General features: G+C 34.3%; 1 long non-coding RNA gene across 1 annotated transcript; it reads left to right on the top strand.

Moving 5' to 3' along the window:
* Positions 1 to 39,837: 39,837 nt before the first annotated feature.
* On the top strand, positions 39,838 to 55,482 carry LOC118351962 (uncharacterized). The gene is made up of 2 exons (XR_004808285.2): positions 39,838 to 39,933; positions 55,164 to 55,482. It is a non-coding gene; the product is annotated as an uncharacterized LOC118351962 (long non-coding RNA).
* The last annotated feature ends 16,607 nt before the right edge of the window (positions 55,483 to 72,089 follow it).

Genomic DNA, 72,089 nt, shown 5'->3' with positions numbered 1-72,089 from the left:
CAAAGCAAGTCCCTAGGACACTGGCCATTGTGGAAAATGATACCTTTCCTGGAGAAGAGACAAATGGTTATATTTAGTAGGGGTCTCGGAACAACAAATCTATGAGAATTCAATCATGAAAAGCAATTTCAGGTTCAGCATATGGAGAAGGTGAATATATTTTGGGGACATTAAAATATTTTTGTGACAAAAGTTTGTCCTCTGTTTCAAATAATTCCAGAAATGCTATTCAAAAAGCAAATATATTTCTATGAGATTTTACAAAATGTGCTTAGGTGGAGGTATTAGAGACATAGAGGTAGGTTTTCACTACTCAGAATCAATTCTTTTTTGGAAAAATGCCCACTGTTTGTGGCTTAGCCTAGCTTAGGGTAGCCTGTACTCCTCATGATTAGGGGCTGCAGTGTCTGCAGGAGCATGTCCAGTTGTACTACCTTTTGCTCTTTATCAGTTGTGAATCCATAAAGCCACTTTCCACTTCAATCATAACTTGGAAGAGGTCACATTTATGTTTCTCAGTTTGGGTGGAAGAGAGATTCCACCCTCCTAAGTATTTCTCATTTCATTCATGGTCAGATAACCCCTCTGCTAAAAACAGCTGGCAAAAATCCACAGAGCTGAAAACCACTTCATCATGTTGAGAGAGAACGAAGAGAAGATGTTTTCTGTAGCAAACAGAATGTTCCAGTTTTCACTAACATTTCACTGTTAGAAAAATAAATCCTAGTTGCTGTACAGGAGAGGAGACTATAGAAATAATAACAGTGACTGAAGTCTATATAACTTGGTTCACATTATCCCACAGCAGATTTCCTCATAGTGCTATCAGATCTACCTCCTGGACCAGAACTATTTAGTGTCTGCTAATATGCAGATCCCTGAATCAAATGACCATCCTTTGAATTACAACATCTGTGGAGGAGAGTGTGGGCACCTGTATTATTTAATACTATTCATAATTTGGGTTTACACAAATTATTGAAAAAAATTTGTTCAAAAACTTTTCATCTAGAGGTACAAATTCCTTGGCTCAGATTGTAAAATAAATTGAAAACTAATCCCCAATTTTTTTTTACCAGTTTCCTATTCATTTTATTTAACAAAAATATAAATAACATTTATGATATACTAGCCATTACTCCAGATACTTTACAAGTGTCAACTGTCATGGAAGTCTCATTATTTCACCGTAGTTGAAATAGCTCGCTATTTTTACATATATATTTTACAAATATATATATATATTTGTGCAGGGGAGGAGACTATAGAAATAATATATATACATATATATATAATCTATACATACATATATATATATTGCTGTGCAGGAGAGGAGACTATAGAAATAATATATATAAACCACACACACACACACACACACACATATATATATATATCTGTAGTATGGATATAGTTTTTCTGCACGTGGATTGGATATATGTTTTAGTACTAAAACAAAAAACATGAGATAAGATCTTTTTTTCAATATTCTCTTCTCTGAACCACTTACAAAAAAAAGCAGAAGAGGGGATCCCTGGGTAGCTCAGCGTTTAGCGCCGCCTTCAGCCCGGGGTGTGATCCTGGAGTCCCGGGATCGAGTCCCACATCGGGCTCCCTGCATGGAGCCTGCTTCTCCCTCTGCCTGTGTCTCTGCCACCCCCCACCCCCATGTGTATGTGTGTCTCATAAATAAAATCTTTAAAAAAGAAAACAAAACAAAAAAACTATATATATATATATATATATATATATATTCACTACATAGTTTTCACTATGTAAAGTATACACACACACAAACAAGCAACTTGCCCAAAAAGGAGCCAGTATAACCAGTATATACACAAGTGAAGTAGCTTCTCAGCCCCTTCACACTTTCCCCTCCAATATGCTATTTTATTACTTGCAACTCTACATATTTGATGTACAGGTTTCTGTTCAACTTGCTAGATGTGGATTTTCAGGAGATTTTCTTTATTGTATTATTACTTTTTAGAAGAATATATGCTTTCTTTATACAGTGTTGGCAATCTGTTTTTTCATCAATATGAAATGTAAATACCTTTCCTGTGCACCATTCTTCAATCTCTATCTTCATATCCTATGATTCTGATACCTCCTACTCTGTGAAAAAGAAATATACGTCTTTCACAGAGTAATATTTTATCATATCATAGGGAAATTATTTGAAAACCACAAAGTAAAATATCAGTATTAGGTTAATTAAAGAAGGATAAAACCTAAAGTTTACTGAGATTACTATATGTAAGATACTATTTTGAGTATAATTTTCATATATTTGCACATAGTAGCCTATTAATGTCCCTGAATTTGGTATATATATCATTATTTTTTCATATAGCTGAGGAAACTGAGGAAGAGTGAGGTTAAGAATAATAGATCCTAAGAATCAGAATTTGAATGCAACAGTATGACATTAGAGGGCAAAAATTCTTAACAAAATATTAGCATATTGAGTTGAACAGTACATTAAAAGAATCATTCAACACAGTCAAATGGGATTTATTCCTGGGCTGCAAGTGTTGTTCAATATTTGGAAGTCAATCTGATATACTACGTTAATAAAATAACATACGAACCATGTGATCCTCTCAATCAATGCAAAAACCATCTGACAAAGCATAGCATTCATTATTGATGAAAACTGTCAAAAAATTGGGATAGAGGGGTATATACCTCAACATCATAAAGGCCATATACAAACATCCACAGCTGAAACCACCCTCAATGGGGAACTGAGAACTTTTCCTTTACAGTCAGGAACAAGACAAGAATGACCACTCTCACCACTGTTATTTACTATAGTACTGTAAGTACTAGCCTCAACAATCAGACAACAAAAAAATAAAAAGAATACAAATAGGTACTAAAGAAATCAAACTTCCACTATTTGCAGATGACATGATACTCTATGTAGAACACCTGAAAGACTCCATCAAAAAATTGCTAAACCTGATTCATGAATTCAACAAAGCCATAGGATATAAAATCAATGTACAAAAATCTGTGGAATTTTGTACACTAATAATAAAGCATCAGAGAGAAAAAAAAAAAAAAAAAAAAAAACAAGGAATCAGTCCCATTTACAACTGCACCAAAAACCATAAGATACCTAGGAATAAACCTAAACAAAGAGGTAAAAGATCTATACTGTAAAAACTATAGAACACTTATCAAAGAAATTGAAGATGATATGAATAAATGGAGTACATCCCATGCTCATGGATTTGAAGAACAAATATTGTTAAAATGTTTATACTACTCAAAGTAATCTACATATTTAATGCAATCTCTGTCAAATTACCATCAGCATTTTTCACAGAGCTAGAACAAATAATCTAAAAATTTGTATATAACCACAAAAGATACTGACTACTAAAACAATCTTGGAAAAGAAAAGCAGGGACACCTGGGTGGTTCAGTGGTTCAGTGCCTGCCTTCAGCTCAGGGCTTGATCCCAGAGTCCTGGGATTGAGTCCTGCATAGTGCTGCCTGCAGGGAGCCTGCTTCTCCCTCTGCATATATCTCTGCCTTTCTCTCGGTGTCTCCCATGAATAAAAAAATAAAATCTTAAAAAAAAAGAAAAAGAAAAGAAAAGTTAGAGGCATCATAATTCTGGACTTCAAGTTATAATACAAACCTGTAGCAATCACAACAGTATGGTACTGGTACAAAAATACATGCATAGATCAATGGGACAGAATATAGAAAACCCAGAACTGGACCCACAGCTATACAGCCAACTAAGCTTCAACAAAGCAGGAAAGAATATTCAATGAAAAAAAAAAAAAAAAAGACCATCTCTTCAACAAATAATGCTGGGAAAGCAGAACATCAACAGGGAGAAGAATGAAATTGGACTATTCTCTTACACCATATACAAAAATAAATTCAAAATGGATGAAAGACCTAAATGTGAGACAGGAAACTATGAAAACCCTAGAGGAGAACACAGACAACAAACTCTTTGACATCTGCTGTAGCAACTTCTTACTAGACACTTCTCTGGAGGCAAGGGAAACAAAAGCAAAAATGAATGACTAGGACTTCATCAAGATAAACAGCTTCTTTTTTTTTTTTTTTTTTTTTTTTTTTTTTTTTTTTTTTAAATTTTTTTAACTTTTATTTATTTATGATAGTCACAGAGAGAGAGAGAGGCAGAGACACAGGCAGAGGGAGAAGCAGGCTCCATGCACCGGGAGCCCGACATGGGATTCGATCCCGGGTCTCCAGGATCGTGCCCCGGGCCAAAGGCAGGCGCCAAACCGCTGCGCCACCCAGGGATCCCAAGATAAACAGCTTCTAAACAGGAAAGGAAACAACCAATAAAACTAAAAGGCAATCTTCCAAATAGGAGAAGATATTTGCAAATGAAATATCTGATAAAAGGTTAGTATTCAAAATCTATATAGAATTTACCAAACTCAAAACCCAAAAAACAAATAATCCAGTTAAAAAATGAAAAGACATGCACAGACATTTTTCCAAAGATGACATACAGATGGCTAACTGAGACATGAAAAGATGCTCAACATTACTCATCATCCAGGAAATACAAATCAAAACTACAATGAGATATCACCTCATACCTGTCAGAATGGCTTAAATTGACAACATAGAAAACAATAAATGTTGGCAAGGTTGCAGATAAAGGGGAACCCTCTTATCAACTTGGTGGGAATGAAAACTGGTGCAGCCACTCTGGAAAACAGTATAGAGGTTCCTCAAAAAGTTAAAAATAGAACTACACTATAAACCAATAATTGCACTACTATTTACCCAAAGGATACAAAAATACTGATCCAAAGGGATACACACACCCCAATGTTTATAGCAACATTATCAACAATATCCAAATTATGGAAATAAACCAAATGTCCATCGACTGATAGATTGATAAAGAAGAAATGGTAATAGGATATTACTCAGCCATCAAAAGGAATGAAATCTTGCCATTTGCATGATGAGAATGGAGCTAGGGTGTATTACATTAAGCAAAATAAATCAGAGAAAGACAAATACCATATGATTTCACTCATGTGGGATTTAAGAAATGAAATAGATGAACATAAGGGATAAAAGAGGGGCAAAGCATAAAACAGACTCTTCACTATGGAGAATAATCTGAGGGTTGCTGGAGGAGAGGTGGATGGGGGGAAGTAGGTTAAATGGGTGATGGACATTAAGGAGGGCACTTGTGATGAGTACTGGGTATTGTATGTAAGTGATGAATCACTAGATTCTACTTCTGAAACTAATATTATACTCTGTGTTAATTAACTAGACTTCAAATAAAATCTTGAAACTATGAAAAAAATAGAGGGCAAAAGTTAAACTACAACACTGTATTATTCTCTATAGAGGAAAAACAGAAAGTAAAGTTTGTACGTCAGAGTTTATATTTCCTGCTTTTGTTGGGTGTGGTGGGAATTCAGTGAGCCTCACCAGGCAAATAAGAAAATAAGAGGGGTATGTGAGTGTATGTTTTCTGTTAAAAGTGAATAATATCTTGAGTTGGTAGTCTTTGTTTTATACAACTGCATTTATAAACATGAATTGGAAATACATTGCACAAACAGGCAGCATTAATGAAAGTTTTAAGACCTTTAGACAGTAGGTGATGAAAACTTCTTCCTCTGCTGATTATCATTTACATATTCTCTTACTACACCTACATCCTTAAATAAAAATCAATAGAAATAGGCATCAGGGAGGAAATATATATATACATAAAACATATATCTGTATGTATATGCATGCTGTATATGCACATATGAAATATATAGACACACAGATATAATGTATGTATATGTATGGACTCTAATTCAGCAGACCAGAGAGGTGAATGTACATTATACTTTTCAATCACAGCTACTAAAGTGGCAGATAGGTGATAGTACAACAGAGGACAGATAGCAGTTTTGCTTTGTAGCTTTTTAACAGGATATATACTACTCGTCTTTAGCTTTCTATCTATAATAAGGAGAATGGGCATTCAATGGTAGTTGTAATCAGATAATAATATAAAGAACATAGAGGAGGTGGCATACTTCAAGGGAAAATTGCCCAATACCTAGACCTGTATAAAGATGGAACATGTGGCCCTGGGATGCACTAGACCAGGAAATGCAGACTGATTTCTTACGTATGATAGAGACAAGCCAGGCACTTGGTATGTAATTTGATTAAATACCTTTACTTTACAAAGGCATTTACTTTTCAAACCTGGAAATTCTGATATTTAGTTGAAAATAAAACTTTCTGAAGGATATATTTTCTGATATAAAATAGTCTCTATAACACATTTATCTTTACTAGTAAGAACTTTCCAACATTGTTACTAAGATATGCATTTCTTGAATAAATACATACATGATTGTGTGTGATATATCTGTTTATGTTTGTATGAATACTCAGTATATTTAAAACTATTCTATAGTTTATTTTTATCTTGATAGGATTCTATTTTAAAGCATAATGATTTGCAGGTGGCAGCCACAGTTTTTTTTGCATTGTAATTATAATATTTACTGTAGAAAATATGAAAGCTTAGTTTGGATTGAAAGAAAATATCAGGCCATAACTTGTCACTTCTATAGGTTTTATTGAAATGGAAACAAAGCAAATATTTATATATTTTTTTTGTTTAATTGGTAACTCAATATTCTGGGAAATTTAATCCACGTTTTATTTATGGGTAACCATATTCCTAAGTGGATATCTGTTTCTTGTCTATATCCAGAGGAAACTTATTTATTTATTATTTTTATTTATTTATTTATTTATTTATTTATTTATTTATTTATTTATTTATTTTTAAGGATTTTATTTATTTATTCATGAGAAACACAGAGAGAGATCGAGGAGCAGAGACATGGGAAGAGAGAGAAGCAGGCTCCATGCAGGGAGCCCGATGTGGGACTCGATCCTGGGACACGGGGTCACGCCCTGGGCGGAAGGCAGGTGCCCAACCGCTGAGCCACCCAGACCTCCCTAGGAAACCATATTTAATATTGCTTGTAGAAAATTCAAAACTGTGTTCATATTTTCTGCCTAAACATGTATACTTCCATCTCTGCAAACTCTAATGGTTTAATTATCATATTAACTTAATTTAAAAATCCATAAAACAGGCAACCCGGGTGGCTCAGCGGTTTAGCACCGCCTTCAGCCCAGGGCGTGATCCTGGAGTCCGAGGATCGAGTCCCACATCGGGCTCCCTGCATGGAGCCTGCTTCTCCCTCTGCCTGTGTCTCTGCCTCTCTCTCTCTCTCATGAATAGATAAATAAATAAATCTAAAAAAAAAAATCCAGAAAACATCGAACATAAAGATAAAAGAGAAAGACAAGTACTAGAAATATGACAGGTGTTCAGTTTCAATAAGCTCTCCTTTCCCAGAAAACAATCTTGGATTTATTGTACAATGTCATATCCAGAAGAAAGGATTAAATATCTCAGCACCATTAAAGTCTACAGTAACTGTTCTCTTGCACCTTTATTTAAAGGCTAAGTGATTGACACATTTTATTAGCTAGCTCATGCCTGTAGCTTTGTTAGAGCAATTGTTAAATTAATTTACAAATTTCAGTCAACTTGTTGTGTTTTTATAACTGTCTTCCTGAATATCCTTCACAAGCAATACTAGAATTCCCCCCAGACGGAGCACTGCTGTTCAAACTAATTCTTCCTTTGTTAAATAGTTGTGTGCTTTTGATTGCAGCAAAGTTCTAAAGGGTAAGCTTCTTCCACATGTGTTATTTTGTCAATGACTACTTCAGAAAGTCACCTCACACAATATGTATGAGATAAAACATAATAATACCCTGTATTATGACAAAAGCCACTGTAATTTGTTATTTTCTGTAATATTTAGATTATAATATACTGGCAAATTAGACTCGAGTACAAATATATAGTGTAGGAGTAGTTACTTAAAATGAATTGGCTTAAAATATAAATCCAATGACACTGGAATTTAGATTTATCTTTAGCAAAAAGCTTCAGTTTGGGGATATTATACTTATAAGTACATACAGTATAACAGGAGGGAAAAGTCCTGATAATGAGAGGAGATAGCAATAAAAATAAGGTACTATGAGCTTAAATCATGTTGATAATGGCAGGAACAAGTATAAAGAAAGCACTGGTATTAGTTTGTGCCTCTCAAGTTCTTCTACTTATGCAGAATAATGAAAAAGGAGTAACAGCAGAGAAATTGGCCTCCTGGTATCACTGAGGATCCCACCAAGAACATAATTAGAAAATTTGAGAACTTCTTTACAAAGGAACTCATGGTAGGCAAAATACTGCCCCTCCCTCACCCTTCCCTTGAGGCCAAATGTCCATGTTCTAACCTCCAGAACCAGTGAACACGTTACCTTGCATACCAAAGGAGACTTTGTTGATGTGATTAAGTCAAGGATTAGGAGGTGGGAAATTTATTTTAGATAGTTCAGATGGGTCAAATGTAATCACACAAGTATTTCTAAGAGAAAGAGGGAGATGAAAGTCAGAGGAGTTACGATGACAGAAGCAAATGTCAGGGTAATCCAGGGCCATGTGTCAAGGAATGCAAGTAGCCTCTAGAAGCTGGAAAAGGTAAAGAATCTCTACTAGAATTTCCAACAGGACAGCAGCCTCACTGACACCCAGATTTTCAAGCTTCTGACTTCTAGAACTGCAAAATAATAAATTTGTACTATTTAAACAAGTAAGTTTGTGGTAATTTGTTACAGCAGCAATAGGAAAATAATAAAGGATTCTACATAAGATACATATAGGAGACCTTCAAGAGTTAAGGAAGGAAAGGGGACGAGAAAAATCACCAGAGCCCACAGGCTCTGAGTTCATATTGTCAACCACCTTGTAAAACACAGTCAGGGATGAAACCAGGTAAAGGTGACCTTGTAAGTTCCTTGATCCTTGTAGGATCAAGGGTATAAATATGCCCTGAGTGTCACTTTCCCTCTGTATTTAGTGTCCTACTAGGCCTCCCCATGTAATGACTCCAAGTGAAACCAAGAGGGCAGAAGATCCTGACTGAAATGGACCACTGAGACTGAACAGCTGGTAGGGAAGGAAGAGTGGAGAGAGACCTGGTGCTCTCCCTTTGGCATTCTGGCATGCTCCGTACTCACTGCGTGTGCTGACTGAGGAGTTATTAGTAATAGATCTGCAAGTAAGGAATCCACTGCTTCTGCATGCAGCAACAAAACACATTTCCAACCTTTATCCATCTACACATTTGAAACACCATCTCTCTCCTTTTCCAGTTACAAATAAACACATATAACCAGACTGTCCAAAAATGTTTCATAGATATTTTAAATTTAAATATATTTTTAGTAAGTGAAAGAATAGTAATTTTCAAATATCATCGGTGAATGTTAAAGCAGATGCTCATGAATAGTGCCTATAATCTTAGAGCACACCCAGGAATACACATTGACCTACCATGAATCCAAATATATATATATATTATTCTTATCAAGTGACTGAGGTTTTCCTCCAATGCAGGTTTTCTGGTTATTTTAGTACTTGCATGTTGTCTCACTGAAGCTTGCTTTAACTGCACTCTTTGTGTTGAAAAAATCCTTCATGGTGCATATTCTTTTAAACTATTAAATCAATTCGGAATTCTCTTGGAAAATAATTCTGAGATCATTGGAGATGTTAATGGCTGTTTCTAAACCCCTACTCTTGTCCTGTTTTGTTTTGTTTTTTTCTTTCCATGGGAAATATAACTAAACTCATTGTGTATGAGGTTTCTAATCTATATGCAATGCAGGAAAATCAAATGGCTAAGTAGGTTCATCCTAGCTATTACTGGAGGGCATAGGAAATTTCTGGATCTAACCAAGGCCACTGTGTACTCGCTATTCCTGAACTCACAATTAATCATATTTGACAACTGACTACAAAATGCAGATTACTTGGCAGATAGCACCTTATGTTTCACATAATTCTCCTTCTTCTCCTTGAAGTACCTGTTTATTTTCTACTTCATGAACTTGGCATTTTATACATAATCTATTACACAAAGTTGCTTTAAACATTTAGCACTTATGTTTCCATTTAATTATCTGATATGTTAGTATGTCAAGTGAACTGAATTACAGTGAAGGATATATGATTTCAAGGACACTCATTATGTTTGCCAATGAACATAATGCATCTTTCTGAATGTTTATAGAGTCACATTTTGAAGTAGGAAGGATAAGGCATTTGATTAATTCGTCTGCTGTAATAAACACTGTTTTTACATCATTCCAGAAATGGAACTGATTCCTATATATTAATTGTAACCAAAATAATTTTCACTGCCAGAAACTTAAGTTTCAATATACAGTACTATTTGTACCACTTGAGATCAACCACCTATATTTTAATTTTCCAACTGTTATTTTGTGAAAAATATTGGAGTTAGATAGAAAGTTGGATATTATGAAAAAGTTGGTAGGCAATTTGCAGGATGGCATTTATTTGAAATGAATGTGGTATGATATGAGTCTGAATTGCTTAAGTAATGAAACAGTATAAAATTTTAAAAATGAAACATTCATATAGCAAGTGGGATTATGGTAATATTCAAGCAAATGAATAAATACCCTCTTCAACATAGCAGTGGTTTTCTATTAGTATTTGCTTGTTGATTGTGCAAGAGTAGTAAAAGCATGAACATGGATAAGTGTTTAAGATAAATCAATTTAAATATATTAAAGCAAAAAAAAGTTCATTCATAAATGAATTTATCCCATTCAAGTGCAGGAGCATATCATGTTATTATTGTCACATCTTGGAAGAGACAGGTTTAGGTATGCACACATGAATTTAAATATTAAAGGACTTTTGGCTATTATTTTTCTTCCATGTCCTATGAATAATCAATAGGAAACCAGCAATGTGAGTTTGGTAATTATTCTCAACTTTTATTTTGAAGTACACTGGAGTATTCCAGACACTAATGCTACTTATAGCAATGACTAATTTTAATCAGTCATTTTATGAAAGTGGTGATAAAAAAAAGATGATTAAAAAATCTCAGAGTGAAGTATTTCTTTAAATAGAACACTGCATAAACAGTAAAGTCAGGACATATTCTGGGTCTAAGGGCAAAATCAGCAAAACTGAGCACTATAGATAGTGCAGCATTTATAACTATAACCTATATGAAATATATACAAAAGCTATGCACATGCACTTAAATGTTTAAATCTTCTGCAGAGACTCTTTTACCTCAATTCAAAAGTTAGAGATATATACCCATATGTTTTTGGAAGTTGGAAGTGTATGATAAGCACAAAGGGATATTTAAAACCTCAAAATTTCAGAGAAGTCTTTGCCTAAAATAAGAGAATGTTTCCTCTTTGTCTTAGTTCAGTCACAAAAAGAAAACATTAAAAAAATGAAAACATTTATTTTAGTATCCCATCCTGAAACCTAAGCACACTCATGGCATGGTGTGCAAAGTTGTGCCTGCTAAGCTACAGCCACTCTTATTATTTACATCTATGATCAAGACACCAGATAAATTCATTTGCTTAATGAAACCATATTGCTATAGTAGCTACAATTGGGGTCACCACCTGGTGGAGTCTATGATAATCCACCATAATTCTCCCAGAACCATCTACACAGGCCACATAGGTTAACTGAATGGGGATGTGGTGGGAATCACCACCCCCACATTCTTCAAATCCATGATGGTGGTACAAATATTGGCAATCCTCCAAGTACTGTGATATTGCCTCTAATGTACTATTTTCCTAGGTAGAGACAGAGCTGGTGGCTTCCACTTGACCTTTCCTATGATAATAGTCCTCACTGTATTGATCAGGGAACCTATGTGGACATTCTGCCAACAACTGAGGATGTCTATTCCAAATATGCATTCCAGAAATGGGGAAAAACCAAAATGGGTCAGGGATTCAGTAGGCCCACTGTGAGATAGACCTGACCTCTACAGCCTCTACTCTGGCTGGACTATAGAGACATTTTCAGTCTCCTGGAATTACCATCAAAAGTTCTGTTTCCCTTTCTCCAATGCAGTTATCCTGGTGAAACGTCACAGGTCCCTTTGAGGAAGGCTAGGAAAATGTATAAAATCCTCTCAAGTTATTAGGGTCTTTCCTCAAGGAGTCTTGGGTCTGTACACTGGCTCAAGTCTGGGAATTGATTGAGGAATCATGATTCTGTTTTTATGATCCAGGGTTAGACTTTTGTTCACTTAACCTAGAACTTTTCTGCTTATACAGATCATATAAGAACTTAGTAGTCTTCTATTTCTCTTCCAGGGACACGGTGATCAGCTGGTTAATAGGTCTGTGTAGGTTATTCTACTCTTTGACTCTCATCCATTACAGTAATTATGCCTACCATCCATTAGAGTAACTATGTTTTTGATGGATGAATGCTGCTATCTGGCCTCTACTACCCTGAGAAGCAATTATTCCCATTGCATTTCATTTTCCTGATTCAGTCACTCTACTTCCCACAGTAAGACCTGGACTACAGAGAAGAGAGATTTGATGAGTTCTTCAAAGATAATAAGGTGTCCTTCACAGATTTACTTCTCATAGTTTTGTGAAAGCTAAGTCTTTGGGATTCTAAGTATGGATGAGCATATCTTAATGATGAATCCACTCTAAAATTTTAATTTCCCTAAGTTTATGAAACTTCTCCTGTACATTAAACCAAGCCAGATATGTCATTTCCAACTCACTATTTATAGACAATCTTTTACTATGTGTTTCAGTCAAGCAACTAAACAGTTTGAGACCTCTCTACCTCCTTCAGCTGCAATGCTAACACAGAATCTCTACTCAGTGAGCCCTCCATTTTGTGTTCTTTCCATCATTATCCCACATCCTTAAAAACCATTTCCACACATGTTCAGAATTCTTTCTGGATAAATTAGAAAACTTGTACAATGTTTTTGGAGTGAGCACTTCCTCATTAATCATGCTTACTACCTCACTTTTAGAAGTCAGCTAGAACATGAGTCTAGTTATAGGTCTAGAAGCAAAGAGAGGTGGTGGGGTGGGTCCTAAGAAGAATCAACATTGTCTTGCAAGGCAACTACCTTAAAGGGTGTCATTGTGGCATCCTAAGTAAATGCAGAGTTAGAAGGGGATAGAAAGCCCACTTCCACTATAGCTAGGGAAGCTGCTTCTACTGCCACTTGACCTCCATAGACTGGTCAAAACATAGCTATTGATTTCCTTCTTCAACCACAGATAAAGTGTTTTTCTCCATACTTCTAAGAAAGATCCTAATATAATGAATCATGATCTTGAGAGTTCCATCCTATTGCCTTTGTCATGCAATGTAACCTAATAAAGGTTGCAGCATTCCATCATCATTCTTGTCATATTTTATTGGTTAGAAGCAAATCACAGATCCCAATCAAGGGAGGATATTATACAAAGGTATGGTTCATTTAAGGTTACTTTAGAGTGTGTCCATAACAAGAAAAATTGTGCTTTTCTCCATTTGAAAACTTATGAATAATAAGTTCTGTTATATGCTTTGTACATTAATTTATTCATACTGTAGTTTATTGGGGATCTACTATGGGTCAGATATTTCAACATACAGGATAAAGTGATTGAAAACAAAGTTATGCAGGTAACTAAAATTGCTATATACATTTTAAAACATACAGTAACCTGAAACAAAAGCAATCCTATGACAGTGAATAAATTGAGTGCTAATTTCGATCAGAACTCTGTCAAAATGAGATTTTGAGATGAGGTCTGCATTTTTTCCCAAAGTCAATCACAAGCCATCTACAAAGATTTTGTCAAAAAGAAACATGACCAAATTTACATATTTAAAATAATGCTATTCTTATAAAGAATGTCTATGAAGGATGGCAGCTATGTGGAGCATTATAAAAGTAGAACATTAGTTAAGATGACTCTACACAGTTTATGTCAGAGACAGATTTCAGCAGGATGGAGGTAAAAGAGGAAAGAAAATCCACAATCATTCTTTACACCAGATCTATGGACTTGATAGGCTTGCTATAGGGAAGTACATAGTTAAGGTTAATAAGAGAAAATTAGAGGTACTTCCAAATTGTGAATGTTCCCCCATACCCTCAAGCAAAAGTGTGACTTTTGGAGACTAAATCTCCAAATTAGAAAAGATGTGGAAATATTGCCTGATGTAGTTAACGTGGTTGTGAAATAACCAAATTAAACAGGAACCTACTGTATTGAGTAGAATACATGTGTGCACATATATATACAGTAAGATATCTTCACAGTGTTTCATAATTGGCATCCATAAGCACTAAGATCATGGCAAAAAATGATGTTAAATTAAGGTGTGAAGAATATTTTGAAGGCTAAAATAATCCCAAGAAAAATTATCTGCAATATTAAGTATCTTCCAAGCAAAAGTTTCAAACAAGAGAAGAAAAAGATAGGGTATCTCTATCACTACATAAACAGGAAACACATAGTATTTGGGGAGGTCTCTGGAAAAGGAGTAAATATCCAATCATTTGGATGTTGATTTATATGTTGGGTTTACATATAACCGAACTGTTAATATTCCCAAAAGAAATAACTTCAGAATGTGTCTTCATTTCAAATTTGCTTCATATGTATTCTTGCCATCTACTGTATTTTTTTAAAGATTGATTTTAGAAAGAGAGAGAGAGAGAGAGAGCAAGGGGGAGGGGCAGAGGGAGAGGCAGAGAGAAACTTAAGAAGACTCTGAGCTGAGACCGAAGCCTAATGTGGGTCTCAATACCACGCCCCCCCCCCCCGATCATTATCTAAGCCAAAACCAAGAGTTGGATGCTCAACTGACCACCCAGGCATCTCCATATACTATATATATATATTTTAAAGACTTTATTTATCCATTTAATACACAGAGAGGGAGAGAAAGAGAGAGAGAGCACACAAGCAGGGGGAGCAGCAGGCAGAAGGAGAGGGAGAAACAGACTCTCCATTGAGCAGGAAGCCTGATGTGGAGCTCAATCCCAAGGACCCTGGGATCATGACCTGAGCCCAAAGGCAAATACTTAACGATTTGAGTCACCCAGATGCCCCACCATCTACTATATTTTTAAGAAATTTATGAAATTATTCTAATATTTTGATTCCAGAGAGAAGACACAGATGATCATAGGTCATTTTTCTTACTTGACACCTTTTAAAATTCAAACTCAAAAGGAGGTATTAAGATTCATGCACCAATTTCTGCTTTGGGCAATTGATTGAATGGAGCTTTCACCTACTAATAATATGAAAGACTGGAGTAAGATTGGGTCATATTGTTTTTTATTTTTTAGAATTATTAGTGAGAAAATAAAAGATCAAATAGAGTGCAAAATATGTTGGCTGAAAATGAAGTCCAGGTAAGTATTATAAACTTGGCAATTATTAGCCTACAATTGGTATATGAAGTAGTAACCTATGCAAGAAATAGGTTACTATGAAAGGAACACCTAGATTTTAGCTATTAAGTATCTTATATCTTAACAATTTAAAAACTATTAGAGAACAGCTTGGGAAATTAGATTACATGTGTCCAATGAAATGAGAAAACTCAGGATATAACGCCACCAAAGGCTGGTTTCATAGGGTTGTGGTCTGTGGTCACATAGGGTCTCATATTTAGGTTTAATTAATGCTTTATTGTCACCATGTTGAAATTTTTAATAATTTATGAACAAAGCACTACACATTTTCACTTTTTGGTGAGCTCCATAAATTACATGGCTAGTATTGGTGCTATGGAAGCCAGGAGAGAATAGGGATTTCTCACATGACTTAGAATATGATATATCTCTAATATGATGTAGATTAAAACAATGTCTTTTGGTTCTGACAACATAGAAGTCTTATAAACTTGGCAAAATATCTTTGAGTAAAGATTTTTAGGGTAAAACCACATTGCAATGAATTGTAATATAGATTTTAAGAAACTGTACTATAGATTTAAAAGACAAAGAACATGTGAATACATAATGAAAGAGAAATATGGGTAAGAGAAAGATTTTTGTTTGTTTATATATAGTTTTTTGTTTTGTTTTGTTTTGTTTTAAGATTCTATGTGTTTGAGAGAGAGAGAGAGAACAGCAGAGTTAGAGGGACAAGCAGACTCCAAAGCTGAGTGTGGTGTCTGATGAGGGGCTCAATCCCAGGACCCTGAGATCATGACCTGAGCTGAAACAGAACTGGACACTTAACTGACTGAGCTCCCCAGGCACCCCTAAAACTGTTTCTTAGGCATGTTTGAACATGACAAGAAACAATCCAGTAGATAGGCAGAAGCTGAAGATACAGCTAAAGAGAACCTAACCAAAAGAATGGGGTCCATGAAAAAAGACAATAGGATTAGTTTTAAAATACTGGAAATGCTGGCTTTTCAGTGCAGAGAACCCTTTCCTTTAAGAGAAAAGATAGTTACCCATTCTGGTGGAATCTTAGATGGGAAGATGATATATTTCCAATATGAAAGCCTGCATTCTACCAGTGATCGGTTCAGAGTGAGAAGACTGGTAATGTGCTGAGAAAAAGAAGACATAAAATATCATTGCAGAAAGAGAGTGGTGGACATAGTTTACCACAAAAATGATGAAACTACTTCTGAGCTTTAAGTAATTCTCTGCCTTATCAAAGGGACAGATGAGCAAAACTGAGCAGTAGACTACCTTCAACTTAGCAGAAGGTAGCCCTCTGAGGGATATAGTGTGGAACTGGGTTTCAGACCCCACGTCTACCATTTCTGTGCAGTGGCAGTGAAAAGGAGGAAGAACTTCCTTCACGAAACATGGCATGCCCTTGAAACCCATGCACAAGCAGAAAGTATATGAACACTTGTATTCCCACCTTTGTATTAAATTTGAGAACCAATCCCAATTAAATTCCACCATTGTTAATAGTATCAAAAAAGGGGGATGCCTTTAATAAATAAGAAAATGGATCTTTCGATGAGATTATGTTATGGTAAAAGAGTAAAAATAGGAAAGCACAAGTATTTATAAATCTTAAGATACAAGTTTTACTTAACATCTTAATTTTTTTTCTCATAGGAAATTACCAAAATATTTTTAAATTATTTTCTTTTTAATCTCCTCATACTTGATATTGATAATAAAATATATAAATAATTTAAGTATAACACAGAGTATTCCACATAAAAACTGATAAAGTACATAAAATAGGCACTTTTAAAAATAAAATTTTTCTCAAATTTTTTTCTCAAAGGATTTGACCTTTTCTTCTGACCAGTTGACCATTAGATATTTAATATTGATTCTTGATTTTACCCGTGTGGCATTTATTTATTTGCTTATTTGTTTCATTTTTAGGTTTTCTTTGAAGTATAATCCACCTCCTAAAATACTTGTATCATATTGTATTGCTCAGAGAATTATCACAAAGTAAACATACCTCTGAAAATAAAGTCTTATAAAACCCCACAAAGCCAATTTATCCCATGACATCACCCAATTATCTTTCCCTTCGTCTCCCAAAGTAACAACTATCCTGATTATACTCTAAATATGTTTTGCCTTTTTGAACATTATGAAAATGGAGTCATGGAACATATATTCTATTTTTGGCTTCTCCCACTCAACATTTGTTTTGTGATTATACCATACTGTAATTGTAATTAATTATCCATGCTTAATAGCTGCATTTATGAATCATTTATTTATATATTCCACTCACATGAACATTTTAAACTGTTTTCCACTTGGGTGTAGTAAAAACAATTCAACTACAATCATACTTATACATATTTTTATTGCACATAGAAACACATTTTTGAGGGGTAACAATATTTCCAAGATCAGAGTATCAGCTTTTACCATTCTTATTTTCTAGGATTACACAGTCACATACTGAGCTTTAAAGATTCATACATATAAGAATAAGGTGGGTGTTTAGGGCTGTGTAGGTCTGAGCAGCAAGGTATAGGCAATGAGACGATCCATTTTACCCAAGATCACAAAAGGCATCATTTATTAATGTTTGTTTCTTTTTCTTTTTCTTTCAAACCTTCAGAATAGACTTGAATCATAAAACATGATAATAAGTTGAATCAGGTATATGGAACTAGAGAAGTCAGACATAGGAAGTGGGAAATAGAAAGTAGTTATACTGTTTGTGAATTTAATAAAACGTATGTATGAGAAGCATTTGTCCTTTAATATTTTCTATAGATACACCATGAAGATATTAAAAATATTTGGATTAGGGTACATTAAGGAAAATATTCCATTTTAATTACAAAAATGAAGTTTGATTAATTTTTGAACACATCACAACCCACCCCACACCACCCCCAGCCTCCTAAACTTTCACTTCCTATTGCTTGACTCAATAAACATTGTGCATGGAAAATAACCTTAAAAATGTTAAGATATATTTTCCTTTTCCTATGAAAGAAAACAGTATTTGATATAGTTACATTGATGTGTATCTCAGAAATGAGTGTTATTTTAATTAGGTAATTATACATAATTGTAATTATACACATGTAATTGTAATTATACATAATTTGAATTATACTGTACATTATGTAATTATACATAATTTTAATTATACATTTGTCATAAAATCTAAGAAGTTACAGATGAAATATCTACTGGGTCACCACCTAGTCAGTCCTTTTCTTAGAATTCTGCCCCAGAGATTTTCTTAAGGATTATTCTTACCCTTCAAATGAGTCAAATAATGAAGCCAATTTGTGCTAGATGCTTTTTCTTTATAGTCAATCAGCTCAAATTCTTTTTATTCATCTGTTAAAGCCTTCTATAATGCCTCTCTGAGTATGTTCTAAGTTGTGATGTGTTTATTAATGAACACATAGGATAAATTCAATGTAATGATTCTCATTTACAGATATGTAAGTGAAGCTAAAAAGGAGACTCCTTTCCCTAACCTGATTGATATCTTGGTGTTGACAGGATGGAAACCATAGAAAAAGTATTGCTGAGGAACTGTGACTTACAGCACCCTTGCCTTGTGTTATAGCTGACCCTGACTAGGTTGGAAGCCTGCTTTTCTTCAATCCTGTACTGATGACACAGCTCTTAGAGTACTATAGTGCAGATAAGGAGGTCAAATTGATGCTATTCTCACAAAAAATTAAATGGTATTTATTTTCTATTCTGGGGTTGATATCTAGATCATTGGGGCAGGTACTTTTTAACTTGAAAATAAGTTTAATCCATAAATTGAAAGCTTTGCACAAGCAGTATTAACTTACACAATCAGCACTTTCTTAGAAAATCACGTCAGGGAGGCATCTGGGTGGCTAAGTCAGTTAAGCGTCCTACTCTTGGTTCCAGCTCAGGTCATGATATTGGGTCATGAGATCGAGCCCCGTGTCAGGCTCTGCACTGTGTGGAATCTGCTTCTGATTCTCTCTCCTTCCTCCTGCTCAATCTCATTCTCAAATAAATAAAAATCTTAAAAAAGAGAGAAAGAAGGAAAGAAAGAAAGAAAGAAAGAAAGAAAGAAAGAAAGAAAGAAAGAAAGAAAGAAAAGAAAGAAAAGAAAGAAAGAAGAAAAAAGAAAGAAAAGAAGAAAGAAAGAAAGAGAAAGAAAGAAAGAAAGAAGAAAGAAAGAAAGAAAGAAAGAAAGAAAAAAGAAAGAAAGAAAGAAAGAAAGAAGAAAGAAAGAAAGAAAGAAAGAAAGAAAGAAAGAAAGAAAGAAAGAAAGAAAAAGAAAGAGAAAGAAAGAAAGAAAGAAAAAGAAAGAGAAAGAAAGAAAGAAGAAAGAAAGAAAGAAGAAAAGAAAGGAAGGAAGGAAGGAAGGAAGGAATGAAGTAAGGAAGGACGGAAGGAATAAAGAAAGAAAGAACGAAAGAAAGAAAAGACAGAAAGAAAGAAAGAAAGAAAGAAAGAAAGAAAGAAAATTAATCACCTCAGGGCTAACTGATTTTAGCAAGATGTTTCCAGTATTCACATGATGAACTGTTCTGCACTATTGCTAAATTAAAAATAGGCACACATTTCCTTTCAGTGGAAGGCAAGGTTAAGTTTCTGCCCCCACCTCCCTTTCTATCCATCTTGATAGATATGCATGGGTATATGTGCATATACGTGCACACTTTTAAATTTGTATGTATATAATAAGTGTGTGTGTACATCTTTATTATGGATAAGAAGCTATTTTTCTTTTCTATGGATCTGTTTAAGATATTTAGCCATTCATCTAAAATCATAACCATCATCTAGTGGTGAAGGTTTAAGTGAACTGTGGACATAGGTCTTAACCTCTCAAGTAGAAAAAACAGAGGTGTCCTACTGATAGCATGGACAATGGTAATTAGTAAGACAACTCTTAATTAGGAAAGTGAACTTACATATCTTCTACTTTGTCATTGATAGACTTTAACTCTTAATGGGCACGTGATACGAAAACAATGTGTTCTATTTGGCATTATGGCAAAGTGCAGTGGAAAGAAAATAAGCTTTGGATCCATGAAAACATCTCTAACATTGAATAAGTTACATAATCAATTTGAAACAGTGTCTCTTTATCCATTAATTAGAGTTGGTTATATGTTCCCTTCTAAAGCTTAGGTAAGAGTTTTCTCTATACCCCAAGAGAATGTTTAGCACAAGGTAACTCTTAAATAAATGTTGATTTTTCTTCCATTATCTATTCACCATATTCTGTTCAAACCTGACTTATATGTTCTGGACCTGACTGAGCCAGGCTTCTGGTTACCTTCTGTATACTTGTATGTATCCTTGATAACCTTTAGCATAGGTTGCAACCACTGTGCATCAGGTAACTATGTGTTTAGGATTTAAACATTAAAAAAAATCATGGCTTGGATATACTTGTATTTTAGTGGAGAACTTGGCCCTCCGCTTAAGATGAGCAATGATTATGTCCTATGCAGAAAACAAAGGTAAAATAAAAATAATACCTACACCATCATGGGTATCATCTTTTTTGGTGATAATAAGATAAAAAGATATCATCTTTTTTGATTTTACTTTCTGTAAATGAGTAATAATGATGAGACCTGTTCCATAGCATCTTTGTGAAGCTGGGATGAGCTAATATTGCATAGAGTGCACAAAGCAATATCTCACATACAGTAAACATTAAATGGTTTGAAGAAGTATATAATTTTTGCAGCTTTAACTCCTAGATTAAGAGTTTCTTAAAGAATTAAGTGATTTTTTTTCTAAAGAATTTATTTATTATTTATTTATTTATTTATTTATTTATTCATTTATTTATTTTTTTTTTTCATGAGAGACACAGAGAGAGGCAGAGACACAGGCAGAGGGAGATACAGGCTCCCTGTGGGGAGCCTATGCAAGACTCTATCCCAGGACCCTGGTATCACGACCTGAGCCAAAGGCAGATGCTCAACTACTAAGCCACCCAGGTGCCCCCAAGAATTAAGTGAAATTAATAGAATAAGGTCTTTGAATCAGGTATCAAGCCAGGTAATCTGATCTAACTTGCCTATTTACTAAGCCTCTGAAGCCCTCTCGACTCTTCCCAACCAGTAGTTTTATGCGACTAATTTACAAAATAAGCTACTATGGAGCTCTAGAGTTGCCTCCTCCTACGTGATTTTACATATTGGGTAGCAGTGTGCTTTTAATTCTACAACTCAGTATTATATGTTATGAAGTATACAGTGTCTGTGGTATATTAAGTACCTAGTGAATGAACATCTGTCAATTACCTGGATAACCCATAGGAATAAGATGAGTTATTTGGAAATTCATTCTGGTTGAAGTGTATTGTTCTACATGGAGTACAATCTGATTGCAAGTGGTGCTTTATCCTTTTATTATCCAAGTTTCTTAAGATTCTGTCCACAATCTCTTTCTTTATACACCTGGGGTCATTGTCTCAATTGCAGTCATGGCTTCAAGGATTCAAGTTCCAAAAGTTGATCTCACCTGCACTATATTTCTACGTGTCTATACAAGAATGACTAATATATTAATAACCTTAGAATCTGCATATTTCAGACCTAGTTCCCTATTTCCTGAGTTCAACTACCAGATTCCCAATGCCTACTGGATATTACCCCTTAGATAACCCATAGGCATTTTGAACTCGTTTTGTCCAAAACATAAATCATCACTTTTTTCACTTGAACCTAATATGTTTCTTACCTTGTTTAATAACACTGTCACTCACTCAGTTGCCCAAGGCAACTTCTTGGGAATCATACTATGCATTTTTTCCTCTCTCCTTCTCAAACAGAAGTCTCCTGTCTCCAATTTTCTCCAGTTCAACTGAGATTGTCCTATGGCCATAGTGTCTCTAGTGCAAATTATGATACTAACATACTGCTGGTCTTCAGAGTTCTAGTTTGTTCACTACTCTCTCGATCATCCACAATGCTGTCAAGCCTCTTCATTAAAAACAAATAGGAGTGCCAATGCCCTGCTTAAATTGCTTCGCTTCCCATTTCCTACAGGCTAAAAATTAATTTCTTAGAAAAGTCTGTAAGTACTCTATGATTTACTGCTAGTGTATGTTTTTGTCTCACACCAGTAACAACAAAAAAAGATCTTCAGGCATTCTAAATTGCACGAATTATACCGAATAAGACCTATCCCATCACACTTCTCTCTCTCTCTCTCTTTTTTTTTTAAGATTTTATTTGTTTATTTGAAAAAGAGAGAGAGAGAAAACAAACATAAGCAGGGGAAGTGGCAGAAGGTGAGTAAGAAGCAGGCTCTTCTGAGCAGAGAGCCCAACATGGGGCTTGATCCCAGGACCCTGGAATTATGACCTAAGCCAAAGGCAGACTCTTAACTGACTGAGTCACCCAGGCACCCCAGACCTTCCACTTTTTATTCAGGTTTTTCTTTCAGCCTGTCATGCTTTCTTCCAATTTTGGTACCTTCTGTTCCTCCTGTAAAAATCTGATGAGGGTCTCTTATCCTGGGAATCCTTCTCAAGCTGCTTCTCAAGGCAATATTTGTAGTTCCCTCATATGTTCTCTCATAACTGCTAGAACATGACTTTAAAATGGAAAATAACACATATTGTAATTTTTATGTTAATGGAGATTTCACCATATCTTTTCTGTGAATGCTTGGTAAGCAGAGCCCTTTGCCTAACATACTATTTGATGCCTCACACAGAAGTTCAATAATGTTTCAACATATTAATAGTTCTCTAACTTGAAAATCAAGACTGTAGATTAGCTTTTCAGTGTCATACTTGAGCATTATTTAACAAGCCCACCCATAGATGAATTAATTCTTTTGAGTATTTACCTATGTCTGACTTTGCTATTTACTGTTTGAATAGAGCTCTGTAATTGTGAAGTTATGTGTTAACTTGGAGATCTCTAATCAGTAAAGATTGTTAGATTGCATTGTCCTGTAGGACATTAACCAGTTTTGTACTGAATACATAAACTGAGAAATGAATCTCAGTCAATAGCAGAGTGATAAAGGTCACAGGCTGAATGGATACACTGGAATGAAGTAACTATTCAGATTCAGGTGCTATTTCTTTGAATTTCTTATTGCTAATCAGTCAAATTATGTTTATTTCTTGTTTTCAAGACAAATGATGGATATATGAAGTATCAAATACATCACTTTAAAATTATAACACAGGACCATATACACAAGTATCTCAGTTCTGAAAGTTAAGTCTATTCAATGCTATCATTTGATAACATCACATATTAATGGGTTTCCTGCCCAAATGACAATAAATAAGAATGTATGCATCACAAAACTTCTATCAATTTCTATCAATACTATCAATACTTCTGTCTTCCTTCCAAGAATGTTTTAGTCCTTAAATAAAAAAATTGCTTCTATTAATTACAATTGAAATTCTTCAATATTATTTTTTTTCTGGAAAGCAATTCATCATATAATAAAGCATTGAAAAATTCATAATGGTTAAAATTCATTACATTATTTTTTGTTTCATAATTTCGTGTATGTAATATCCAAATTCAAACTTTTTTTTCAAATTTATGTAGTAAACACAGAATTCATCGATTGCAAATTTTGGACTACAAGAAGCAATTAACAAATAACTATGCATTATATTCAGGCTTAACAACAGAGGCTTTTGTTTAGAGACACAACAGTATATTTCTAGCTACCTCTATCAACCCACCCATGCATATTATTACACCCATTCTGGCCAATATTTATTAAAAACTTAATAATTCTTTCAAGTACACATCCTAAGAATAATACTCATGTTGCTATTCCCATTTTGCAAACATACAATTGAGACATGGTATCATTTCAAAAATTCCACATCACTTATAAAGAGCAATACCCTGTATTTCAAGGCTAGTATTAATTTTCTCCAAAATATAAATAACTTCTATTAACTTTGTTTACAAAATACATAAATAAATTAAGAAGAGCTGTTTATTTAATTTTTTTAAGTTGATAGATTTCCAATGTAGTTTATAATATTCTCGAAATCACCACTCAGATTTTAATCAGACCCAAAACTTTCTCAGAAAATCCATAGACTGATTATTAGAAAGCATGGGAAGGAAACCAATTCATAGCTGTTACAGATCAACCAAGGATAGACTGTAAATGGATCAATGAGGTGTCACAGCCACCCAGCTCATATCCTGTCAAAAGGTTCTCACAAACTAGTAATGAAAGACAACCTCTGTCAGCAGTAGTCATGGAGCTGTTATACACTTTTAATAGAGCAATTCTAAGATCATGATGCGCACAGAATCCTACTTGAAATGGCTCAAATGAATCCAGCTATCTCAGGCAAGGCTATAACTGAGTTAAGAAAAGTTTTCTATGTACATTGAGTTTTAGGCTTCAGGTATCTTTAAATATTACTGTACCCTTTTTTATTCCCATGAAACTTGTCTCTACCAAAAATTATGTTTAAGAATGACAGTGGACATTTTGGAGAGAAAATAAATATATTCAGCTATTGTTATCACCCCATTCTTCTATTCCTTATACCAAGTCTCCAACTTTAAGATTTTAATTTATTTGTCCAAAATATAAATTTCCATGTAAAAATATCCATTGCTTCCTGGGTGGCTGAAAACTTTTACATTTAAAGATTATAACCTATTAGCACATTTAAAAAATAAATCTCACAACATCTCAAAGCTAAGGTATTTGATACAGATTTTTCATTAGTAAAATAAAAATAAAGGACATCCAGGAAGAGGAACATAATTACTTTTATTTGGAAAATATATTCAACTTAATACTGGAGAAAATAAAGTAAAATATGAATTACTAATTAATAATAAAATGTAGAGAAATCAGGGCTAAATAGAATGCAGTATTTGGGAAAAGAAGCAGCTAAAAATGCTCTTAAAGATAAAGTACAAACTTGAATTTTCCAAAGCGTATGCATTCATACATTATACCTTCATGTGCTACCCAAGATACAGTTCTGTCTACAAGCACTCCTCTGAGGTATGAATAACTAATATACCCTCAAAATTCATACCATTCTTTTTTTGAAAGTACTGAGAATTTAAGTTATTTATAATTATGTTATTTCCTTATTTCTAGGTTTAAAGATTTTTTTTTTATTTCACTTAAAAACTTAGCAGGGATGCCTGATATTGATTCTTCATAATTGACAGAAATAAAGGTATGTATTTAAATGGAGAAAGAAGGAAGGGGAGAGAGCCCGTGGAAGACCAGGGAGGGAGGGAATAGGCAGGGACAGGGAGGAATAAAGACAGAGGAAGGAGGGGAGGTAGGGAAGGGGAAGTGGGGAGAGAGAGAGGAAGAGAAGGAGGGAGAGAGGAAGTGGGACCTAAAGGGGAAGATGGAAGGAAGGAGAAGGAGGGAGAGAGAAGGAGTGAAGGAGGGAAGGAGGGGGGAGTAAAGAAGTGAGGGAGGGAGGGGAGAGAAGGAAGGAGGGATGAGGAGGGAAGGGGAAAGAAGGGGAGAGAGGGGGATGCTGAGAAAAGGAGAGAGAGGGTGAGGGAGAGAAAGAGGAGAGTTTGTGTATTTTTCTCTCAACTGACTTTCAAATGTTTAAGTCCTTCTTTTTCTATGGGTTCACCCTCCAGATCCTAGTTTCTGTCTATATATTTTTTATCCAAAAATATCACATATCTCTTCAATTCACACATGATTGTATATTTGAAGATGAGAAAAAGATATCTTCCCTGAGGATAGCCATACAACTTCCAATTAGCTAAAGTGATTTCCTACATCTAGATTTGCTTAAAATCTGTGATAGTCCATGTGCAGTAGCAACCTCAGCTGGAACAGTATTTATTTTACTCCTTATTACACTGACAATATCCTGCCTCCCCCACCTCATCCCACCCATTAAATATAGCTATATTTGTGATCATGTGTGTAAGCGCCTTCAAAAAGAAGTAGAGAGAAAAACTTCCTTAGCTTCCCTTATATCTACAATACCTATATAAATATTTTCCTTAGATAACTATAAAACAAGTTAAAGCAATTATTTTTCCTCTACTATCAATATATTGGGTAAAGGCACAGGGCATTGACGGCTGGAGAAGATAATGCTATTTATAGTTATAGATAGACACAGTAATTCTGGTTTTTATATTGCAATTGTAAATGACTAGCACAATATGCACACGTATTTCCTGAGTTGACTTTCTACATCAGCAGGTACAGAGTATAATTGACATCTTTACAGGAGAAGTGAACTACTATTTAAAAAATTTCCCCTCTGGCACTGGAAAACTATTAGTCAAAATTTTCCCCACGAATGTATATTAAAACACCTAGTAAACTGCTTGGCACATGTTAACTGCTCAATAATGGCCAGGAAAACCTCCATCTGAATCAGCTAATTTTGTAGGAATTTCCAGCATGATATCACAAAAAAGGTATCCACCTGTTCCTACACCCATTTGTAAATTGAGTGATATTAAAAATATTTAGTGATATCTAGTGGCAGAAACAGACAAATGATACTACCCATTGTTATCTGCACGTTGAAAGAGACTCCTGGAAGTATTTTGTGATAGCAAATGTTAACAAGGATCTCCTGGGGGGTCTACAGGGAGGGAATAGATCAATGAGATAAGAGTAATGTGGGAGCTGAAGCAGTATATATTTTATAAATTGTCTGGGGATGAATTTAAGTAATTTAACAATTGGTATGACTGTTTTGGCTCACAGAGACTTAACAAACCCTAGTATGAGACCATCTTCATCTCTAAATCTATATATTGTCAACTTTTTTTTTTAAAGACTGAATTTTATTATTTATTTATTTATTTATTTATTTATTTATTTATTATCTATTTATTTATTTTAGAAAGAAGAAAGTGGGTATGAGCAAAGGGGTGAGGGGAAGGAGAAAGATTCCCAAGCAGACTCTACTGAGTGCAAAGCCCCATGTGGGGCTCCATCTCACAAGCCCTGAGATCATGACCTGAACTGAAACCAAGAGTTAGACACCTAAGTGACTAAACCACCAGGTGCCCCTATATTTTGTTAATTCTGAAAACACATAAATATATTAATTTTATCTTTCTTAACTAAGGAGTATATTTATACCTAGAAAGGTGTCAACTAAAATATACTTTGCAGTAGGAAACTTGAGTTCTATTAATCATTTCTTATCTTAGTAACTACCTAACCTTAGGCAAGTCATTTAATCTTATTGTACTTAAATTTTATCACTTGAATTATAAGGATAAAATAAAGATTCTATATGAGATTTAAAAGACATTATTATTGTGTAGAATATGATTAAATAATATAACTTTATATTATATTGTAAAAAAAAATGGTCCAAAATTAACTAAAATGTATTCAGTGTACCCTATATGTGAGATACTTGTCTCTTTCTATTCTTCTAAACTCTTTGGAAAAATACTTTTTAAACTGCCAATTAATAAATAAAAGGTAAACAAACTTCTCAAGCCTGAATAGCTAGAAGTGGCACAGCTAATTTCTGGCTTAATATTCTAAGTCAATTATTCTATCTCCTTTTCATGCAAATATTTAATATGTATATATATGACAACCTTTTATATAAACAAAGAACAAAGTGACAGAATTTAGCTAACCTGTTATTCTGATTAGAAACTAAATTTCTTCCATTATTTTCAATGTCAGTAACTGATACAATTAGACAGAAAATCAGAAATATATAGAAGATCTGAACAACTCTAAAAAACAATTTAAACTAATAGGCATTACAGAAAACTTTACCCAAGGAAATGAATATAAATAGGTTTTAAAAGCACAGAAAATCTTCTGATGGTTACACTGTAGTCTGAGTTATACTACAGATTGCAATTTCATTAAAAGATTTATGTCATACAAAGTATGTTCTATAATCACAACAATATTAAAATAAAATTCAGTAACAGAAAGATAAATTCATTTGAAACCAAAAATAGGAGGAAGAAAGAAAATAAAGATCAGGGTAGAAATCAAAGAACATTTCATCGGTGAAAACCAATGAAACCAAAATGTAGCTAAGAATATCAAATAAATTGTTAGATGATACATGTCAGAAAAAAAAAAGAAAAAAAATAGTGTGGTCAGAATTTACAGAAACTGCAAGAGTAAATAAGAAAATCTAGGGGTGCCTGCGTGGTTCAGTAGATTGTCTGCCTTTGGCTCAAGTCATGATCTTGGGATCCTGGGATTGAATAGTGAATATCTTCACTATTTAATCCTATGAAATATTTAATGATGAAATAATATGAATTGTTTGCCACCTCTGTAATGAAATTGAAATTAAATGAAGAATTCTCACCTCATTCTACAAAGGCCACTATTTCATGATACCAAAATAAGATAGTAACAAAATTTCATATGAATATCTCTCATGAAGAAAGATGCAGAATTTTTTTAAAAAAATAGTAAACCAAAGCTAATATATAAAAGTGATAAAATATCATAGTCAAACATATTTTGTCCCAGAAAAGTTAGGTTAACAGTAAAAAAAATCATCTATGTAATTCACCAAATTAATATTCACAGAAGGTCTGCATCTTAGTAGATGCATAAAAAGCTCATTTGACAAAGTTTAACAGTTATACCTAACAAAATTCTGAGCAAGGGGCATCTGGCTGGCTCAGTCAGTAGAGTATGTGACTCTTGATCTTGGGTTTGTAAGTTAAGCTCCACATTGTGTGTAGAGATTATTAAAAAAAAAAAAAAACCTCAGGAAACTTGAACTAAAAGGAAACATCCTCAATACAGAGCATCTACAAAAATCCTAGTATAAAGATCATACCTAATTTTGAAAAGCTCTAATTTTTGCCTCTAATATTAAAAGCAGAGTAAGGATACCTATTGTCACCATTTTATTTATCATTGAAGTTTTCAGTGTAATAAGCAAATAAAAATTATAAAAATTATAAAGAAATAAGTCAAGCTCTTTATTGATAAATAGCATGACTATTTATGTTAATAATCTGATGAATGTCATAAATAAACTACAAGAACCATTAAGTGAGTTCAGCTTGTATGCAGAGTACAGGATCACTATTCAAAAATTCAATTTCCAAACAATTGGAAATTGCTAATTTTTAATATGTCATTTATAATAGTATCAAAATATAAATTACTTAGGGATAAATCTGATAAATGTTGTGCAGGATTTGTAATCTGAAAATATTACTTAGAGAAATTACAACAGACCTAATAAATGTATCAATATACCATGTGTGAGGAAGACTAAATATCATGCAAAAATAACTGAAATAACTTAAGTGAATTCTAAACTGCTCTTCAGTTCAGGCATGAGAGTCTGTAATTTGAATTAAAACAAGTTAATTTCCACCAATAATGATTTTTTTTAATCAATACTATTTGGAGCAATTAAGACAATTCCAAATCTCCACAATATATCATTTATTATATCAGTGACACAATAATGCAAGACTCAAAATATAAAGCCCCAGGAACCATAATCCATTCTTCAGTTTCAAGACAATCAACAGATACCAATCCTAAAATGATACAGATAAGAAAAACATTTAAAGTAGCTATTATAATCATACTCCGTGTGATAAAGTAATATGTGATTTTAGTGAATTTAAATTTAAAAATGTCAGCAAAGAAATATAAGGAAATTTTAGAATTGAAAACATGTCTGAAATAAAATAGAAGGAAGATGAAAGAAAAAAGTCACAGAAAGTAAAGAAAGATAAAGTATCCAACTTGAGTAAGAAAAATAAGATTGATGAAATATATAAATATAGCTTCATAGGCTTTGGGACAATATCACTTTGAACATAAGAGAGAAAATGAGACAAAAAATATAAATGATAAAACAATCAACAGAGACTTCCCCAAAGTTTAGAAAGACATTGCTTTATATATCCAAGAGCTCAGCAAACCTCAATAGGATAAATTTGAAGAAGATATCATCTAGATAAATCAAAGGTAACATCTAGAAACCAAAGATAAAGAAAAATCTTGACAGAAGCCAGAGAAAAATGATAAAATGATGAATATCACTTATACTTCTGTTCAGAAACAATGAAGGCCAAAAGTCTTTGGTGCAATATTTTTGAGACACTTAAAGAAGAAAAAAGAGCTCTGATTTTTTCTAGATCTGGCAAAAATATACTTCAAGATAACATCAATGACAGGTATATTCAGATAAAAGAAAAGTAAAGTAACATCTTGTACCATACTAGTAACATAAGAAATGCTAAAAGTTTTTCAACCTGAAGTTAAATGAAACTAAAAGGAAACTAAATCTTCAAGACTGAGAAAAAATTTTGGAAATGGTAAATATGTGAATAAAATGTTATATATTTCTTATTAAAATATATATGACTGTTCAAAACAAAAATTATGAAATGTTATTATGGGGTATATAATAGATGTCGATATAATACATATATCAAATACAGCATAGAGGATAGCAGGGTGAAGGACTCATATAATATCAGGGTTTCTATATTTTATGTTTAGTTTCTGCATAAACTGAACACGTAAGTAGAATATTGCACTCCCTAGAGTAATTATTAAATTATTAAATCTGTATAGTTAAATATGCTAATATATAAGCTAAATTAAAATAGTTACATAATTTAAAATATCATAATATGAAAAAATAATAGTAAACAAATACTAAATGATTAATATAAATTAAATCACATCAATAATTAAATTACATGATAATTAACTAAATCCTGCAGTTAAAAGACAGACATGTTGAATCACTATGCTGTTCACCTGAAACTAATAAAAGTTGTGTGTAAACTATACCTCAATAAAAAAAGATATTGTCAAAAGGGTTGTAAGATATTTTTATGATCAGATTTCCTTTAGTAAGTTAATAAAAATAAATAACATTTAAATAGATAAAAACATAATACCCAATTATGTATTATAGAAGAATTCATTTTAAATATTAAGATAGAAATAAACTAAAAATGATAGAATGGAAAACATGTACATAAAATGTAAACCATAAGCATAGAAATGCTTAAATGGCTATAGTAACATCAAATGAAATAAACTTGGTGACAAAGAGTACTAAAAAGAAAGAACAATTTCATAATAAAAGAATCACTTTTCGAGATGACTAGGTGGCTCAGTTGGTTAAACACCTGACTCTTGGTTTTAGCTCAGGTCATGATCTTGGAGTCCTGGGACTGAGCCCCACATTAGGCTCTGTGCTTGGCAGAGAGTCTGCTTCAAAATTCTCTCTCCCCCTCTGCCCACTCCCACCCTGCTCTGTCTCTAAAATAAATAATACCTTAAAAAAATCATTTCTTTCACCAAGATTTAAGTATCATAAATAGGTATATACCTAATTAGAGAACATGATCACTCAAAAAAAAATTGAAAGAACCAATGGGAGAAATAAATAAGTGCACACAGTGGACATTTTAACACTCCTCCCTTATCAGGTAAAAGCATGAATAGTCAAAACAATTAGAAAAATAAAATAGAGTATTTAAACAACACTATCAACTGTCTTGGTTTGATTGACAGATATAAAACACAATAAACAACAGAGACAGAATAGTTTTATAAGGTGCACACGGTACATTAACCAACATAAACATGCCAGACCAAAAAGAACAACAAAAAACAACAACAAAAGACTTAGAAAATGTAAAAGATTTGATGTTATACAGAGGTAGTTAATTAATAATAAGGAAACTGGCAAAATTTCGAATGTTTGGAAATTATCCTTCATACTTTGGAATAATGTATGGGTCAAAACAACAACAACAACAACCATCTCCAAGGAGTAATTTACTTAGAATATTTAGAAAATATTTCAAACTGCATAAAATTAATACATTTTAGATCATTTTATAAAATCACCATTACGCTGTTACCAGAAACAAGCCATGTTAAGAAAAGCAAAACAAGACCAAATTTCAAACGAATATCCCTCAAGACTATAGATGGATAACCTTTAACAAAATTTAACTATTAGAATAAAGCAATATATGAACATTGAATAAGTGAGGTTTATCTCAGGAATGCAAGGTTGATTTAATAGGCAAATATCGCATTATGTAACAGTCTATTAACAGAAAAAGAGAAAAATCACATTATCATTTTTAAAGGCTCAGAAAAGGATTTGATAAAATTCCACACATTCATGACAAAAGACTCTCATAAAACTAATGGAATGGAATTTCCTTTATCTAATAAAGGCCATACACAAAAAATTATAACAAAATAAGTGCAATGATCTCCTATCAAGACAATGTATAAACAAGAATGTCTGTTCATTTCTACACACCATTATATCACCATTATTAGCCTTTCAGATAAGGTGGAAGGAAAAAAGGAAGAAAGGAAGGAAGGGGCTACAAAAATTGAAAAGTTAAAACTCTCAGTTGTAGCTGATATGACTTCTTTTGCATGAAATTTACAGGATTCTATAAAACAACAGAACTAATAAAGTTTACAACGTCAGGTTACAAGGTTCACATACAAAGCTCAGTTGTAATCTTATGTAAAATAAAAAAATTAGGTAAATGAAATAAAAGAACAATTTGATCCACAGTGGTGTCAAAAAATGAAATATTTGGGATCCCTGGGTGGCGCAGCGGTTTGGCGCCTGCCTTTGGCCCAGGGCACGATCCTGGAGACCCGGGATCGAATCCCACGTCGGGCTCCCGGTGCATGGAGCCTGCTTCTCCCTCTGCCTATGTCTCTGCCTCTCTCTCTCTCTCTCTCTCTGTGACTATCATAAATAAATAAAAAATAAACTGTTAAAAAAAAAAAAAACACTGTAAACCTCTAAGCATCTGTAGGGAATATGCCCTTAATTTAAAAAAAAAAAAAAAAAAAAAGAAAAAAAAATGAAATATTTCTATTTTTTTAATGCACACATTGCAAACTATAGAAGGCTGAAATACAATAAAGACTTAAATAATTGAAGAGACACAATATCCATAGTTTGGAATTTTGTAAGATTTCAATTTTACAAAATGACCAATATATTCAGGCAAATTCCATACAAATCCAAGAAGCATTCTGATTTAAACTGACATGCTGATGTTACAGCTTTTATGAAAATATAACACCAAAGCAAATTTGAGAAACTAAAATTACTCTACCTAACTTCAAGATTACACAAAGCATAAAAAATTAAAAATGAAATTGATGGAAGTCTAGCAACAGAGCCACACATACATGTTCATTTTTTTTTTTACAAAGTTACCACATAATTCAACATGTGAAGAAGAAAGACTTTCAAAACAGAGTACTATGGTATAAAAGGAACTACTGACACTTAGCTTACACCATATTTTTTTCTAATTTACTCATTATCCTAATCATGAAATTTGAAACTAAAATATCCTAGAAGAAAACATCAGAAATGTCTCTCTGATACATATGTTTCTCATATAAGACACAGTAAAATCAAAATGTGAAGAAAAATACACAACTTGAGATTTTTGAAAATGAAAAAAAAATGCTTTTAATGTTACCAGTAACAAAGAGAAAAAGTAAACCATATAAAGGGAGAAAGTATTGCAATTCAAAATGACTCAGTAATGAGATCAACAAACCACTAATGGTTAAAAAGTAAAGCCATACTTTCACTTTGGAAAAGTTTAGTAGTTTTGTATAAAGTTACCAAGAGATCCCACTGGAAGATATTTAACAAAGAAAAATGAAAATATATTCGACTCAAATACCTATACATGGATATTGAAAAAGTTTAGTAGTTTCATATAAAGTTAGCAAGAGATCCCACTAAAGATATCTAACAAAGAAAAATGAAAATATATTCAACTCAAATACCTATACATGGATATTCATAATACCTTTAATCAAGATGGCTAAATTTGTAAATAATATAAATGTTCATCAAGAGGTCAACAAAGGACATAGTATGCATAGGACAGGGCACTGGTCAATAGTAAAAAGGAATGAACTGTTGATAGATTAAAGCACCAGGGTGGATCTCAAAGCATCAGCTTCCGTGAAAAAGAGTCAATCTTAAAAGATTATATACTCCAGGATTCCATTTATGTAACATTACTGAAATAACAAAATTATAGAGAAAGAGAACTAAACAGTGGTTGCCAAGAAAAATGGATGGTGGGGGTTGGGGATGGGGTGAGAATATGAAGGATTTTTGTATGGTGATAGAATAATTCTACATCTCAACTTTGTTGCTGGTTACACAAATCCATACAGTGGGTGAAACTGCACAGAACTATGCACATGCACTAACATGAATGCCTGTAAAGAAATGATGAAAACTGAATAAGGTATATAGTCTACTTAAATACATTATGGTGTATTTTTATATCCTACTGTAGTTGTGCCAGGTGTGAAAAACTGACATGACTGGAGCAGCCACTACAGAGAAACTGCCTTACTTGCCTTTGTCTGAATTGGTCCAAAACCTTTGGCCTGGGCAAAACGGCAATTGTTTTATGCCACTGCTTGAGAAGTCAGCAGAAAAGACATCTCAATCATGAGACTGATGGCTGTAGACATTCTGAAGATGGAGTCAGTGGTCAATCAGTATGATTCAGAGCAGCTTAGCCTGTTCACCCTCATAAAAAAACTTTCTTTCAACTCATGTAATTGTCCCCCTTCATTTTCCTCGTAAAAACACTTTGCTTTTATCCCACAAGCAGTACACTATTTGGGTTTCTGCTAGAATTCATGTTTCCTAAATTGCAATTCTTTGCTCCCAAATAAATGCCTCTTTACCTCTCATGGCCCCTCTAATTTTCAGGTTGGGAAAGGCATCCCCCTGTGGGAAAAGCTGGATGATGCATTCACATGGACTCTAGGTGATACATAAGCATGACTAGTGTTACACCAAACAACACAGATGAATCTCAAAGTCATGTCAAAGAAGCCAGTCACAAAATAATTGTGCATATTATGATTCCATTTACATAAAAATGTTAATTATAGTAACAGAAAGCAGATCAACGGTTGCACAAGCTTGGGCCAGAGAGAGATGAGACTGAAACCAACATGAGAAAACTCTTGGGGTGATTGAAATGTTCTGCATCTTGACTTTGTTACCGATTTCACAGGTTTCTGCAACTCTCAAGACTCACCAAATCACACATTTTGAATAGTAGTTTATTATATGTGAAGTATTCCTCAATAAAGTTGACATGGTAAAATATAAAAGGAAGAAAGGTACCTTAGAGGTGTTTCAATTATCCTCATATCAGTAAGGTTTAATTTCTTGAGGGTCATAGTTTGAAATTTTCCACTTACCTCTGTGTACATATTAAAGATTTATAGTAAAATTTTTAATAGAAGAAAGCTAGACATTTAGTCTTTGCATGAACATATTTCAAAGATTTGTGGAAAATATGTCAAAGAGGACTTACCTCAATTTTACATTCAACTAGCTTCATTTACAGTTTTATAAAGTGGGTATTTTCTATCTATGAATGTTATAGTCAGGTCAAAGGAAACTGTCAAGAGAAATTTTCTTTTTCCCATTCACTAATATGGTCAGAAATTTTTAGAAATCATCACAATTTATACAAGCATTGTTGGAGGGAGGCATGGGGAAAGATAAACAGGTGAATAATCATTAATGAAAGCCTATTTTGTGGGCAACCAGGAACTAGCTGGAGTAACTGAACCATACCAGGCCCGGACTTGCGTCCCTCATTCACTCAAAAGGCTTGGGAGCCTAAAAGGTGAATAGTTGGTTGACACTTGAGAAAGGGCTTGAGCAATGGTTCTCAGGGCTCGCTTGTACGTGATCGCCCACATAACACAATAGATACAACTTATTCTGGCCTGGTCATAAATGTAAATAAGGGTCTGTGCCGTCCTTGCTGGTCTGTTTACCATACCTGATATTCCTTTGAAGTATGCACATCTGGAGCAACAAGCTTTTCTATTTACCAAGGTCTTCTGGCACCCGTGAGTCTGTCTTGCATGCTGAGAAAGGGGAACTTTGGAGGGTTTCACAAACCTGCTAAAAATAAACACCTTCTTGGCTTTGTTTTGCTCATGCTATAAAATGTTGTAAACCCTTGAATAAAGCTGGCACTGCTTGGACATCATCCACTGTGTCCCTCCTGTCCCCATCTCTTTATTTTTCTTTTATTTTCCTCATCCCCTTATCCTCAGGACCTTGATCGTGTTGCCACAGCGCGCGCAACACTATTTATGTATTGTGGGATGCTATTAATTTATCCTTTTTATTGTCTTCAAGTTCATTTTACTCTAACTTGTGGTTGATCTCATAATAAATATGGGAGACATTATATTCAAAAGGTGACTTTAATAGATCATTCTTGGTGTTTTTCATAGACTGAATTCCCCAGAAAGAAACTGTACGATTAGAAATTTTAGGGAAATGGTTTATTAGAGAGGAAATAGAATTTCCAGGAAAGACCAGTATATGGTGGGAGAGTGGGCCTGGAAAGGGAAGAAGTGCAAGTAAGTTTGTGATATTAAGTTCTGCTCAGCTCATAACACAGTACATCACATAGTTGAGTAAAGTCCAGATCAGCACTCCTATGCTAATCAGACATTAGTGCAGGAATAACCCTGAGGCAACGTAAATTCCCAGGCACTTCTGTTAAGATTGCAGGGAAAGAGATCTGAGAGAAGAAGAGAGCCCCTCCCACAAAGGCAAAGGTGCTGGTTGCTGGTAAGAATTGCAGGCTGAGAGCAGTGTGCATCAGATTGATGAAGGGGGATGGCAAGGCATAGAAAAGCAACACCAGCCTCTGCTGCAGCCTTATATACACTCATCCTTCACGCTGGATTCTCTATACTGATTCTTTCAAGTTGTTACTAATCATGATTCCAGAAAGGAACAGTACAAAAGGACAATCACTGTAATGATAGTCTATGGTGCTTTTCTGAGTAACCTGCATTGTTGACGGCCCCTACCCCAGATTACCATTCACTTGTCTGTTGGTTGTTTATTCGCACTTAAATTATACTTGGGAGCCTGAAAAGGTGTTCCATGGATTCCCTGGGATTTCAGATTCACATACACAGGACAAGATTTCAAACGGAACCTGCTCTTATTGTTCATAAACAGTGTCACCCACAATGCCACTCTCTATCCACATTAAGTATCTAATATCCTACCTTCTCCTGTGATTAAGTATTTATTCCATTTCTTGCCTACTTGCTCACTGTAATGAGTATCTAAAAATGACCATGTGGGCTGCAATACATCTATTTTCAATGGAAGTCTTAATTTGTCCCCTGCTGTTTTCCTGGATCTCTAGATATACTGAATTTTAAGTTGTAAGGACAGGAAATACACATTTTTCTATTAACTCCCATGGCTTGAAGATGAGGGGAGACACTCTTACATCCAACCCTGGACTTCTAGACAATTTTATTCCTTTTTTTTCAGAGACATAGAATCACATTATGGCAACTAAATCCTGGCATGTGTTGTACCTTGAAGGACAGTATCCTAATCTCATGGATAGTTCAGTATTGCCCTTAAAAGATCTTTCCAATGTTCTATAAAGGTTTCTATAAAGGCTTTAGTGATTCATCACAAGGTATAACCAACAGGTCCTATGATCGTGCTATTACACTTCTCATTGAAAAGCATATTCCTTGGGCAGCCCAGGTGGCTCAGCGGTTTAGTACCATCTTTAGCCCAGAGCCTGATCCTGGAGACCCGGGATCCAGCCCATCAAGCTCCCTGCATGGAGCCTGCTTCTCCCTCTGCCTGTGTCTCTGCCTCTCTCTCTCTCTCTCTCTCTCTCTCTCTCTCTCTGTGTGTGTGTGTGTGTCTCTCATGAATAAATAAATAAAATCTGAAAAGAAAGAAAGAAAAAAGAAAAGAAAAGAAAAGAAAAGAAAAGAAAAGAAAAAAAGAAAAGAAAAGAAAGAAAATAAAAGAAAAGAAAAGAAAAGAAAGAAAAGAAAAGAAAAGAAAAGAAAAAAGAAAAGAAAAGAAAAGAAAAAAGAAAAAGCATATTCCTTGCACAAGACAGGGATAATGTTATGTAGGATCCCATCTTAGTAAAGCAGATATTCTTAGCCCTTGGATAGTGGTGCTATCAGAAGGCACTGTGGTGGGAAATGCAAACCCCTACACAAATGTAAGTTGGTCATATTCACAATGAATTACTATCCCTTAAAAGTTTGAATAGCTCTAATGTAATGAACTTTACAATTTCTGGTGGATTTCTTTAAAGCTTATATTGAGATACTGGGTTGGATACTGCAGCTCACAATTTGGACTTTCAGTAATGGCAGTGGTGTTGGTAAGGAGGAGATATGTTGTTGGGCCCATCCATAGCCCTATGCCTACTCAATTTGGAGCCCAGTGCTCAATGACTGGGGATAGAGACTGACTGAACTCTCTGTGGTATTTCTGTCCCCTGGGTATTCAGTAGATGATCCAGGTTATGCATTAACTTGAAAATCAACATTGCTCACACTTTTGTCGTACTACTACTAGTACATCCACATGTCTTTTTGTCTAGGCCTCCTTATGCCATTCTTCCAGTTCTTCTTTCAGATCCAAACCAACAAGTTATCAGCTACTGTCTATGAGTTCAGATAGTTTTACCTTAAGTATTTTATCTTTGCATACACACAGTGGCTAGTCATGCCTCCAAAGCTCTGCCACTGGGACGACTTCTTCTTACCCCTGTCCTCCAGGCACCTCCATACTTGGTATTGCTGTTTTTTGGTAGTAGTTATTTTCAGCTCACAAAAATATATTGAAGTAAGCTCTCCACAAACCAGGATCTTATTTTCCTTCCACCAGTGGATCCTAAGGAACCTTCATTAGGACCTAAGTGTAAGCTGATAGAATACCATTAACTAAGTCCAACAAATGTACTTAACTTGGAGTTATGGCTACCTATTCACATGCTTTTTTTTTTGGCCTTTGGATCTGTATGCAGAGGGCATAATCTCTATCCCAGATCTACATTATTTTTACATAGTAGATAGCTGCTGTGCCTATTCAACTTTGCAAATGATACATAGTTGTTGTTACAGACAGCATGACATTCCTCTTGAATTCTACATGTCTATAGTTAATCATCATTAAAGCTTTTGAAGTTCCAAATGGCATGTTTTCTACCACCAATCTTTCTCGTAGAGCCACTACATGTGTTAGGTTGCACAACTAAAAAGAAACTGACTGTACTCTCTCACAATAAACAGCCTTTGAAATTACCCTATAAGTATTCAGAGCAATATTCCCAAATAAGCCAAAATCCCATCTGACCTACCAAGCAAAGAGTGGTATTGATAAAAACTGCAGTGCACAAGAACTATTCTTTCAACTTGGAAGATACCTCTTGTCAACTTCCTTACCACTGTAATCCCAAAAGTTTCTATAATTTAGAAGGCCACTAAATCTTCACAGAGCTGATTTTCCATCCTTTAAGCTTTTTATGTCTTACAAAGGTATCTTCAATAATTACCACTTTCTGTTCTTCAGGTCCAATTAACATAACATCATCAATACACGTCTATGGATTGTCCAGATATTAAGGTCCCTCTGAAGTATACTGTAGCAAAGGGCAGATGAGTAAGTATAACCATGGAGAAAAGACCTTCCATGTGAAGTACTGTCTATTATTTTTGTCCTAATGCATTTTGAAATGAATGCATATGCCAGATACTTGTAACGTATGACGTGCCAAAATAGAGGCTATGCTGATTTCTTCTAGTAAAGATATCTCATCAAGCACAGAAAATGGGTAAACACTTAAGTTTGTAGTGGTGTACCATCACCTACTATGAATTGCCTTCTCCTCTCTTCACCCCCAGCCCCCACCATCATCCTCAGGAAGCTAAACTATGAAATAAATGGGGACATGACAGGGACAACCAACTCTTTATTCTTTACAGCTTTGAAAGGGGCAATAATCTCTGACTTTTTACTCAGTGTATGGCACTGATTTTAATTTATAGTCTTGGATAGGAGAGAAACTTCCAGAGGCCCTATTCTAGTGCTCAGGGAATTAACTAAAGTTTCTCCAAGTGCTAAGTGTGTCTCTTTTAAACAAGCTCAGGGACTAGGAAATGGCTACCTAGGCTGCACTGTAACCAGTGGAAAACACATCTTGGCCATCCCTCCATTTACTCTCTGGCTTTCACAGATCTCCATGTACATGGAGTCCTGGTATCAATGTCAACTTTGGATACAATATTAAAAATCTCTTGCCAAATCTGGATATTTCTCTCTCTCCTCAGTATTCAATTACTCAGATGGTCATACATGCCTTTGGGTAAGCACCAGGGAGATTACATACAGAGGTAACATACTGTTACATGTATTTGTTTCATATCATGATCCTTCAAGGAATATTAGTCTCTTCAATTGATTGTCTCTGGTCTGAGAAATTTCTCAGACATGATAATATGTGAAAGATTGTGATTTTCCATTGGAGTAGCTGCTATCAGCCTTCTAATCATCCACTTTTTAAAATCAAATCTATCAATTGATATTTTTGGCTGTCAATTCATATTTTCCCAAAGAACACTATGATCAATTGGCCAAGGTTACAACTTCCTATGGATTATATCCCCTGGTTCCATCTTATTTCAGAGTCTGTTATGGTAATTACAACTACTTTGCCTCTAGCAGTTAAGTGGGGAGCCCAGGTTCATAACATCTCTTAAAATCTCCCTTGGTATACAGGGTCCTAACCTAGGCACAGGTGATTTGCTAAAGCTTCAGAGTTAGCCTACTCTCTAGTTTGCTAGCCTTATGATAAAGATTTTTTTAAATGCTTTCATCAAGGTATTTTGATATGCTCATTATGCCCTGAGTCAGTAATAAGCTGACTTGATTGTTTAGTTTTCCTTATTCGGGGTAACAAACTTAGCAAAAACCAATCTACTCCATCATCTTTATAATCACTATTTTTTTTCATATTTACCCAATGGTAGAAATTATTCACAAGCTAGTAGATCCGCTTGAAACTGAATCACATTCACATTATCTTAGCAATGCATGTTACCTTAGCAATGCAGTATAATACTACAACTTAGCAGGGATAAAAACTTTACTGTGAACAATATGGCCCCTGGTTTAATCTGGCCAGAGAGGGATCCAAACTCAGAATCCCATCCTGAGAGTCTGGTACTAAGCAGCACTTCCAGAACCAGTTGTCTCAGTTTGGGTTCCCAAGAAACGAATGTTGAAATACAAACTTATGTGGCAGTACACAGAAAATGTTCCAGGAGAAGGCTGGGGTACTATAAAGGTGGGGAAATAAAACTTAGAAGCTAAGGAGCTCAAGCAAATGTTCAATAGCAAGCAAAATTCCCTACAAGGTTACTGTAATTCAATTCTGCATTGAATTTTGGTGACAATCCAGACCCTACATAAATTTGTACTGATCAGGAGCAAGGAAGTTAGAATATCCGTATCCCATCTATTAATTGTTGCTTAAGGCTTTGGGCTTTTTTTTCTTTTTTCTGGGAGACATGAATTCTGGGAGACATGAATTCTGGGAGACATGAATAACCAGGGAATTCATGTCTCCCAGAAAAGCCTCTTAGTACACAGGGGCAAAAATGTGATCTGAGAGACTAGGACAGGTCCCTGATAAAGAGATGCAGATGCTGGTGGTTGAGAATGAAAACACACCCAAAGATCAAGTATATGAAAAAGGTAAAGGCATCAGAATTAATCTTGAGTGGAACACTGATACTTGCTATCATGATATTTAAGGTTTTTTGGAAATTTCTGATTTTTTCCCCAAAATCTCAGCAGTTTCAACAGGATATAACAACAATTATATCACAGTGAGTGTCTCCAACTCATTCATGATTATTTTTAGCACTGTGAGGTAAAATTTATTTGTATAAGGCTGGCATAGGAAACAACTTATGTATTTGCAATGGCATATAACCTGAAATAATCTGACATTTTCAACTTGCCTTTCAAGTCATTCTTATACCAATGTGCAACTGTTCAGTTTAAGCAACTGGATAAATCATTCAAAATATCTTCCCCTCAAACTTGGTATTAATTGGTACATAAAAGTTTCCCTTTCAATAAGTCCTATGTTTGTATACATAATTAAAAATAACATAATAGTAATGTTCCAGGTGAACTAAACAAGATTTTATTGCATAGGGATAATTCTTACAATTAAAAAATAACTACTAAAAGAAATATTTTATATTAAGTATATATGATATACTATACTATATAGTTATATAAAGTATATAGTATATATTGTAATGATTTTTTTAAAGATTTTATTTACTTTAGAGAAGGGAGAGAGGCTAGGGAGAGGGAGAAAAAGCATCTCAAGCAGACTCCACACTAAGCCCAGAGCCAGATACAGGGTTTGATCTCATGACCCTGAGATCATGACCTGAGCTGCAATTAAGAGTGGGATGCTTAACCGACTGAGCCACCCAGGTGGCCCCTACTGCAATAATTATCTTATTACTTATCAATAAAACTGGAAAAAATTATAATTTACCCTGTATTGAAACACAGCTTCATTACAAGTACAATAATGGCTATATCGGCTTCATTGTTGAATGTTTGTCACTGGAGTAGGGGACAGGGATGACTTTCATCTGAAGGGAGCTGAAATGTAGAACTTTCTTCTTGGGAATACTTCAAGTGGCTACTAAAAATAAAATGTGAAGTAATTAGAAATATCAATATTAAATTTCAGGTGTATACATATTTACTATAATATAGTCTACATTTTCATTAAGAAAAAGTTTTATGGTATAAAGGTTGATACTACATAATGATTTCTCCAGCCATTCAGCATCCAGGAGAGAAAGCTCATCAGTTTTCAATGAAAATATCTAATAGAACTGAACCAAAAAACGTTTTTTGGTATAAACAAATAAAATACTTGTTAACAACAAGGCAATGAAGAAAAGAAGAGGTATATACAATGAAGCCCAAGACTGGTAGGACTGTATTGGATTTATGTCATGAATAGATAATTGCACTTGAAGAGGCAATTTATAATATAATGACCCCGTTCCCTTTCCTCTGTCAAGTTCAATTCCCCTCACCCAGATGATATGACCTATTCATACATTCTGTCTATATAAGCAAAGTAAAATGGACAGTTAAACATTTATCCAGTGACTTTAATCAATGTAGATAGATTCTTTATAAATTCTTTTTTTTTAAGAAGAAACAATTTAGTTTTCATTAATTATCTGGATAACTGTTTCCATTTTTCTCTAAAGGATGACACTGCAAATGTTTTTTTAGGCACTAATTTGTTCATCGGTAATCCAAAAGTTCTTCTCTATTCAATGAAAAAGAACTGGATAATTTTGTATGTTATATATTTTTTCAAAACCCAGTCCTTTGCCTGTATATTTAAATGTTCTCAGTTCCCTAAATTTCACCAATGTGCTAAAATAAGAATTTCACCATCCAAAATATCTAGTTCCCTTTTCTTATCACATGATTTGGGTACTGAGGATAGTGTTAATTTCCAGAAGCAAAAGTTCCAGAGTAGCTAGCCATTCATTGTCTTGGCATATGTTTGTGTCTCCGTGGCTTAATAAATGGCTTTGAGATTCCTATTTTAGTATAATTTCATAGTATGCCTGTTCACAATACAATTTGACTTTGGCATTTAATATGCCATTTAATGAAATCTTTAACAATTGTCATCTGCCAATAGAAAAGAGAAACATCTATGGAACACTGATATGCTTCTAAAATTCCAAACAAGAGACGCCTGAGTGGCTCAGCAGTTGAGCATCTGCCTTCGGCCCAGAGCATGATCCTGGAGTCCAGGGATAGAGTCCCACATCAGACTCCCTGCATGGAGCCTGCTTCTTTTTCTGCCTATGTCTCTGCCTTTCTCTCTCTCTCTCTCTCTCTCTCTCTGTGTCTTTCAAGAATAAATAAAAAAATAAAATAAAATTTCCAAACAAAATTTCAAAGATGAAAATACAAGCTCTCATACCAATTTAAAAAAAAAAAAGTTTTTCCAAATGCATGTCACAAAGCCTGACAGGCCACTGATATTATAATTTATGCTAACAATGTTATCATCCATTGAAGGATTAGTAGTGCCACATATAAGATCTCGCTTACATAGGGTATAAGCCTAAAGCAGGAAATAGGAAGTTGGTCAAAGAAAAGGAAGGAGTAAGGGATATGTAGAAATCTTGATCAAAAGTCAACTTAATACTTGCTCATCCTAGCTACAGCTGGAGTCAGATCATTGATAAAAGCCCCACTATGACCTTAACATATTCAAAATTCAGTTTTTCTGACAACTTGTTAAAAAATATAACAGTGTTTGGAATAATCCATATGAATAGTTCACAAACAAAGAAGATTCAGAAAAGTAATTGGACATTTTCAACTTTACTAAAATTTCTAATTATGCTCCACAATGAACCAAATTACTTTAATTTTAAAAGTGCATAGGGATCCCTGGGTGGCGCAGCGGTTTAGCGCCTGCTTTTGGCCCAGGGCGTGATCCTGGAGACCCGGGATCGAATCCCACGTCGGGCTCCCGGTGCATGGAGCCTGCTTCTCCCTCTGTCTATGTCTGCCTCTCTCTCTCTCTCTCTCTCTCTCTCTCTGTGACTATCATAAATAATAAAAAAATAAAAATTAAAAAAAAATAAAAGTGCATAATTGTTTACATTCTCCAAATTCCTATCAGCTCAGTAGCTGATAACAAACCATCATATTTCTTCCCATTAAATGGTATGATATATTATTTTATTATGAAATAAATCAAATACAGAATACATGTAATATTTATGTGCAGTTTATAAGATGAAAATATGCCTACTCTTAAATTAGATTGAGAAATAGAACCATACCAAACTCTTGTAATCCCTGTGTATATATCTTTAGTTTCAAATTCTCCATTTCCCCTAAGTACCTTTCATCCTGAATTTTTGCTTATCGGTATACCTTTTCCTTTCTAATCAGAGATACAAATATTTCTTTATATTAATGGAATCATATTATGTGAATTTTTGGGCAACATGCCTTTATATTCAACATTATATTTAGGATTTTAGGTTTATGATATTTACCAATTCACATTTCAGCTGTGGCTTAATCCTTTTCATGATTGAACAATAGTCTGAGTTAAAATTGAATAATGAATGCATCTACGCATTCTCCTGCAGGCAAAATTTACTATTAAGATTTTGTTATTTATAAATAGTATTTTTTTCATGGATTCAGAGACAAATTAAGTGAAAATTAATAATTAGGAACCAAATATTTGAGAAACAAATCATTTTACTGGTCATATAGAGATGAATCAAAATATACTCAAAGAAAAGATAAAAAAAGGTAAGCTTGCAACATGGAGCCATGGGAAATACTATAGATTTTTCTCACCAAACAAAGGAGAGTTGTCTACCATTACAAAACTATACCATTAAGAATTAAGGAATGTTGTACAAGTAATATTTTATGCACAGGAAAAAAGAAAAAAAAAACTTGAGAGGAATGTTCAGGGAATGGATAAGTCTTATAGGAACTTTCTGTATAATCCTGATCCATCAATCACATGTCATGATTTCTCTTCAAAATCTGTGCTTAAAAAAAAAAAAAAATCTGTGCTTATAGGACAAGGAAAACAAATATAAGAAATTTCAGGCTTCTGAATGGTAATCCAAATATATAAAAAACGTAGACTGCTCTTGTCATCAATGGCTAGAGTTTGCTCAAAATATTCTTTGACTTGATATCATTGCTACATACTAGAAAAAGAAATAGGAGGAAGAAACCAGATATGAGTTCATATAAATGACAGTGGACCATTATGAATCAGCCAGAGATGATTTTTTAGTTTCAGGAAGCATTATTCACATAGTGAGAGAAGTTTACCTCTGTATATTGTAATAAACATAAAACCACATGAAAATATATAACAATAATCTCTGTAGGTAAAATGTGCCCAAGAGTGAGGGATTTGTAATTTATATTGAATTTACATTGAGTAATTTGCAAATGTTCATTTATCTGGTCAAAACACTAGGGGTAATCTGAAAATTTTATGTTAATTACAAATGCTACATTCTGAGAAGGTAAATAAATAAAACTTAAGGAGAGGTCAAGTTTTCCCATAATGAAACTACTCACTCTGATTTTGTACTTCAAATTTATGCATGTTTATCAGTAAAAGTTGATCAGAGAAATAAAAGAGACCGAGTTGAAATATTTTTCCATATTTCTTCATTTAAAGCATTACTATATAATACTATATCACATACATTATACTATTTACTATATGTGTATGAAAGGACTTGACTTTATATTATTAACTTGAGATTATTACACAGTCTGTGTTCTACATGTAAGGCAATTATTATCTTTGCACCTGGGGAATTAGAGCCTAAGGTCTACAGACAGGGAGGCAGAAAGGGAAAGATGAATGTAAATTTGGGAAAGCAAATACAAACTAGCTTCAAGACCAAGCTATAACCCATACCAGTATTTCATCACCCTTAAACCTCCAACTCCAATGATGTTGGTGTCCTGAACAGGAAGCTTGTACCTCTCACCACAGATGGAGAATGTACATGGTCCAGCAACCAGAAGCTAAATGCAGCTCTGGAGAAACTTGTATGAGCCACAGCTCTGCTGTTACTGCTCACCAAAAGACCCAGCCAACAGATTAAGAGAATCCATGTATGAACTTAAAACAATGTATGCTGCATCTATCATGATCGTCTGACTGTAAAAATAATGTGGCTGCTGCTGGTTTACTTCTGCCTTCTAAATCTTAGTTTCCTTTGATCCAGAGTGACTGGGAACTCCATAGGAAAGGAATTATAGAGACCATGACTCTAGCTTAGCTAGACTGACACAATAAAAATCCCCCAGAATGTTAAAGAAAGTGAATAGCGGGTAGTATCTTAAGACACTGTATGAAAAAGACATGTTGACATGAAGAGTGGTCCAGTTTAATTTATTTGGATTCCAGTGAGTTTAACCATAATTACATGGCCAGGAATGTCTTCCATTTGCAATTAAATTAACTCTTAAAAGGAAAAAGAGTCCCACCTAAATTATTATCAGAGAAAATATAGAAAACTCCGTTAGATTTCTACTTTCAGATTGGCAATGTGAAGAGCTATGCAGATTGGTCCTCAAAAAACCCACAAAAACTAGTGAGTATTAAGAACAATAAAATCCACTTAAAACCTCAAGAATTGTCCTAAGGGCATACAGCATATGAAGAAACTTTTATTCAACAAAATTTATCAAATCCCTGTACGAAAATATGAGAGTCTCTGATAGTTGAGCCATTTCCAATTCCTTCTCCTCCCCACCCCAGCCCCATCCCAACCCAAGTACAATGACATAAAATCCAACCTGGGTAAGTGGCCACATTAACATGCTCCTTCTCCCCTCTGCTCCTGGTCAAGGAATTGGTACCTCCCCAAAGGAGCAGGATGCCAGCATTTCTCAAATCCACAGCTCCAAATTGCAGAGAGTAAATTCCTGGCAACTGCTATTGAGAAATTAGAGGCTTCCTTCCCCCACCTAACCCATACTGAAAGTGTGGAAGCCTGATCCCAAGCATGGCAGACTAAAAATACCAGGACTCAAAAGTTTGTGAAGTAGAGGTTCCATGTTGAGAAAGGCTAGCTGAGAAAACGATTTTCTCCAATTTAGTGCCCCGCTCATAGAAAACTTTTCCCACTCCTGACTCCAAAGCAAAGGCTCTGAGATTATGCCCAGAAAGAGAGACACTGCATTAAAACAAAGAACTCTAAAGTTCTCCCCCAAGCAACTGACTATTTGAAACATTGTTGGAATGTTCAAACTTTGGAGCACTATCAAAATGGTGGTATTTTGGTGATAAATAATTAAGAGTAACACCTAAACTATAGTCTAGTTTACCAGAGGAGACCCAGGAAAAGAGAGATATGATGATTTTGGGGTCAGGAAAAAGCTTCAAACACTGGCCTAAAAAAAACTACCCCTGCAAAGAAGCTCAAGCTAAATTGGATCAGATGGTGAACTAATTTGTGACACAAGGAGTCTTTGAGAATAGAGTAATCAGCTGACAAAGAGTGGAGCCTAAAATCTGAGTGTGGTACCAACAGAGGCAAGGAAAGAGATAAACAGACTTGCTAAAACCTGTCATCCGAGGATGATTGGGAATAAGCACAAGGCTGCATCCTCTGTGAATGACATCAGAAATTTAACATTAAAGGGAAAATAGACTTCATGAAAATGGTCCAGCCAAGGCACTTAACAGATAAACAACAGCCATACAAGAACTGGAGTGGAGGGCAGGAATCAATATTTTAAGTGGCTACATACATTTTCATACACAAAAAACAAGAGAGGATTATGAAACTATATGTGAGCAGGACCAGATATTGAATTTTAGAGCAACGACATCAAACCAAAGGAAAGTAGTTTTAAAAGGAAAGCATTATGACAGTGTCTCATCAAATAAAGAAAAACAATAAAGAGATAGAAATTATAAAAAAGAACCAAATGGAAATTTTGGAGTTAAAAAGTATAACTGAAATAGAAGGAATTCACTAGAAAGACTCAGCAAATTCAATCTAGCAGGAAAATGGGATATATATGTAAGCGATTACATAAATTGAACATTCCTAAAATTTCCACGTAAATAAATTAATCTTCCAATACTGTCAATGTACCAAAATATATAAGTTCTTACAGAAACTAACCTAAAGGGATTAAGAATTTAATTCCAGAATTTAGACAAATCTTTGGCAAACAAGACTAAAGTCTTGATCAGAGAAAAACAGCTAAGTTTTCTGAGTTACCAGTATTAAGTGTAATATAAGCATATGTTTTTTATTCTACCTATCTATATTCTTCCTAAATTTCTGTAGGTTTGCTGGTTGAAATGCTACATTATTTATATTAAATGTAAAGGATTATAAAAGATGTAAACTTGTGTTTAAATTTTTAAAAAGTGTGTTTAAATTGAATCATTTTTGTGACAAACTTTACTCCAATAGTAATTATATTTTGTAGTATGTCAGCTCGTTTCAAAGATATTTAGATAACTTAAAATCTTAGACTTTTACTAAATGCATATTAAATATATAATTTCTAAAACAGAATGCCAAATATTAATGAGCATAATATTAAATTTATGCACTTGAGCTTATTTTTATGGAGTACAAAGAAGCCATGTACATGTTTGGGTATGTTAATGTGTTAATTTTTACTACATTTGATCAATTATACTCTAAGGAAGCATATGGTTATAAAAAATTGTGACACATTCATAAGTTTTGCAAGTCTGTGCAAAACACTGATTTGTCATCGATAATTGAAATGATCCACATGCTAGTTTTCTTTATGAAAATGAAGTTGCTGTGGTTAGTCACAATTAATATATTTGAATAAAACTCTGCCAGGACCAATACTGGCCAAAAAACACAACTGTTTATGTAAGTATGCAGGTTGCATTTTATTAAGAAAAAAAAAAAAAGTAGTTTTGTCCTAAAGTAAAATGTTGTTTTCAGAATGAGAAACATAAAGGACAAAGCCCGAATGGATATAAAAAGTTGTAGACGGGATCCCTGGGTGGCGCAGCGGTTTGGCGCCTGCCTTTGGCCCAGGGCGCGATCCTGGAGACCCGGGATCGGATCCCACGTCGGGCTCCCGGTGCATGGAGCCTGCTTCTCCCTCTGCCTGTGTCTCTGCCTCTCTCTCTCTCTCTCTCTCTGTGACTATCATGAATAAATAAATAAAATCTTTAAAAAAAAAAAAAAAAAAAAAAAGTTGTAGAAAGCTTACAAAAAGATAATTTTTTCATGTTCAAAGCTAGCCAGAATTTGAAAGTTTTAATACCTGTAGTTTTACGCGCCAAAATTATGCAAAACTAAAGTTTGATTTTCTGTTCAACAACAACAACAACAGCAACAGGGAGATGACTGAATGGAAAGATCCTCAGCTCACTTCATCTCATGGATACAACTAGATAACATCTGTTTCTGTGTAAATAATCCAGAAAACAACCAAAAGATTGTCAGAGTAAACTCTCCAAAACTAAATGTAGAAAAAAGGATACAGTGAAGAGGGCAAAAAGGGTGGTGACAGAGTCAGAAGTTAAAGAGACTCAGAAAGGAGGGAGAGATACTATGGGCTCAAAGGGGACAGAAACAGACCTTCACACCAGGCATCTCAGGTACAGGAAAGCCCTCAAGGAAAGATGAATTCCTGTTACATTTGGCTTTGAAAACCTCAGGTATCTAATTTTACTAGGTCTTACAATATTTATTAATTTTTTTATGTTTTTTTTTTTAATTCAATTTAGTTAACAATATATGTATTAGTTTCAGAGGTAGAATTTAGTGATTCGTCAATTGCATGTAAAACCCAAAACTCATTACGTCAAGTGCTCTTCTTAACACCCATCACCCAATTATCCCAGCCACCTATTGACTTCAGTTTGTTCCCTATGCTTAATAGTCTTTTATGGTTTTCCTCCATTTTTAATTTTACTTTCCTACCCTTTCCCAATGTTCCATCTGTTTTGTTTCTTAAATTCCACTTATGATGATATCATGTATTTGTCTTTCTCTTGTTTCACTTAGCATAATACTCTCTAGTTCATCCACATCATTGCAAATAGCAAAATCGCATTCCTTTTGATGGCTGAGTAATATTCCATTGTATATGTATAGTACATCTTTTTTAACTATTCATCAATGGTCATCTGCATTCTTTCCATATTTCGGCTACTGTGGACGTGGCTGCTATAAACATTGGAGTGCATGTGCTCCTTTTGATCATTATGTTTGTATCCTTTTGTGTCCTTTGTATAAATACCTGGTAGTATAATTGCTGGGCACAGGGTAGTTCTATTTTTAACCTTCTTTTTAAAAATATATTATTTATTTATTCATGAGACAGACAGAGAGATAGGCAGAGACATAGGCAGAGGGAGAAGCAGGATTCCTGTGGGGAGCCTGATGCAAAAATTGATCCCAGGACCCCGGGATCACAACCTGAGCCAAAGGCAGATGCTCAACCACTGAGCCACCCAGGCATCCCTGTTTGTATGGCTTCTTTGGAGAAATGTCTGTTCGTGCCTTCTCTCCATTTCTTGACTGGATTTTTTGGCTTATAATACCAGGAAGAATCAAGATTCTTGTGCAAGAATCAATGGCACAGTACTGGAAGAGAAACAACAAGTAGTTTCTAGAAGTCTGAAATTTTGGAACCCTGAAGGAACTATCCTAACCTCTGATGGGGGCTACTATAAAGGACAATTTTGTTCAGAGTAGCAGTGTTTCTCTTATAGGGAAATTTGACTCAGATGCAGCCAGGGATACGAGACCATTGGACCTAACAGGCTTCACGTTTTATCATTTCAGCTTAAGTACTTTTGCTGCTGATCGATGGAACAGAGAGAACTTACTATTCACCTCAAATCTCTATTAGGCTGGATCTGTACTCTACTCTCCCGTCTTGCCCTTGACCCTGTAACATGAATTCCCCTCCTTTTAGCAGAAAGGGCGAGAGGAATCATGAGCTTCTCCAGGGTGGCAGCAGACTGCTTGGCAACCAATCAATGTTGGGTACAAAAGGTGCCTCACATGGGGTACCTCATTGTAGAATAACAGGTTCGTTGAAGAAGGTGAGCAAAACATAAGATTAATGAATAAGAATCCTGCTTTGGATGGTGACTTGGATAAAGAGTTTTAAATTAAACAACAACAATAACAACAATAGAGTTTTAAATTAAACAACAACAATAACAACAATAAAAAACAAAAACAGGAACTTTAAAAATCAGCAGACAGGGCTCTGGGAGAGCCAAGAGTATGGTATAGGAAAATGAGTCCCCACCCTTAAAGAGAAAACACAATAAACACCCTTGCTGAAATACAACACAGAAGCAGCTGTTTGAAAAACACCTGGGATATACAAAAAAGAGATTGATTTAATCTCAAAGTGTGTGCTGAAGGAACAGGGATCTTTAGGAGACTTCTCCAGGAAAAAAGTTGCTGGTGAGCACTATTTCTCCTCCAAACCCTAGCCTAGACACAGACACCTGTGGGAACTTGCACAGCACTAAAACATTCCACCTAACCTGCTCACAACACACCCCATCCCCGCCTTCTCCTACAGACACACCACTTCAAACTTAATATAGATTGCTATATGCAGAAGATTTTATTTATAAAATTAATGGTAAAGAGAAAGGAATCCAAGTATATGGCTAAAGAAAGCCAGCAAACTGTGAGAATAGAGAAAAAAAGAGGAATAGTAGAATTACAAAACAACAATAAAATGAGTAACAAAATGGCAATATTTACATATATCAATAATTATTTTGAATCTAAATGGAATAAATGCTCCAATCAAAATACAGTAACAGATGGATTAAAAAAAAAAAAAAAAGACCCATCTATTTGCTGTCTATAAGAAACTCCTCTTCCAGACCTAAAGACTCATGACAGGATCCCTCAGTGGCACAGTGGTTTGGCGCCTGCCTTTGGCCCAGGGCGCGATCCTGGAGACCTGGGATTGAATCCCACGTCGGGCTCCCGGTGCATGGAGCCTGCTTCTCCCTCTGCCTATGTCTTTGCCTCTCTCTCTCTCTCTCTCTGTGTGTGTGACATCATAAAAAAAAAAAAAAAAAAAGACTCATGACAATTGAAAGTAAAGGGAGAGAAAAGCATTTATCATGCAAATGGGCTCCTGGGAATATCACAAAGGATATATTCTTTTTTTTTTTTTAAGAATATATTCTTTCACCTTATATATAGAGAGATAGTAGAAATAATTAGATATATTTGATAGGAGTGACAGGGAAAGTATGGTCAAATCAGAAGAGCAGATAACCCTTTCGTGGGTTAGGTATGAGTAAAATGTTCTTAATATAAATATTGCAGAAATCCTATGAGATTTCTATAGATTTGCCACTGCACTGGCTATATTTCTATTTGATTATCAGTCTCCTGGTGTTAATTTGCCTGATATTAAACCACAAGAGTTTAGTGTTATTCATCATAATTCCAGTTGCTGTTAAAATCCTGATTTAATAACAATTTTACTTATTGAATCCAGTATATCCTAGTGATTTTCCTTTGGAGATTCACACTTATGAAATTAACATACAGGTATTTGGTAACTTTCTCAAGCTTACTAAATCTTTTTAACTTGATGATCTTGATATATTCTTGGTATACTATGATACATTAGGCCTCTGAGTTATTACACATCAGATTTTTTTCTCTCTAATGAGATTATGTTCAACTATTTTCATAAATTAGGTGTAAATACCGTTCTTTGGAAACAGACATTCATTATGTTTAGATATTATCAAAATTTTTTTGATTGACTTAGTTTGCTCTACATGTCACAAAAACGAGGAAATTGTCTTTGTCAGTTACGTCATTCCTACAATAAAATCTCATCAGATCTGTCAATTTTGAAATTTATTGTAAGTCAACCACAGTGATTTCAGATTTTTTTCATCTACAGATAGTTGTTTTACTGTCATGCTTCTCTGAAAGTACTTGCAAATCAGCTACTGTGAAATTCTTTAACAAAAAGTGACTCAGAGACCCTTAGAAAATGACTGTGCCAGTCAAGTACTCTTTGGCATAAATTCTTGAAGATATTTCATAAATAAATTAAAGACCACATAGAATAAATCAGGATTTCCATAACTCTAGTGGAGCAGCAGATGTGGTCATGAGATTGCTAAACCAAGATCAAATAGGATAAGAATTAAATACATAGAACTGAATGACTAAGTTTTATTTGGAATATTGCTGATGTCTTTTTTAAATTTTTATTTATTTATTTATTTATTTATTTATTTATTTATTTATTTATTATTTATTTATTTAGATTTATGTATTTATTTATTCCTGAGAGACACACAGAGAGAAAGGCAGAGACATAGGCAGAGGGAGAAACAGGCTTCTCGCAGGGAGCCCAATGCGGGACTTGATCCCAGGACCCTGGGATCATGATCTGAGCCAAAGGCAGATGCTCAACCCCTGAGTTACCCAGGTGCCTCTTGCTGATATCTTAATATCCTATTTTCTGGATATATGGAACCACTTTCTCTTTTAAGCTATATTATATAACTCAAAATAATTTAGCAGACTATGGTTTTTAAAAGAGAAATAAAACATTTATCTTTGCTGTGCCCTCTAGAATTCAGAAACTTTTATTGAATATCCTTATCTTCATGGCAATATTTGTATAGACTCATTAAGTGTTTGTCTGACATGTTAACAGGGTATAACTCAAAACTTTTGTTATGAACATTTCTCGTTTTCTTCAATATTAGCTCCAACCCTCCAAACTTATATTTCCAATTTAGTCCCAAGAACTAAAACCTGAACACCCATATCCTGATCAAGACTTTAGATTGATGCATATCTAGGCTTCCCCCAAGAATCTGAAGAAATACCATAAGCAAAAGCCTAACAAATTTAGATTTTCACCAAAGGACTCCTCAGTGCATCAGATTATAAGGACATACTGGATTTCTCCATGAACAGGCAAGCCAATGACTGAACCATAAAGTATGTCTAAAGAAATGCTTGGGTCATGCATGTCTCTATACTTGGTATAGGTAGTCAATACTTTGGACGATATCACCAAGAGCACTGATACCTTATTTTCATCAAGGTGTCCTTTAAAAAAATAAATTTAAAAAAGATGTCATATATAATGAGGAATGAAGCATAATAGATAGGCTTTCATCCACCAATCTCTTGGAATATGCTGGACTGAAGAGTCTCAGTATTCATCTCTTGGCTCTTTAACACAATTAATACGAATTATTTCTTTCATTTCAGGTGTCCCACTTTTAAGAGGCCTGATCTCCGGAGCTGTAAGTCAACTGATGTTGTCCTTCATGCCTCAACAGGGTTCATGGAATTTGGAGTTTTGAAGAGATCATTTCTTAGGCCCAGATTAACCCTACTCAGCAAGTTTATGACTGCTTCTGAGTTTTTTAGTGATGAATGATGATCATCATGAACAAAAGAAATGGATATTTTGAACCTTGAGATGACATACCAAAACTTATGATACAATTAAAGAAGTGCTTATAGGAGAGAGTATAACTGTAAATAAATATTTATATTTAAAAATAAATATTAAAAAGAATTTAAATCAATAAGCTAATCTTTCCCTTTAGCTGAAAAATAAGAGTAAACTGAAGACAAAGCAGGTAGAAGGAAGGAAATAATAAAGATTAGTGTGGTGACAAAATTTGTGTCTTACTGATAGAAGGTCCTGGAAAACTGCAAATTTCTCCATCTGTGTTCTAGGAAATGGATGACAACAAAAAGCAACCTGCCCCATGTGGTTTCAGTAAGACTAGCTGTCCATTCCTCCTCATGACCTCTATAAGATGCAAGAATGACTCATTTGTGACATGGCCACACAAATACATTTCATTTTTACCTGAACATACTGACAAGCCCAACACAGAGAATCAACTCCATTTTTTAGCTCATGATGTGAAATATTAGGTGAACTATTTATCCCTTTGAAACTAGCTAGGTGCACAGATAAATGCTTTCTATCTAGCTGATTGACTGAGACAAAAAAAAAAATCACAAAGAAGTCCAAAATATAAGTTATCTGGTTATAATCTAATCCTCTCTATGAAAGTATAAAGCAAAACTACCCTGCTCAGACTCTTAGTTATTTGGATCTTATATTTTTCTCTTGTTGCAAAAGCCTAAATAAAACAAATTTCCTTATTTGATCAGTGTTGGGTTTGGCAGAAGAAAGTAGTGAAAATCAACAAAACTGCATTGTTATTGTGGTGATGGTATCACAGGTGTTTGCATATGTCCAAACTCATCAAATTATACATTTTAAATACATACAGTTATTTATATGTAAGTGATAGCTCAATAAAACTGTTAACATTTATATAAAAATTATTTTCAAGAGGAAATAGAATGCACTAGTATATTCGGTAAATTGCTTAATTGCAGATTAAGATGATTTAAATACAATCCACTCTTCATATTTATTTTGTTGGGAACATATATATGTAAAATTGGGTAAAAGTTTAATGAAATAGAAGGCGAAATTGAAAACATCTGTGGATTTAGACATGATAATTATTACTGGTAATGTCTAACAGTTGCCTCAAATAGACTTTAAAAACCAAGATTACATTTCAGATAATTCCACAATTGTGGAATGTTACTCGACAAATGACAATTCATTCAATTACTTCATGCTAAATTTTGGATGCTATTACTGGTATACAATTATTTGCATCTCAGAACAATAAATAGATAAAAAACAAATAGCTGTTTATTTTTAATATTTGAGATTAGATACCAGTTACACCAGCTTGTCAGCATGTCTCCAGACACATTAAAGTGGCACACTAAAAACTCTTTACTTATTTAGGGGAAAAATTGTTATACATGCTCTTTGCCCTCATCATGGAGAACTAGAACTCATCTCATAGATTGAGGTTGACATAAATACAACAAATCTACATGTGGTAATTAGCCATCTTGGTCAGAAAGCTGCCCCAATTTATAAAGCCAAGATTTATGTGTAGAATTCTAGTCAGATTTAAAAAGAGCTCTGGCTAAGCCACCTAAAATGTTTTGTTTATTATATAATTAAACTCATCTGATGGAATATTAACGATACCAATGATTAATGATATACTGAGCAATTACATATACTAAACAATATGTAAATTTAGTTACCTTCTGACACTTAGTCATTTACAGTTAGACAATTGAAACAAGGAACAATTAATGTCACTTTGGTTAACTGCATTTATATGAAAACCTTTAAACTGCATTTATGTGAAAATCTTTAACTGCACTTATGTGAAAACTTTAGTGGGACTGATGGAATTCAATAGACCTATCTTTTCAGAAGTCATGAATCCTGTGAATTTGGAAATATTCTTGGAAAAGAAATCCCACTTACAGACTTAACCATTAAACTAATTTCTATGGCAAGTATAATTAAAATAGTCATCATTGAAGCAAACCCAATTAAGTTTTGACTCAAGTATATTTCCTATCAGCTGTAGTGTGATTCCTATGCTCATTTCCCAATTTTTCAGAATCTAGTTTTTATGATCCTTAAAAAAACATACATTCCATTACTATTTCCTCTTATGCTTAAAGTAAAGTCTCCGCATGACACCACTAGAGTTCCTTTCTACTAAAATACATTTTAAAATGACATTCCTGGGGTAAATGCAGATGTCCACCATGTAGACATGTAGATGTGATTGTTCTGCATACCATTGAGGGCCACTTATAATCCAGCTGCCTTAAGTGACCATGAAGAATTTGTTTAAAAGTAGATTTGGACAGAGGAGGAGGACAATGTGGTGGAATACATCTTTGGATTGCAAGTAATTTGTTCCTGCTGTTTTCTTTTTCTTAAGTTTTTATGTCCTGTCATATTCTGTGTAACATTGTTTGAACAAGTGTTTAATATATGGTGCTTTTCTAACAAAATCATAATATATTGGTCTAGAAACCAACAAGTTGTACTGGAGTTGAAATATATTCAACTCCTACTGCCTCTGTTGATAATCAGTATTCACACCATACATATGATAAATGCTTTAACTTCTGTAACTAATGAGAATTTTTTTATTCATGTGTAAAAATTTTCAGACTAATAAGCAGGGACATTTTAGCCAGCACACAATAATATTTGCACTTAATTAGAAGCTGATACTGCACCTAACATAAATGAGGCAAACAGGCAAAATTTGAGATGGTGACTGACTTAATTGACCTTAGACAACTCTGAGGAATGAAGATTTGGCTCACTCAATGTAGCAAAGTTTCCAATCCAGCTGAAGGTGCACTTGAAGGCAGGAATAAAGATAATAAGGAATGCAACACGGGAGTGACAAATATCAGTTTCAGAAAGAGGCCACTTCCTGTTTTCCCTTGATTGCTGGACACACATGCATGATACACACACAACAAACATTTATTATATGATTTATATTTTACTTTTCTATCCCTTTTCCCCACTATTGTGATGAAATCAGAGGAGGAGAGGGGTCAATTGGAGACCATATCATTAGAGGTCAGTGAACCCATAAAAGTATTTCTGGTTGTGACTTTGTGCTCTGCCACAATAATACAACATTACATGGTCTCTGTGAGCATTTTTAATCTATTTTTTGAAAGATTTGAGAGAGAGTGCACATGCTTGCACACATATGCATGTGTAAGAGTTGGGGAGAGGGGTAAGGGGAGAGGAGTAGAGAGCCAGATTCTTTCTAGCAGAATCCATGCCATGCACAGAGCCCAATTTGGGGCTTGAGATCATGACCTGAGCCTAAACCAATAAATAAGCTGATGCTTAACCAAGTCACCCAGGCGCCCTTGTGAGCATTTTTAAAGAATCATTTAAAAGTATGTATGTGCAGGTATGTACATGTATATTGATTGGACAGCCAAGGGGTAGAACAAAGAGAAAACTTTTTAAAATTATGGTTTTATCCCTTCAGGCATTTATCCATATAAGGAATCACTCCTATCTGCAAAAGAGTAAATACATGAAATAATACAAAAAAAGGCTCAACCCTTCCAGCAACTTGAATATTGAGCAGAACATCCGAAGGAAACTTAAGTTGAATTATCCAGATAAATACTTCAAAGCACTTTCCACAAGCTCCAACTACACTAACAGCCCAAAGTTCTATTATTTTGTAGTTTTCATGTTGTCTGGTCTTCAAAATTCTCAATTATGTGAACTGTTTATTTCCAATAAATTTTTGCTTATGTTAGATTTGGTTTCTAATTAATAAAGTCAGCAGAGGGAAAAGATTTCTAAGTTTTCATGCATTGTATTTTCATACTTCTGAGTTTGAGTAGCTCTATCTGCCACAAATCCTTTATAAGATATTCCACATCTGTTCCCTTCTTCTATTCCTCAAATGCTAGGAGATTCTGTGTTTGGCTGTTTTCTAATTTAAAGAGACTCTTTTCTTTGGCATAATGCTGATGGCAGCATATTTCACAGAGAACAAATAATTGTTAATGAAAGAGTTATTGGCAGACCAGGAACACAGAAGAGATGGTTGAAACAGATGTGTGATTGTTTCAGAATCTGGCCCCAAAAGTCATGGTTCAATTAGACTTATATAAAATGAATAACGTTCTGTGCATCCTCATACTCAGGTCAACAAACTCACATTCCCAACCTTCCTCTTCCCTCCACCATCATCTGCCAATCTACATTCGACAGTGCAGACAAAACTTTCTAGATTATATTTCTATTGCTTCCTGACTAATATACTTTTAAAAGGATCCATCTACCCTATTATAATGTCCAAACCTCTTTTCACTGCTTATATATGCCTTCTTGTCATATATCATGAATAATATTCATGAAAATTAAGTCTGCAACATTTGGAAAAAAGGAATTGATCAAATCTGCAATGAAGACTAGAAAAAAGAGTCATTGAAGAGATTTGAAAACTAAGAATCAGTAACCAAGAAATCTTCAGAAGGTAAAGAGCATCTAGGTCAATGTATAAAAAGAAAACCAAAAACAAAACAGCCCAAAACAACAACAACAACAAACAATAGGAAGAACCAGTAAATAAATATGGATCTATTTAGAGGAATTAATCTTACTCATACAACTTTGCATATAGATTCCATGATAAACAACTGCCTTGTTTGGAAGATTTGTATTCGGAGAAATGTTCTGAAACTTTTAAGAAGAGTTCATTGTTATTGAACTCATGTTACTGAAAATATAGGGAACCAAGAAAATATAAATTAATTTATGTTAAGAAATTAATATAATATTTTCTAGTGAAAATTTATAATTCAGTACATATACTAAACAGATCAAGGTGTAATAAACTAAGTTATGGCAAAAACTTGAGGCTGCAATGTATGGTAGAAAGAATCTTGATTATAAATGTAAGTATCTGATCTTTGTACTGGCTCAAACATTGTCTAGTAGTATGGTAATATATAGGGCAAAGCAACTCCTTTAAATAAATCATTCTCATCTAAAGGAAACAATGTTATGAAAGCAAGTGCATTTATAGCCCGATAGGATCTTTTTAAAAAAAGTAATCTATTATTCAGGGCACCTGGATGGCTCAAGTGGTTGAGCATCCAACTTGGTTGCAGCTCAGTTCATGATCTTGGGGTCCTGAGATTGATCCCCACATTGTGCTCTATGCTCAGCACAGAGTCTGCTTGAGATTCTCTCCCTCTCCCTTTGCTCCTCCTCCTCACAAGAGCACTTTCTCTTTAATAATTATTTTCTTTAAAGAAAATAAACATCTATCATTCACTGGATATGGCCTTATTTTTTAAGATTTATTTATTCATGAGAGACAGAGAGAAAGAGAGAGGCAGAGACATAAGCAGAGGGAGAAGCAGGGAGCCCAATGCGTAATTTGATCCCAGGACCCTGGGATTACGACCTGAGCCAAAGGCAGATACTCAACAGGTGAGCCACCCAGGCATCCTGGATATGACTTTAGTAAAAGATTTGACTTCTTTATTATATTTTTTAGCCTATGAAAGTAACTATAATTTAAGTTCATTGAATATTAGTCCCTTCTATCTTATAAAATAGAAACATTTAGATTTTACTCATGTATCCCAAAATAAATGATGTGAGTTAAATATTGTTTCTGTTAATTTTAATAATATAAATGTACATGAAATTTATTCATTTTATACCATATTTGTTTTCTTAAAGATTCTGTATCATTCATAAATACACCTCTTCCTAGAATCAATGACTAACAAAATCTATGAGTAGAAATGAATTCTGGAGATTACAATACAAGGAGACTGAGGTACAGATACACAGGGTTTTTGTTAGTCATGACAAACAATTTGGACACCTTCCAGAGGGTGTGGATCATTTAAATGTGTATCATTCAGAAATATAATGAAAATTATAATTCAGAAAGATATATCTATATGCAATGCAGAAAACTGCACTATCACAATTCTGAGGTAAGAAGTAAATTTAATGGCCATGGCAAAACCCAACAAAAAGATGATAATGCCCAAAACTAAAACTTGGAGTTGAAAGACTATATTGTATGGATAAAGGTTTTTGTTATTTGTCCTGCATAACCAACCATCTGGACCTGCATGGATGCAGGCAGGCTAAAGAATGTTGTGAGACTTGAATTGCCTGTAGTGACCTTGGGAACCTGATTAGTTGACATTAGCTGGCCTCCAGGTAAGAATTGGCCCTTCTGGTGTGAACACCAAGAGCTATAAATTCTACCTTACATTCCCTCCAGCTCCAGGATGGGCTGGCACTCCAGAATGGAATGCAAGAGAGGAGGCAAGCACCTACTTGCATACTTCTTGAATATGTAGAGATGATAACATAGGAATGCAGCTCACTCCAAACTGCATATAGACAAACAAATGTTTAACTTCAAACTCCCATTTATTTGTTCTATAAATACAGCCCTTCTGGGGATGATCAGCTGGAAGTCTCACTTCAGGGGAGGATGGTCTTCCCAAGCCTCTCAGTCTGGACTCCAGCCTGGCTGTTTCCAAAGGGTTTCCGCAGCTAATGAGGTTGGAGGTTGTAAGTACTCGATTTGATGTAACTCTATTTTAACCGCCTTTACTGCTTACTATTGCTCTCATCTATGTTCAGATTTCCCTTTTTCTTCTTTCTGCTTCTATTAGATTTTTATAGCATCAATAAAGTGAGTTTTCCCCTTTGCACCTAAGATTATGGCTACCATGAATCTTTTCTTCAGAACAAAGACATGGATCCACAGTTCTAGTGACTGACCTTCAATCAATATCCATTCCCTACTCAAAGTAACTACTATCCTGATTTCTAACACTATATTTCAGAATTGCCTGTTTTTCCATTTAACCACAATCATATAGATTGTGGATAACATTAAGTGTCCAACATTAAGTTTGTAAAACTAATCCATGCTGTTGCACAGAGATGTAGTGCTTACTTTAATTGAACTAGAATATACTCCAGTGTGAATATAGTCTAATTTTTGATCCATTCTTTTTTTTTTTTTTTTAAGAGAAGCAGGGTGGGTCAGGGGCTGAGGAAGAGGGGGAGATAATTTTTTTTAAAAAGATTTTATTTATTTAAGCATGAAAGACACAGAGAGAGAAAGAGAGAGAGAAGGGCACAGGCACAGGGAGAAGCAGAGGGAGAAGCAGGCTCCACACAGGGAGTCTGACGTGGGACTCGATCCTGGGTCTTCAGGATCACACTCTGGGCGGAAGGTGGCGCTAAACCGCTGAGCCACTGGGGCTGCCCAGGGAGAGAGAATCTTAAGCAGGCTCCACATGCCCACCACAGAGCCCCACCAGGAGTCCCTCAAAGGGCTCAATCTTACAACCCTGTGATCATGACCTGAGCCAGAAATCAAGAGCTGGAAGCTTAACTGACTGAGCCACCCAAGTGTCCCTGCTTTGAACATTCTTGCAGATATCCCTTGGTGCACATGGAATTATGGAATAACAGATTATACTCACATTCAGCTTTAATAGGCAGTGTCCTCAGTGTTTAACAGCTTCACTTACTCCGTCAACTTGGTCTTGACAGTTATTTTTTAGCTCTTTTGGTTTGGCATGTATCCAATTTAGACGTTCCCATTACCAAAAATATCTTTTGGGTTTACAATGTTATATCAGGTATGTTAGAAGGATCCCAGGCTCACTAGTAAATGTAAAGCATATCTAGTCATCAGTCACAACAGAGCTTATATCACTAATATTTGGGCATTCTGAACTAGAAAAGATCCTCTAATTGGTCTAACATAACCCTTCTGTAGACATAAAAGTAGTAATTGGGGCCCCTGGGTGGCTCAGTGGTTGAACATCTATCTGCCCTTGACTACAGGGTGCCTGTTGCAGGACTCAATCCCAGGACCCCAGATCATAGGCTGGGTGGGGGGGTCTGGGATTGAGTCCTACAACAGGCACCCTGTAGGGAAGCCTGCTTCACTCTCTTCCTATGTCTCTGCCTCTTTCAGTGTTTTTTTCATGAATAGATAAATAAAATCTTAAAAAAAAAATAGTAACCTTTAAAGTCAGATTGGAGTTAGACCTGAAGCCTATAGGCAAATTATGTAACGTCTCTGAGTCTTTGTGTGTGCCTATATGTGTGTGTGTTTTATGTAACATCTTTGAATTTAATGTCTTTCTTATTTAAAAAAAGACTAAGAGGACCCACCCTCATAATTTTGACTGAGAATATCTATGAAATAATGGAATGGAATTTCCTTGGACATTATCTGTGGTCAGTATATCTCAGATTCTTTACCCCTTAATTTTGCAAATATAGAAACAGGATCAGAGATTTAAATCAACTAAATCTACATTACCAAAAGTCCTTGAATGGATGCCCTGGGGATAAAAACAGGAATCTCCTAATTCATTTCCCCAAGTATTCTTCTAATGAACTTTGTGATTTCAACTGCATACAAAACAAAGAAGAAAAACTCCCTCCGAGAGAGTAAAGCATTGATACACTACCTAAGTCTATGTTACTTGCCATTAAACTTTCATTATTAAATAGAAGATGCTCTGAAATAGAATGATAAAGTCACTAGAAATGAAAAGATATATTCTTAGATTTTTATGTAAAACTATGTTCTATTTATTTAGATTTTTATGTAAAACTATGTTCTATTTTTTAAAAATGTTCCTTAAATTTTTATTTCACCCATTACTTATAAGTCAAACTTTGACAGTTTTACATTTCAGGCCTAAGACTTCACTTACCATCTTTGGGATACCTTTTTTGCTTCCTATTACTTATAGAAGACACTTCCATTTACATGTCTGGAATTTTTTTTTTCTTACTCTAAGATCATCCCATTCTTCCTCCTATGTATGTATTTGAGTATGTCTTATTGTAACAAAACAACAGGGATTATAAAAAAAGGAACAACTCAGTGTCTAACAAGAATTTTGAAAAAGCATTTTTCTTCCTATTACTGTCTATGGCATTTCCAAACCTCTGAACAATTAACCAGGGCATTGTAGGTTAGCCAGAGGGAGGCTAAGTTAAGTCAGATGAGCTAGCTTAATCAGAACCTACAGGCATTGTCAACATAAGCAACTAACAGCTCATTTGGGCTGTGAAAATAGGAGATGGACTCCACAAGAATATTCTCCTGCCAGAACTGGGCTCCACCATCTCAACACCAATGCGAAAAAGAGAGCAATTTCTTCTACAGAGAAAGATTTAATTTAGATCTAGTGTCCATCATTCAAATAGCTTTTTTTTTTTTAAGAGCCTGTTACACATTCTAAAAAAAATCTCTTTTGCTGCAGTGCTTACAAAATATACAAAATACATCTCAGCAGTAGGTGCATCAAAGCCCAGCACTTTGACTCTATTAAACATACACAGCAAATTTTTTTCATCCATGTTCTCATGATTCTTTTCTCCCAATAAAGATTAGCTACCTTTGGATGTTAATTTTTTATTGCTATTAACCATCAATTTATGTTCTTCTTGCTTCTCAATCCTACAATTCCTAATGGTTTTGTGTATCTTACTCAAATCCTTGGCTCCACAAATATTACCTTGGTATGTATTTAAACAGCCCTTGCAATTATTTTATCCTATAGAACACTTGAATAAAACATCAAACACATTTTCTTCCTGGTTTGTTCACATGATAATGTGAAAGACTAAAGCAACAATAAAAAAAAAAAAACACAAAGTGGGTGGCTGTTAAGATGCTCAGGACATTTTTCCTCTGAAGGTTATATTAATAATACAAATTTAAGATAACCTGTATGCTTAATGAGAACAATTAACCTATCAATTTGCTATACTCTTACAACTGACCTTCTATGGATGAAGTTATCATCTAACTAACACTTTTATTAGCTTTTGATTTTTTTTATAATGCACATTTTAAAGTGACAATAAGTCACACACCATGGCCTAATGATGCTATTAAAATTCAACCACTGCTCATAAAACAGTTTAAGTCTCTTTGCCCTTTATAAGCCACATTTCTGTAGATCTATTCTTTGGAGGTGGAGAAGTATAAAGGTGTCTCCAGGCTTTTCTCAGCAGGTAAGCATGTTTCTTGAACACTCATTGACACCAATTCCTTCTGCGCCATTGATTCACCTGGAGGTACATGAATATAGAGGCAGATGAGTTCAGTCCTCATTGACTACTCTGACTGCATCTCTGTTACTTTCATCAAGGTCTAATACCTTCTTTTGAGCTTCATCTTCTGCAGTCTTCCCAGTAAATGTATTTGTATCAAATACGTGCTTAAAAGAAACCATTACTAAAGTTCCTGTGTCAAGTGACTTGGGATATAAAAATACCCCCAAAACTTCTTAGAGATAGTGACTGCACAAGTGTCTGTAAGTCTTTGTGAAAAGAACTAAGGGATATGTTTAATGTATAATACCAATGACATTTCAAATGTTTTCATGAAACAGAGCTTGTAACATACATTGACAATCCTCTTTAATGTACATGTCACTAAAAAAAATAGCTTTCAGAAAGTGTATTCTATTGTAAGTGGTATTTTAGTCTCAATTCAAACCGAGTACTTCTAATCTAGTAGACCCTACACATTAGCTTTCAGTTTCACTCAAAATTTAAATTGTCACCCATAATTCAAAATAATGTTTTTCTTTTCAAGGTCAAAGATCAAAGATAATCCTCTTAAAAGCCCCATACCATTTTTCTCCAAAGTCATATTGTTCCAAACATCTCACGTGTTTAAGAAGGAATCAGATTATGCTAAAAGTCATATCTGTACTTTTGAAGTATATTTTCTTGGCTTATTTCTAAAATCCCACTACAATTACATATAAAAGTTGTGTGTATGTTTATAATGTTATTGTATATGTAAATTTTCTCAGTGAATAAACACATGTTCACCTTCAAACATTATTTTTCCTCTAACCTCTCATTTCACATTTCTTCTTAGATTTAATCAAAAGAACACTATGAAACCTATTAATAGGAAACAATACCAACATAACTGAAAGACAGCTACCTGTGAGGAAGCAGATTCAGTACCATCAGCATAAATCCCAACATGAATTACATGACTCCTCTATACCACTTGACTTGTCTAGCATAATTTTGGCAAATGCCAGCTGTTCAACGATCTCTTTAGAAGCTGTGCAGTTTTCTATTTTGTTAATTGTGTAATATTTCTTTTATTTTTATAATAATATAAGTTAGGCAAAGGAGATATTCTTCCTCAAGTTAACAGGTATAGAAACTGAACCTTTGCAATATTCAAACACATTTTTAAGAGTCATCTATCAGGCCATCCAGCTGCATATTACAGAAAAAATCCTGATAGCTGGAATTTAGATTAAAAAAAAATTGTTTCTAGAATACAAATAACTTAGATATTATCAGTGTAGGTTTGGTATGGCAACTCCATGGTATTTTTCAGTTCCCAGATTCTTACTTGTTACCCATTCTTAAGACATTGTTCTTATCTTTACAGTTCAATATAGCCACTGAATTTCCCATGGAGGAAGTAATACGTATGTGATCATACTTATACCATTGTACAAAACTTAGTATCATGGCCTTATTTAGCTGCAAATAAAATTAGAAAATACTGTATTTTTACTGAATGAATATAATCACTGCAGACTGAGATAAAGGGTGATCACATTTTTGAGTAGGCAATTAAAATATTTTTCAAATATGAATGAATTACAACACATATGTCTCTAGGTTTAGAATCTTCTCTTTCTGTTGTTAATCTTCTCTACATATTTCATAATTATTTGCTTTTCTTTCTAAATCCAAACTCTATACATGCTTTTGCACGTCCTCGTAGTTCAGATAAATATCCAAATAAGGAAATCTAATAATAGCAAGCAGCTAAAAAAATGTATTATTCCTATTACATATTATATAGTAATATCCTAAACCACATACTTATTTAATCACATACAGTATTTTTACATGTAAGAGAAATATGCAACATAGGTAAATAAATTGAAAGCAGTATTTCTTATAATAGAAATAAAAACAATTATAATGAAACATTTTTGAATTAAATTTCAATTTTCTTATTTACAAGTAAATCTGAATATGTCACTTTAAAAAACAGAAGCCTCAGAGAAGCAATAAAAATACATTATAAGAACACAAAAGTATAAAATCAATATTTAATAGAATATAGTGCATGTATTTTAACGTCTGTGTATTATCCTTATGTCTGGATTACTTATAAAAGACTTAACAAAATATTTCATGGTCAGCTCAGTACCTGATGTGGTTAGGATCTGCTATACATCAGACTTTAGTTCAGTAACCAGCAATGACAATAACATTAATAGCCCACTTTAAGTACTAGTGATGAAGATGGTTTTCAAATGCTACATAGGGTTCTCTATTTTACATTTACATTCCACTTTCAGTAAAAAATATTTTCCCTTGTAAGGAAAAATCTTAATGCATCTGACTTTCTCTTAAGTAGGTATCTTTAGACTCCAATTTATGTTAAGAACCATTGATTACCTTGTGTTTGGGCAAAATTTATTCTTTAGAGTTTGGTGCTCCCTCGGGATTTATTTCCAACTTACTACCTTCCTATAATCCAGTTGTAAAAATTATATACTATTTTCCTTAGAGGTTTTATCCAAAATATATTCTTAGTTTTACCATAGAGAAAAAAAAATCTATCATACATTTTTTCTCAATAAAAATTACATAGGACACAATTTAAATTATAAGGTTATGAAAATCTCACCTAACTGGATACATATTCCTCTTAAAGAGGTCCTATCAGCAACTAGAACAGAAACCGTGGTCTTAAGTTGTCAATTCAGAAAATTTAGAATGTTACTATAATTTAGTACACATTTAACAATGAGGTTAGCAAATGTGATCAAGCTTATTATTTCCAGTTTCCCTTAGGAGAAAATAATCCGAAAATTTTAGAAGATCCTAAAGTAAATCTAACTTAATCTACATGACTCAAAAGGTTAATCTTACTGCATATTTATCTCGCACAATGAAAACTAGAATAGGCAATTTTAGACAAATTGAGGCACCTAACAGATCAAAAATGTAGCAAGAATATTCCTAAACTAATACAGACAGACTTCTACTTCTGGCTATAATAAACACTCTTATACTAGACTAATTCTCCCTGCAATAACAACAAGAGAAGCAGAATCAAAATTCTAAAAATCAGTTTGATTTCATTAAGTAATTGCAAATTAGAACACTGAGCTACCTCTATGCACCAATCACAGTAACTAAAATCTAAGATACAACACCAAATGCTGGCAAAGATATACAGTACCAGCCACTCTCATTCATTGCTGGTAGAAATGCAAAAATGGTACAACCATTTTGGAAGAGAGTTTGGCTCATAAAAAACTCATCATACTCTTACTTTAACACAGTAAACAGAGAAGTTGAAAACATCCACAGAAGATGTTGCCAAAGGAGTTGAAACCTTGTTTACATCCATATAAAAACCTGTATACAAATATTTATACAAGATTTATAACTGTCAAAGCTTGCAAGCAATCAAGATGCCTCTTTTCTTTTTTTTAAGATGCCTCTTAATACATAAATGGATAAACATTCTGTGGTATATCCATATGATGGAGTATTACTCAGTGATCAAAAGAAGTGAGTTATCAAGGTAGAATAAGACACAAGAAGCCTTAAATGCATATTGTTAGGTGAAGGAAGTCAGTCCAAAAGGCTATATACACATTCTACTTGTAATGAAATTCTGGAAAAGACACAACTAAGTAGACAATAAAAAGGTCAATGGATTGTAGATTTGGGGAGAAGGGAAATTGAGATGAATAGGTATAGCACAGATTTTTAGGGCAGTTATTTAGTATGATACTATGTTAGTGGACGTCTGTCATTATACATTTGTCAAAACCCAGAGAATGTATAATATACAATACACCCTAATACAAACTATCAATTTTAATTAAAAATAATGTATACATGTTGGCTGATTAATTGAAAAAATTTTGTATCACACTAATGCAAAATGTTCATTATAGGAGAGTTTAGGGATAAGGGGCAGTACAAGGGAATATATGATAATTCTCTGTGCTTTCTACTAAATTTTCCTAGATACCTAAAACTACTTTAAAAATGTCTAATCCCTTTAAAAACACACAGAAAAGTATCCTCAAAACAGTCAATATTATATTCCTTTATGAAGCTCCTAGACAGAATTGCTTCTTTGACTATTAAATTAGAACTGAAAACACACAAAAAAAAAATTAAAAAAAAAAGAACTGAAAACACAAAATATGGCTTGTAAACCAATGCCTGATAAACACTTCAAACATGTTTATCTGTCATGCTTTAAAATTATTAATTTGTGCTCTTTTAAGTAGTAAATGTATTTTAATTACAGTTTCCTAAGCATCATGTATTAAAATTCTCTAGAGAAGCAAAACCAATAGGATATAGATAGGATATAAAGAGTATGGTATTGTTGGCATAAAAACAGACACATAGATCGATGAAACAGAATTGAGACCCCAGAAGTAAACACACACATATATGGTCAATTAATGTAGGAAAATATACAATGGGGAAAGAACATTCCCATCGAGAAATGTCGTTAGGAAAACTTGATATCCCATAAGAATAAAATTAGATTATTATCTTATACTATGCACAGAAAATTAACTCAAAATGGATTAAGCGCTTGAATATAAGACCTGAGTCTATGGAAGTCCTAGAAGAAAACATAGGTGATGAGCTCCTTGACAATAGTCTTGGTGATGATTTTTTGGATCATATTTCAAAAGCAAAGGCAACAACAACAAAAAAATAAGCAAGTGAGACTACATAAAATTTAAAAACTTCTGCAAAGCAATCCATTAACAAAATAAAAAGACAACCAACTGAATGAGAGAATATTTTTTCAAAGACCTATAGATGGCCAACACGCACATGAAAAAATGATCAATATTACTAATCATCTGGGAAATGCAAATCAAAACTACAATGAAATATCTCTTCATGTCTGCTAGAATAACTAGTATCAAAAAGACAAAAAATGTTAGCAAGGATGTGGAGAAAATGAACCCCTTGTATATTGTTGATGGGTATGCAAACTAGTGTAGTCACTATGTAAAACGTTATAGAAGTTCCTTAAAAAACTAAAAATAGAAACATGCTAGGACCCATAAATTCCACTTCTGGGTATTTATCCCAAGAAGACAAAAACACTAAATCAAAAAGATATATTCACCCCAATGTCCACTGTAACATTATTTACAAAAGCCAAGATATGGAACAATCTGAGTGTCCATTAATGGATGAATGCATAAAGAAGACTGATGTGTTGTATATACACACACACACATATATGAATACAATGGAATACTACATATGAAATCTTGCCATGTGCCATAACAACATGAATCAATCTTGAGGATATTATGCTAAATAAGTCAAAGACAAATACCACATGATATTATTTATATGCAGAACCTAAAAAGACAAATGACAAAACAAAACTCATAGATACAGAGAACAGATTGGTAGTTGCCAGAGGAGAAACTGGTTGGAGGGTCGGTGACATGGTGAGTGTGGTCAAGAGTTATAAATAAGTCATGGGAATGCAATGTAATATGTTGCATGGTGACTATAGTTGATACTGTACTGCATATTTGAAAATTGCTAAAAGAGTACACCATAAAAGTTTTCATTGCAAGAAAAATTTTTTGTAACTTTGGTGACTGATGTTAATTAGACTTACACTGTGATCATTTTTCAGCATATACAAATGTCAAATCATTATACTGTATGCCTGTTTTACACTGGTCTCAGCCTATCAATAAGCAATGCGATGGTTGGACCAGCCTTTACAGTTCTCATTACTGCAAGATTGTTCTTCAGCCATAACAATCAGGAAACTCTGAAAAATAAATGTTTATTACTTAAAGGATCTAGAAATAATACAATATACCCAGGGCTACAAAGTGAGGTCACAGGTAGAAAGAGAGACCATGCACAAATACCTAATAGTTCTGTTTTCATTTGGGTTGAAAGTGAGGGCTCAGGGTTTCATGAGCCCACTCTTTATTGGTGAATTTAAAACATAAGAGCAGGAATGGAATTTAAAGCATGGGAAGAGGAAAACGAAAGGGCAAAGTGGTCAGCTATAGAAATCAACCAAAGTCTCTAAAACAAAGATGCCTCAGTCAGGGGAGGGAGCCTGGCGTTTTATCTAGTCCTAGGGCTGGTGATGTGTTTATTAGCTAGAACCCTCTTTGAAGTGGATGACTCAGCAATCGAAACTTATTGTCTACGAAAAGCCCACAGCAAATATCATTCTAAATGGGGAAGCACTGGGATCCTTTCCTCTAAGATCAGGAACAAGACAGGGATGTCCACTCTCACCACCGCTATTCAACATAGTACTGGAAGTCCTAGCCTCAGCAATCAGACCACAAAAAGACATTAAAGGCATTCAAATTGGCAAAGAAGTCAAACTCTCCCTCTTCACTGATGACATGATACTCTACATAGAAAACCCAAAAGCCTCCACCCCAAGATTGCTAGAACTCATACAGCTATTTGGTAGCGTGGCAGGATACAAAATCAATGCCCAGAAATCAGTGGCATTTCTATACACTAACAATGAGACTGAAGAAAGAGAAATTCAGGAGTCAATCCCATTTATAATTGCACCCAAAAGCATAAGATACCTAGGAATAAACCTAACCAAAGAGGTAAAGGTTCTATACCCTAAAAACTATAGAACA

This window comes from Canis lupus, chromosome 22 (genome assembly GCF_003254725.2).
Source record: "Canis lupus dingo isolate Sandy chromosome 22, ASM325472v2, whole genome shotgun sequence".
NCBI classification, from domain to species: domain Eukaryota; kingdom Metazoa; phylum Chordata; class Mammalia; order Carnivora; family Canidae; genus Canis; species Canis lupus.
Note: the sequence above shows the minus strand (reverse complement) of the source record. Positions and strands in the feature narration are given on the sequence as shown.